This window comes from Musa acuminata, chromosome BXJ1-3 (assembly GCF_036884655.1).
Source record: "Musa acuminata AAA Group cultivar baxijiao chromosome BXJ1-3, Cavendish_Baxijiao_AAA, whole genome shotgun sequence".
Lineage (NCBI taxonomy): Eukaryota > Viridiplantae > Streptophyta > Magnoliopsida > Zingiberales > Musaceae > Musa > Musa acuminata.
In genome coordinates, this window is record NC_088329.1 from 36,946,693 (window position 1) to 36,999,418 (window position 52,726).

Consider the following 52,726-nt stretch of genomic DNA (forward strand, 5'->3'; position numbering starts at 1 on the left):
AGTCGAGCGAAACCATTGTTGACATGTACACCCGTTTTACGGATGTCGTCAATGGTTTACAAGCTCTTGGCAAATGTTTCTCAAATTTTGAACTTGTTAGTAAAGTTTTACGATCACTTTCTAAAGCTTGGGAATCAAAAGTAATGGTAATACAAGAAACAAAAGATTTAAATATTTTTCCACTTGAAGAACTTGTCGGCTCATTGATGACATATGAAATGGTGCGCAATGCACATGATGAACACAATGAACACTTGAATCACCTTCCAAAGAATAGGAAGGATTTGGAACTTCGAACAAATGAATACCACTTGAGCGATGACTCAAGTGATGAGGACAATGATGAACTTGAACTTCGAACACTAACTCTTAATAAGTTCATTAAACAAAAATCTAAAATAAACAATGAACTTGAACGGAGGAAGAGGCCAAAGAAAAGGAAGGCACCCAAGGATGAATCAAGAACTTCCAAAGGTGAAACGACGAATTGGGCTTTGATGGGCTTCGACTACAAGGTAAGTAACTCAACTCGCTTGAATTATTTTGAAATTACTTGAAGTTTTTCTTGAGTGCTTAATTTAGATAGTAGGAATAGGAAATAAAAATTTGTTTTTCAAAAATTAAATCATGTTTTTCTTTTTAGCATCTTTGAAAAATTAAAAATTTGATCATGAAAAGTATATTGTTAAGGTTTCATGATGCATGCAACATTAGGGATGATAATTATATGACATGTGATAGTGCTTAGGATTAATCCATGCATGTGTATCTTGATGATTTTACACTATTACATGCCTTAATAACATGTTGGAAATTATGTGTTTTGGATACAAAAATTTCCATGATCATGAGCATGTTTTAACTTCATGATTGAATTTGAAAATCTATAGCAAAACCATGTCCGAATGCTTGAAAGTGTTAAATTTTATTTTCGAATTTTCTTGATCCTAACAATTCATTTTTTAGAATCTATTGATCTTGATGGTTTTATGACAAAATTCATTTTTCGATCCTAAACGTTGATGCATGTTTTTATTTAACATAAATGAAAAAGCATGCTAACATGAAATCAATCACTTAAAATGAAATACTTAAAATATATATATATATTATCAATGAAATGATGAATCTACTTATGTTACGAATTTTGTGAACCATAAAAATGATTTTGGTGATTTGAATTTGAGATGAGTTTTATCAAAATCATGATCTTGATTTCTTAGAATAACATGAGATTTCCCTTGATGATCATCTCGATTATTTAAAAGGAGATTTGTCGAAATGATTCATGGAATTTTCGATTCATGACTTGATCCTTCATTTGTTTATGAGATGGTTGAAATCTGTGTACCTTTGAATTCTTCCCTTCTCCTTTCGATTTTTGAATTCATGCATGTTATATGTTGAAGATTTGAAACCATGTTTTGATATCATGCATACCGAAGAAATGTTGATTTGACAAATTGAATTATTTGAAAATGAATGATGATTTTTTGAAATTATAATTTTTATGATTCATAAAGAATTAAGAGATTAAAAATCTATCTATGTTTTCCTTTTATGAATCTCTTGAAAATGATTTTGATTTGACGATTTGAATTTGAATAAGACTTATCTTAATTTTTTGAAATTTATAACTTATGACTTCTTATGCAAGAATCAAGGTACTATAACATTTGATCTCCTACATTTCTTTTTGATATTTATAAAAATAAAGGAGATCTGTTGAAATAAATCATATCTTTTGGTATTCAAATGATCTTATCTTTGATGATATGATTTCTTTGTATCTATGATACAAATGCCTTGATATGATTGAATCACTGTTATAAAAGAAAAAGGAATTTGATAGCTTGCTAATTGCAAAAATATACGCTAGCTTGAATGATAAAACATGAGATTGTCTATAGTGCAAATTTATTGTTATCATGATGTGTAGAATTAGAATATTGATGTAATTATAAATGATTATTTTGTATTATGTATAAAATACTCTTGATATTATTTTGATGCATACAAATGAAAAGTTATGAACATGGTAGGATATAATTTGACAAAATTGATACCATCATTATTTGAAACATTTATGATTTGAAATTATGCACGTAATTACTTTTTATTGTGATAATATATGCATATAATGTGTATCATGAATGCTCAAAACGATGAATGCTTGGTATCATGATCAAAATATTGATAAATGCTATGATTTATTTCCAAAATGATATATCACGTATGATATGCTCATAATGTTGATTGATTTATTCAATATCGTGCATGAATGAAATATAAGGTTTTTGAAATAGTGCATATTTTAATTTGAAAATATAATGATGCACAAATAATATTGATACTTACCTTTGTCATAATTGATGTAAAGGGTCTTCCCTTCTTTTTGACAGTAACAAAGGGGGAGATAGCTAGCTTGCATAAGTCAAGAATATGCAAAAACTTGATTGCTAGCTTGCCTATCTTAAGTAGCAAAGATTACTAACTTGCTTATTTCAAGAAACAAAAGTTATCTTCTTGAACATCACTATTTTGCCTATCTCAAGAAGCAAGACTTGCAACTTGCACATTACAATAGGAAGCAAAAATCAATAGCTTACACACTTCAACAAGAAAGCTATCTTGTATTTGTTTTCGAAATTTTTGCTAGCTTGTATGTTGCAAAATTTCTCACTTTTTCAAACACTTTGCTAGCTTGCACTTTGTAAAGGAAGCGAAAATAGCACTTTTCAAAAGAGAAGAAAGAACTTACTATCTTGAACATCATAAAAATTTACTACCTTGCATGATGTAAAATTTGCTAAGATCACTATCTCAAAAGAGTTGCTATCTCAAGAAAATCAAACATGCTAAACTTACACATCTTTAATTGCTAGATTGCATGATGATAAAATTTGATACTATGTTTTTCATGCAATGTATGAAACTTTTTATCTCTAAACACATAAGAGTAGGAACTTCTCCTTTTTGTTGATGATAAAGGGGGAGAAGTATGATGACATGACATGTGATGCATAAGTTTATGCATATGTTCGTGATGATGTGTTGCAAGTATTCATGATGAATATTGCAATAACTTGAATTCGGTTTGAATTCAAGGTTCTATCAATATGACATATTGATAGGGGGAGTTTGTTTAAACTCTGGGGAGTTAAGGTTAACTTCGTTAGTCATCAGTTAGTTGTCATCATTAAAAAGGGAGAGATTGTTGAATCTCGAATTTTGATGATGAAACTAATTGATTGTGTTTAGATATTTAACTACATTTTGAGTGATGCAGGTCTACTCGATCAGGATTAGACAGTTGACGCAGGAGGAATTGATGTTGCGCCGGAGGAGATCACGTCAGGATATTGGACGGCAGAAGGCTTCGGACGTTGGGCATCGGGCCAAGGAGAGCGAAATTGCGCCAAGGATATCGGGGTTGCAGAGGTCAACCGCCGATTGGGCAACAAGCCGCAAGAGAGGACGATGCGCCGAAGAATCGGATGAAGCACCAACCAATGACGTGACGGGCAACAGAATGTCAATTCACTTTGTAATAATTATCTAGATCGGAGTAGAGTTTATGCTTGTGTGTGCAAGATTAACTATGATAACGATGAAGACATAAGCAAAACAAAGTGCCGGAATCAAGCGTGAAGGATTCGATGGGAGTTCGAGAGTTCGACGGAAGTCCGAAGGTTCGTCGGGAATGCTGCCGGAACTAGCCAAGAATGAGTAGGGAGCTTGTCGAAGGGTTTTTCGGAAGCTCGCCGGAAGGTTCGTGGGAAGTTCGCGGAGCTCACCGAGAAAGATCGGAGCTTGCCGAAGAAGCTCGTTGGAACTCGCTAAGATCAAATCATGAAGTTTAGGAGCTTGCCGGGAGTCCGCAGAATGGTTTCCGAGAGTTTATCGGAAGACCGCCGGAAGTTCGCCGAAAGCTCGCCGAAAGAAGTCTTGACTTACGAACTTTGTAAAAGCTTAGGAAATGTCTTTAAATTTGTAGTTAGCACATTAATTAGGATTAGGATTAAAAGATAATCCTATATCCTGGTTAGGGGCCAATTGTGCCCAAAATTAGATTTGGTTTGGGCTAAATTTGAAGCCCAACCAGTGAACCGAAGGGTCTGGCGGTGGCACCGCCCAGCACCCGAGAGCTGGGTGGTGGCACCGCCTGGGCTGGGCGGTGGCACCGCCAGTCCACTGTCAGTGTCTGACACTGACAGGCGGTGGCACCACCACTGACAGGCGGTGGCACCGCCAGCATCGGGAACCAAAGAGAATTCAAATTTTGGAGCTCAAATTTGAATCCTCTTGAGGCCTATAAATACCCCTCAATTCTCAGCTGAGAGCACAACCTTTTGAGAAGCTAGAAGTTGAGAAAAGTTTTAGGAAAAGTCTTGTTTTCAATAGCTTGAGTGTTCACCTCCTTTCTTTTCATTGAAATCTTTGTAAAAGGGTGAACTACTTGTAAGAGGTTGTAAGAGGGGGGTGTAAGAAGGAGGTTGACTAGTAAAGGAAGATCGTTAGTGAATGCTGGTGGCCTTGACGGAAGAGGAATCGGAGGAGTGGATGTAGGTCACGATTGACCGAACCACTATAAACTACCGTCTTCTCTGGTTTGCATTTACTTCCTGCTATTACCTTATTGTAAACCCCTTCAATAGCTTACTGCCTTCAAGTTAAAACGCAATCGAAACGGTTTCAAACGAAACGTTGCTCCGGTCCGGTCCTAACTTTATTGTTTCACTAATTCACACCCCCCCCCCCCTCTTAGTGCCGCTCCGGTCCTAACAAAACCTACAACCGTAAAAATTATTAAGGCGTTCGATCATGCAAATCTTATTTTCGGTATTATTTTTGTTAGAGTTGGCCATCAGTCTGCATCAAGACGAATTTAACTAATGATTCAGGATGCTGTTTTGACCTGATTAAGAGATTTAGCTCTCAATTTGGTCTTCGATATTTTCTTCAAAACTTATACACGATATGTGATTTATAACGTCTTTCTTGATGCTCAAGATAAAAGATACTCGAAAGGAGGATCAATGATCAAAATTAAGAATCTAAAGACACAAGATATCTTGTATCGTATTTTAAAAAACTTCTATTTATAATCAATCCGAGAACCCTAACCGTAAGTGATTAGAAAAATATTTTTCAAGTTAAAGATTAATTTAGCGTTTCTTATGGTTTTCTAGCTAACTATGCTCCCATGTCGAATCTCGATTGACTAAGAATATTCATCATATTTGTATTATTATTTTATTGATTCTCTCATATTAAATTTGGATCAAGAAAACAATAACTTAATGCTCTCTCTCACTCACTTAACCATCAATCAACTGATGGCATTGTTGCCATGAACAATAGCTTGTCAATCTAAAGGGCTCCTGTGATGCAACCCACTACCCAACATCTTTCACATTCATTACTGATGTCCTCTTCATTTCCATGGTAGATTAAAGTGATTTATTAGTTCACAACCAAATTAGTTGTTGTTTTCTTTCCTCATCAATGGTTTCCTGCAGATATTATGAGCCTTCTGTGCTCTTTAAATTTCACCAGCAGTCACCTCAAGATCAACCACACCAATAATATAGCGGCACTATTTACGACTATTTATAGTCGTCTGTTCATAAGATTTGATATAGTTCTACGCTGGTTGTCAATAGTCATAAGGTAACTCTTATATTTTTCATTCAAGATTGAGACCAGCATTGACTGCGTGCCATAAAATATCACTTATTTAAATTTGTCTTGCATTCAACAGCTGTTTCTTCTGATCTTCCATTCCATGCTTCTTTGATTCTTCTTCTTTGTTGCTATCTCTTCCAACAGGATGTCCAACAATCTTGCAATCAGAACATTTATGATGAACCATTCCATTGATGACATGTTCCTCTCAGTGGATCCACAACTTGAATGTCATCAGCCAGATTCTTTCCCACATTTATTTCTTTGCAGATTCTTCTTTTCAGGTAAATACAAGACTTGTGATGTTGCTTTTCATTTTGCTCAGTGTCCTTTTTCTCCAATCCTTTTGGTCGAAGAATGAAAACTTAATCCATATATAGTTCACATATTTTGGTTTCTATGTACATATCCTGTTAGCACTTGAAAATAAAAGATTCAATACGACGATGACGTAGATTAAGATTGCTCATTTACGTTTGAGCGAGTAGGATTCGAGTCACGAAAATAGTTTCTTTCGAAATCTCATATATAAATCAAAGTCTCTAACTCATAGCAATCTAAATATTTAGATATTATGTTCGAATCCAACTCGAATTTTTTAAGAAATATACTATCATCATCTGACGTGCATTAGAAATGACAAAACTCGTTAACTACTTAGGTTTCTAAATCTGAATCTAACTCATCGTAGGTTTATTTTATAGTTCACATATTTTAATTTCTATGTATTAGCATTTGAAAATAAAAGATTCAGCATGACGATGGTGTAGGTTAAGATTGCTCATTTAGTGAGTAGGATTCGAGTCACGAAAATAGTTTCTTTCGAAATCTCATATATAAATCAAGTCCTCTGTACTATATCCAATCTCTAACCCATAGCAATCCGAGTCGAATTTTTTAAGAAATATCAAAATTTAATTAAAGTGAGTCGAGAAGACTATGTTTCCTAATAATATTTATGACTACTATCATTCTTAACCATAGCTAATCATTTGATGAACTTTATAAATTATAATAATTTATTTCTTTAATTTTTATCTAAAAAAAATTAGAAGATGTCAACTATCTTTGCTGATAAGTCTTAGAAATCAAATTTCACCTCCACCCCTACCCAATTTTTCTGTTCAAATTCTCTCAAACTTAGCACACCAACTTCGGTCTCTTTGCCATTTAATGAAGCCAATCATCACAAGTGATGTTTCATACGTAGATCGTTGAATTAGAGGAAGAGGAACGCACAACAAAGATGATTGCCAACGGAGGAAGGAATGTCCCCATGGATGAAGTCGATCAGATGTTGGTGGATGCGATCTTAAATTCATGCAGATGCGACCATTTATTCTTTTACGGAAGCATTTATGCTTAAGGTTTGGGAGTTCGAATTCTTAGATTTTGGATGCTACGTTCGTTGTTACCTCCTTGAGGATATAAATGGAGCATCAATGCGAAGTTGTACGAGAGTAAGTAGAGGAGACCAAACTGATATCTTTATTGTGAATTTTAGGATTAATCCTAATCAAGTTTGATCTTCAAATCTTTGTGAAATTGATCCAACTTAGCCAGTTTTCCGAGTTTTGTTTCGTTCGTAAGAGTATTCGAACTTAAACGAAGGAGAAATCTTCTCGAAGGTAAAATAAGTTGATAGCAATATTTAGAACCTGAACGAAGAAGAAAACCTGTTGAAGGTAAAATACGTTCGTAACTCGTATCCCTCGTCTCACTTTAGTTCGAGGACGAAAGATATTTATATCATGTATCGAGCTTCTTACAAAAGATTACATCAAAGATTTATTTAGTAAAATCTTCTAATTGTCAAGTCAGTATATATTCATAGATCATCAATTTAACGAGCGAATATATTCTTTCAATACTTGATCGATGTGATATATCCAATAAATTTTTAATTATCTCTTAAGTTGATGAAGCATCCTAATAATAATCATTAATTGAATTCCACTTGTCGAAAACAATGACCGTATCACTATCGAATCCAAAAATAATCTCAGTTAAACCTCGAGAAAGACCTTAATTGATGATTGTTATTTAACAATGGACATACAACTTGAAATTTATCTAATCCAAAGCAACTTTCCACTGACATATATGTCAAAAAAGGAATGAAAATGAAAGTAATATATTGTCAATTCCAAACGAGATGATTTATTTATATTAAATGTAAATAAAACATCTAAACATAAATGGGTTCGGTGGATTCGACCATCAAATCTATTGCCATCCCTTAATCTCGGAGTGGTAAATGACATGGCTACAGTAAAGCTTTTCTTTTTCTCCACAGAAATATTCATTTTTCGAGTTGAAAGAAGTTTCTTTTACGTTATAAAAAGAAAGAAATTAAAAGACCATGCAGAAAATTCAAAAAATAAGAACTAAATAATACATGTTTTCTGGCAAAGAACCCAAGCAAAAGAAATTACTGTTCCTGTCGACTATAACAGTACCATCTTGCAGTGCCGAGAGGGAGTAGTGCCATATTAATAGTGAATTTTATGGTGACACATACGGGGAATTTAATGCATTCATTCAATGATTTCATCCATTTATTTAATGGCATGACTCAGAGAAGCATTTCTTGGGAAGCAAAACTAAAGAAATATTGATTATTATTGGTTTTCATTTATGCATATAAAACGATGCTATGGTGGTGGTGGCGTCAATTAAGAGTATATGCTTCATATAGATTTATGTTAATCCACCACTTATTATTCTCAAGTTGTTTTTTTTGGTTTTCGTGAGGGACACGATTTTTTTCCTTTTTAGATGATTTTTCTTCCTAAGGCAAAACAAATTTGCAAGAAAATTCAATTTTTTCTTCTTAAAATTATGTTTTTCTTTTAACAATGATAATTTTCTAAAATTAATTTTGAGTCGAGAGGTAATGAATGTGTACTAAATTTGGTATAATAAGTTTTGTAAGGGACATATATTTTGATGCTATTACATAAAAAAACTATGAATATGAAAATAAATTAGGAGTAGAGGTATTGATAAAGATATCTAGTATTATATTGATTGAGGAGTATAAAAATCAAGGACTCATAAATCCGAATCACTTTTTATCTTAAAAATATCTTTTGAAATTCACGATCCCCATAAGAGAAGTCATATGGATACACTCAAAACGAATAATTTTTCTAAACCTATTGGGTCACACATATTCTTGAGTTATCAAATACATTATCATTTTAATATTAAAAAATATTAAAATGAGATGCACTTTGTTCAAAAAAAAAGAAAACTTTGATTGCAAAAGAATTTTGACATGAAAGTTACACACATAATTATTTTTTGCAAATTATTTATGTTCTTACTTGATGGCTCCTCTTTTTTTTTTCTTTTTTTTTTTCTATACACCATTTTCTTTTTCTAATTTCCTACAAAGAGTTCAGTTTTTTTTTTTTTACAAAGAAAAACCCTCTATTGTTTTTCTCTTTTTTTTCGGTATAAAGAAATCATGTTTATAACTCGAATGATATTTTGATACTATTTGAAAAAGTTAATACGATTTACGAAATATTTGAAAATGAATGTAATGCGGGGAAAAAGATTAAAATGATATGTTTTTCTCTCATTTTTGCAGTCTAAAGAACTCTTGTTTATAATTGCATTTATGTTATATACATATATATATATATATTTATTTGTATGTATATATATGTATATATACATATATATACATACAAATAAATAAATAAATAAATATATATATATATATATATATACAAATATATATATATATATATATATGTATATATATATATATGTATATATATATATATGTATATATATAAAAATAATAATAATAATAATAATAATAATAATAATAATAATAATAATAATAATCAAAATCAAAATCTATTTTCAAGGATGTGATGCTAAAGAGTAAACAAAGAGTTCCGAGTTAAAGATCTTATGTTGGAGATATGTTTGATATGACTCTCCTATGCTTAAGTCAATTTGAGTTTAAAAATTTTAATTAAATATTAAATCTCTGAGATATACTTTATACTAAAAAGAGAGTTACACCAACAAATATACCTTTATGCCCATCATCTGACCATAAATGACTTTGTGAAATCATGAATTGATTCGAACTCAAGGATACTTTTGTTCATGCCACGTGGTCGACCACATGAGCTGACCCGATTTCCTTATTAGCACTATATGACATGTCTCATACGTTTCAACCATTTCGATTATGTACATACAACATATCCATAATAATATAAAGATCAAATAATCATCCACTAAAATAAAAAAAAAATATATGATTCCAAAAATGACAATAAATGCTCCTCCCTGCACACAGAAAAAGAGGAAGGAGGAAATGAGAAAAAGAAAAAGGCTGCAGACATAAAAAGGTGGAAAAAAAGAAGAAAAAGTAAAAGAGAATATTCAAATTCTCCCCCAACACTACTGCGACATAAGAGGAAAGAGAAAAAAGGCGAACGCAGCAGCACCGAACAGGCACTTCCTTGAACCATATACTTGTCGCACTCGTCTTTGCTTTGGTCCTCCCACCTCCCCACCTGTGATTGACGTCGTACCTCCTCCTTCACATACCGCCACCCCTTTTCTGAAAGAAACAAGTGAGCTGCAGCTGCTGCCGCTCGACTGTCATCTCCTCACCCCCTTTTCCCCTTGTTATTTTCCCCCCTCCGAAATCATCGTCGCAGGCTGCTTAGCGACCGCGCACCTCTTTCTCTCTCTCTCTCTCTCTGTTTCGACTAATCAACCTTTCTTACTCTGAAAATACATTGAAGGTTCAGAGTACTGGCCATGAACGCTCCTCGGGAAGATCTCGGCAATGAATGAGCTTTTATGGTCAGTAGCAGTGGGAGTGATGGACGTAACTGGTGCAAATCCTCCGGTGGACAATCATGAAGCTGTCCGATAGAATCCCAGGACCCTGCGCATGAAAGCCTCGGCTCCAGCTGTCACCTCCTCCTCTCTCTCTCTCTCTCTCTCTCTCTCGCTCGTCTTCGCTGTTTCTTTCACTGCGCTCACAGTTGCCGGTTGACCGCGAGTCAAAGCCATGCTCACACACGGGCGCGGGTGAGCGTGGCGACGGACCGCCACCGCGTTTACCCCCGAGGCAGACGCCGGTCTCGCTGCGGGCCCCAGCGGGTAGATTCGGGTAACGAAGGTGAGGCTGGACGCTGGCCGTGTGCTGGAACGGCGGCTCCGCTTTCTGGCCCAATCGCGAGCGTGCGGGTGGGGGGGGGGGGTTGGGATCCGCTGCAGGCGGTTATAGGAAGCTTTTATGAGTCAGTGGCTCACGTGATCCGTGTGGGGCGGGCCCCACCGAGACGAGGCGGTTTTTCGTGAGGTGAGATTGCAATGGCGAGTGGGGAGGATCCGGCGTGAGCCCGGTTCGGGCCGGTTCGGACAACGACGAGATTGAACCCTTACCCTCGGCCTAACCCTAAGGTTAAATACCCGTCCCGTCTCTCGCTCGCGGTCTCTCGCCCAAAGCGCGGAGCCTGCTCTTCTGGCCAACTTCCCTACCTCTCTCGCTCGAAAGTCTCACCACCTCGGTTACTTGGAACCCTAACGAGCGAATTCGAAACCCTTGCGCGGCCCCTGCAATTCGCTTCCGTTCTTTCCGTCTCCTCGTAATCGGTGGTCCTCTTGATACGCGCGGCCGTGATGGATCTCGCCTCCCTTACCGTTGTCCTCCGCGCCGCGCTCAGCCCTATCCCAGAGGAGAGGAAGGCCGCCGAGGAGAGCCTCAATCAGGTGAATTTCGTTCCCTCCTGCTTCGCTTGATCGATCGGTTTCTTTTGGTTATGGGTTCTTGATTAATCTCTGCTGCTGTCGATGCTTTTCTAGTATCGGGTGGATTGTGATCTCTTGGATTTATTTTCGATTGATTTTGAATTTTGATCGGGTAGTGCTTTAGGGTTATGCTGCTGCTGTTTAGTTTGATTTCACCGTAGCGATATCTGCTTTCATCTCAGTTCAGTTTGTTACCAATGGAAAACGTGAACCTGTTGTCCTTGATTTTTGAAGTGGTAGATCTCAAGGATGGTTGTAAATTATGGTTTCAGTCGCTGCCATTGTTTTTTGGATTTGGTACCTTTTCTGCTTGTTGTACTAAATGTGTGATTATTTACATTAGTGCTACAGTGAGACCATAGTAAGAAAAAAAAAAAAAAATCTGTTTTCAAATAGCGTCATCTATAATAGCGTATGGTCAAGTGGTGAAAGTTCGCACGTTATTCTTTCCAAAATCATCAGTCTGTGTGTGAACCTGGGTGGGCTGATGTCAGCATATGTAGGACGTGGCATCAAGGATAGATTAATTCAAACTCAGACGCATCATTTTCTATTTTGTCTTTTTTTCCAAGGTTGTTTTTGTTAAAATAATCAGACATGTATTAGGTATTTTGTCTGTGTAATAGCGTTGCTGTACTATAAATCAAACAGGTAAAACGGACAAGCAACTCGTTATGTTACGACTGCCTCCTCATAGTACAATTTTGTGATATGGTTCTTTCTACCTGTATTATCCTATTGAAGCATGTCTAAGCTTTACTCTGTTACGTGTTAAAATTGTTAGATATTGCAGAACTTTTATATCTTGAATTGTATAAGTTTCACTGGTCGCAATGGTTCAAGTTTGTGTGAATGTTACTGTTTTTATTTGTCAAAATTGTTAGATGTTGCAATGTTTTTTTCTATATCTTGAATTGTTTAGGTTTCACTGTTTTTGGTGGTTCAAGTTTCTATGAATATCTGATTCTGATTTTGGGATTGCATTACGCTATAATTAATGTGTCGGTGCAAGTTTCATCAGTATATTGTATTTGGTCAAGAATGCTCTGCATCTAGGTTGTTTTGGATATAAATCATGATCTTGACACTATTGGCCTCTGAGTTTGTTATTTGGTCACAGAAGATCTGGTGTAATTTAGTTTCAAATAGTGTTGTTTTCTTGTTATTTTCATCCATCTAATGCAATCACCATATCTGACAAAGAAATTATTCTTTTTTATGTGCACATATGCTAATTATAAGGGACATACAGAATTCCCATATGGACCAATTCAAAGAAACCTAGTAACTAAGCTGTGACAAACTAAGCTAACTGCTTCCTGCTTTATCAACACTTAAGTCTTGCTAGGATATAATCTCTTGTTCTTTGATCCCTGTATTGGTATATGCTTTTTTGCTGATGTGCTAGGATATAATCTCTTGTTTTTCTTTTATCCCTGTATCAGTATATGCTTTTTGCTGATGATACATTTTCTATTTCAGTTGTTAATTATGTTTGATACTCAAAACGAAGTTAAAAAGATACAGAGCATTTCAGTTGTTCCAATTTAGTAAACATTTATACATATCTGGTTTTGTGATTTTGAGTCATGTTGGTTGATGGCAGGCAAAGTTTAAATTAGTGATCGAAATTTATGATGACTGCAGGTCATTTATTACTTGTCAAGTATTGTTCTAGCCATAGCTAATGTGAGCACATATGGACATATATGCTGATTAAATTATTCAATTTTTTTGTTCTTGTATTAATTTTTTTGTGTATGTGAGAAAAATGTACAAGAGAAAGTTCATGAGGAGGCATACTTGCTCTTTGATCATGCATCTCTTTTGGCTTTTAAATATGAATTCTTGTCTTATGCAGTTCCAGTACACACCAAAGCATTTGGTGAGGTTGTTGCAGATTATAGTAGATGGAACTTATGATATGGGTGTGCGACAAGTTGCCAGTATTCATTTCAAAAACTTTGTGGCAAAACACTGGTCACCGCATGATCCTGGTAGGAGTGGTGTACCAGTTTATGTTATCACTTGATTTATCTAGTTGGCTACAAAATAACTGGTGTTTGTTTGTTTTAGGGGAGCCTCAGAAAGTATCTGAAATTGACAAGAGCATGGTTCGTGAGAACATTCTTGGATTTATTGTGCAAGTTCCACCACTGCTGAGGTACATCAATTGATTATCTGATCTTTGACACGAGCTGGTAGCCAGTACTATTACTTCTTGTCCATGATGAATATTACCTTTGCTTCTATTGGTGTATCCTCTTGTTATTTCTATTAATTTAATGTTCTAGATATGCACCTTGAATTTTCCTTTTGGTGAAAACCTGAGGCTTTTTGGATAATACCATATTTCCTTTGGTATAGTTAACATTGATACCTTGCTACTGGAAATTCTTCAACTTCTTTGTCCCAAGTGCAGAGGCAACTCCTGTATGTATCTCATACATTTGGTTGTGTTTTTTGTGGAGTCGTCGACCTAGCTTACAGATTTTATAATTGGATGTTGTTGACCTAGTTTATAGATTTTATAATGTAATTCATGAATTTCATCCCTGGAGTTTCAGAGCATTCTTGTCATTATATGCTTATTGCCCAATATGTATTTTACATATTTTTGGCTTGTTCCAGCTACCTTTGTTCACTCATTATGGTGCTGGATACATAGGTGAAAATTAGATAATTGATCTATATTTTATTTTTTCCTTCTAATGGATTGATATTGTCAGACTTATCTTTCACCAATAGGCATCACTTTATTATTATTGTTACTACTATTATTATTATTTTGCTATGGATATCCAATTATGCTGATGTAAGACACAAGGAATGACGTTTTGCCAAGATCAGTAAGAAACAAGCGGTACGTGCCAGTCCGAGCATCAACCAGTATGCCGATTGCCCCTGATCCGGTCCACAATATAAAAGGGAAACTTCTAACCTAATCACTACCGCTTCTCAAGTACGCAACCTCTGCCTCACATGCAGTTGTGATCCACGCTTCTCACAGCGACTGACACAACCGTTTCTCATGCACTCGTGACCTCTCACCGCGACCAACCTCCGCTTGTCACAACCTCACTGCACACCACCACCATGCATGACCTTTGCCCTCATGACTTTGCGGGTACACCTCTTCCTCTTCCTCTTGTTCTTCATTCTCTTCCTTCACTCTCTCCTCTTCTTCCTTCTTCCTCTTTCCTCCTCTTCCTCCACTCGCCCTTCCTCTTCTCCTTTTTCTTCCTCTTCGAAACACCGGTACACACCGGTGTACTGACACATGGTATACTGATATTGGATCGGAATGTACCAGTCTGTACAGATCACCAAAATGGGTCCGGTATCTGAAACAATGATCCTTGGTAAGACATATGTTGCTTTGGTCTTGGTTAGGTCAAGCTGAGTTGGATTAGTTAATGTCTTTTCTTTAATTTGTAATTTTCATACTTATTTTTATATAATATCATAGAGTTTGATGTAGTTAGATTCATATTCATCCATGGAAATCAGATTGAAGTTGATAAGAATTAGTATCAGAGTGAATTTATGTAGTTTTAGATAATCAGAATTGTTAAGATGGTATTTCGATTCATAAGTTAGCTCATTTGGTTGCCGTTTGTGTTCTAATGTATCTAGAAATTGTCTAGTTAGTCAATAAAGTAATTGGGTTAAACTTCTTTGTTTCCAAACTTGATTTGCTGAGTTAATAGCCTGGTTTGTTAATCTCTCCTATCTAATCCTCTGAATCACTGTTCACATATTTCTGCTTTTTTTTAAGAAAAAGGGTTACATTTACTGCTAAAATGTGGATAATTTTCCTTTGTTAAAATGTACATATGAGATACAGGTGGTGCAGATTAAACTTGATCAACTGGTTGTCATAAATGTAGTTCTTAAATGAAGCTTTGTGACATTAAAATTGAAGTTTTTAATAATTATAACATCATGAATCCATGATATATAACTTGCATTGCAGGAAAGCAATTACTGTGATTTATTTGTCTTTATTCTTTGACTGCTCAATTATAACTTCTGGTATTGTTGTTGGCTATTCTGACATTTTATCTACTTGAAACAGAGCTCAACTTGGAGAATGCATTAAAACAATTGTTCATGTTGATTATCCAGAAAAGTGGCCAAGTCTTCTTCACTGGATAAAGCGCAATTTGCTGATGCAAGATCAAGTACTAGGAGCTTTATTTGTTTTACGAGTTCTGGCAAGGAAATACGAGTAAGCATGCTACATGGCTATATCTTCCTACCTTTATTAGTTCATTGTGATTAAATTTTTTTTTCTTTCTGCTATAGAAAACATTTACTTCTTATGTGACTGCATGGATATGAGTTGGCATTGATGAAGTTGTATGCATGAGATGTTTGAAGCTTATCAGTGATTAATTGCGGATAGATTTCACTTTTGCATCATTTATGTAATTTATTATCGGAAATGTTACTTATACATCTGCTGATTAACTTTCTTGTTTTTTGTTTATTATCTTAATGTTCTGCTTCCTTTTAGGTTCAAGTCAGATGAAGAACGAACCCCACTTTATCCTATTGTTGAAGAGACATTTCCTCTTTTACTAGATGTATTTAACAAACTTGTTCACATTGTTAACCCACCAATTGAGGTAGCTGATTTGATCAAGCTGATATGCAAAATATTCTGGTCATCCATATATGTAAGTTCAAATATGGCTAATTTAGTTCTTACAAGAGTTTATAAAAATACTTAGATTTCATGTTTTTTTTTGACGTGAAATGTTTTTCAGTTAGACATCCCCCGGCAACTGTTTGACCCCAATGTGTTCGGTTCATGGATGGTTCTGTTCTTGAATATACTGGAAAGGCCTGTTCCTTTGGAAGGCCAACCTTCTGATCCTGAAGCACGGAAATCTTGGGGATGGTGGAAAGTCAAGAAGTGGACAATCCACATCTTAAATCGTCTATATACTCGGTTAGTTAGTTGGCAAAGAAAGCAAATGTGTTCTTTAGTGTTGTATTTTGTACTCAAATTAACTTGAAGTTAAGGCTTGCAGGTTTGGGGATCTGAAGCATCAGAAACCAGAAAGCAAAGCATTTGCTCAAATGTTTCAGAAGAACTATGCTGGAAGAATTTTGGGGTGCTATCTCCAGTTGCTTAATGAAATTCGTATAGGTGGATATTTACCTGATCGGGTTACCAACCTGATACTTCAGTATCTTGGGAACAGGTTAGTCTTGCTTGTGTAGCTGCCTCTATGGTTAATCCCATTTCTCAGGTAACAATAACCTTTTGAGTTACTTGTCTAAATTGTAGCTGTTTTTCACCATTATTTCTCTTCTGCAGACATAGCAGCTGTTGTCCTAAATTTTTAAGATTCTTCTTCTGTTCATGTTTGAGCTTCTATGATTTTCCATTTACTTGTCTTTTCTTTTCCGTTCTTTATTTTTTGTTCATATTGTTAGTTATGAATGAGTTCTCTGTTGAAGTTCTTTAAGAGCTGAGTGGAGAAAAGGAAGAACCCTTCAATCTCTTGTTAGGATTAAGAAATTATATTGAAAAGACTAAATGTTCAACCTGCAATAGAAGGTTGAGGAGAATTTGGCTGATTTGAATGACTTCTCGACATATTCAAAAGTCATTGTGTTCATTTAATTGTGAGAATTGCAAAATACATAAAGGTAACAAGATGAATCGTCAAAGAATATTCTTGTAAATTTTGAGGTTGTTGTCAGGTTCTTGTTTCGTGTCGGTTTTTCTTAACTAGGAAATATAACATATTATTCTTTGCCTTGTTTTTAGGTCTTGTTAGTTAGATTGTTTTAAGTTTTAGGGGAATTTATCCTTATCCCTTTTTATGTTTCTACAGGAATAGAACAAGCTTGTAGTATAATTATATAGGGTCCGCTACCATCATCCAGTTTCTAATGTTAATTTTTTTTAAAACAATATTCTCAGATACTAGTAATTGCTTGGTTGCTTACCTATTATATAAAAAATAGTCCTCAACACAACACCCCTGTCATGGCAAGGTAAACCTGATAATTAATAGAACTAAATCAGTACATAATTTAAATAAACATAGTAAATATAAATCGATAATCACAATAAAATATGTGAAAATAATAAAATTAACTGAAGACAAGATAACAAGGTAGTTATATAAATCTAAAGATAATAACAATTCAATGACAAATGAAGATTATTAAATCTAAATGCTGAAAAGTTCTGTTTAATATTAATTGATTATGTTATGGTGTAGACATGCAGTGTGCTCAGAATCAGATGGCTGATGATAAGATTTTTTTTTTCTTTATGTCCCATGTGGTGTGATAGTACCTTCTCCTTGTAAGCTTTGTGGTGTGTATGTCAGCCATTCCATACACTTTTTCTTGAATATTACTTTTTCTCTCAACAATTCGGTTAGAATCATGGCTTACATGCCATTTATTTTGTTTGTGAGCATATATTGCATTTGTGCTGCTTATGCTGCAGCATCTTAGTAGTTCTAATCTGTTAGAGCTTAGCAATCTTTGTGCTTTAGCCTCAGTTTGCTTTTCTTTAAAAAAGAAATCCTTTTATGCAGTATTTCAAAGAATAGTATGTACCAGTTGCTCCAGCCTCAGCTTGACATCATCCTCTTTGAGATAGTCTTTCCACTTATGTGTTTCAATGACAATGATCAAAATTTATGGAGCGAAGATCCACACGAGTATGTCAGGAAAGGCTATGGTGAGTTGTTAGTCTCTTCATTCTACAATGAAATGACGATTTAAAAACTATGATATTCTAAAACTTTTTCCTTTTTTGGAAGATGACTGTTAGGTAAATAATTTTGTTTCTATTGAACAGATATTATAGAGGATTTGTACAGTCCTCGAACAGCAGCCATGGACTTTGTGAGTGAACTAGTGAGAAAGCATGGGAAGGCAAATCTCCAGAAGTTCATTCATTTCATTGTGGATATTTTTACGAGGTATATCTACTCCTAGACCCTTGACATTACTTGAACATTGTAAAAATGAACATATTTAGTTTATACTTGATAAATGCAACCAGATATGATGGGGCATCTGTTGAATTTAAGCCATATCGTCAGAAAGATGGTGCTCTTCTGGCTATTGGAGCATTATGCGATAAGCTTAAGCAAACTGAGCCTTATAAGTCAGAGTTAGAGCACATGTTGGTGCAACATGTTCTTCCTGAATTCACTAGTCCTATTGGCCACCTTCGAGCAAAGGTCTCTTTCTAATAACTTTGTGGTTATCAGAGTTGAAAATTTATTTAATTTTCTCTTTATGGTTTTGTATGTGTTTTACTAGTTCAATTGCATAATGAATTTCCTTTTTGTTCAGTTCAACCATTAAAATTGATTTTTTTTCATTTATTCATGCTTTAATAGTGGTTAGGTTTTTATCTTTAACAGGTATGTATTCCTTGTTAAAAGGCTTTGCAAACTTGTTTGATGAATTAATATTGCTACTTAGCTGTAACCTTTTCAATTCCCTCTCCAGTGCATATCCTAATTTTTTATGATGTAACAGCTGCTGATGTATGAACATTGTACACTTGATTGGTAGTTCAGTATAATCTTTATTCTGCTCCTATTTTGCATCTAATGTGTTAGTTCTGATTTTCTGGATGTGCTGTTAACTTGGGTCATTTAAAATCCAATTAAAAACACCAAAGATTACTATGATTTTGATCTCCTGTGAATCATTGGTTATAATCTGGCTTATAGTCTGAGCATCTTTGTTTTCAAGCTTCTACAACTGCAATGTTCATCCTCATCATTTCGCAAGCCCTTTTTATTACTCTAGTAAGCAATTGAGCAGCAACTCAAAATGGATGGTTAGGCAAAAATAGTATGTAGATGCTTGATCCCTTTTCTCTATGAACTTGTGAATTGTAGGGTTGGACCCATTGGAGTTATTCTAAATACAGAAAGTGTACAGATGAAGAGGAAATGAATTAAATGATAAACCTTGCCATGGATATTGATACATATCTCAAAAAGGCGCCAAAGAGCAGATGAAGTTTGATCTCCAATAGTTTATAAATTTAATTTTTTCATAATTTAAGGCTCGCATTTTATTATCGACATGCCTTTTCACAATCCCAGCTAATTGCGGGTTTTCCATACCACAGAATGATGTTTCACTTATGTCGGTGTGAAATGAGCGGGTACATATCGGTATAAGTGAATCCATACGTAGATGGCCCCATTTCGAGCAATCCAGTCCGATCCATTAAAAAACAAAAAAACTTCAAATTTAACTGTTTCTTAATTCTGTAAATTGTTTTCCGAAAGCACATTAGCCTTTTTGCTTTATGTAATTATGTGTTGACAGATTCCTAATTCTGTAAAGTTGTTTCTTTTCAATGGTTTATTAGGCGGCATGGGTTGCAGGGCAATATGCCCACATCAACTTTTCAGACCAGAACAATTTTCGTAGAGTGTTTCACTATGTTGTTTCTGGTTTGCAAGATCCAGAGCTTCCTGTTCGTGTTGATTCAGTCTTTGCTTTACGCTCTTTTGTCGAAGCATGCAAAGGTAAGTTTTCTATAAGCATGACCTTTTATTTTATTATTCATGCTCCCTTTCTTTAACAAAACAAAGTATCTGAGTGTTCTATTTCTCATACAGATCTGAATGAGATACGTCCAATTCTTCCTCAATTACTTGATGGTATGTTTCCACTTTCCACTATATTATCCAAGTATCATTGGATTGCACATTATTATTGAAAGAAGATTCTCATTGTCTTTTTCTTTCTGCAGAGTTCTTTAAACTTATGAATGAAGTGGAGAATGAAGACCTTGTTTTTACTCTTGAGACTATAGTGGACAAATTTGGTGAAGAGATGGCACCATATGCTATTGGATTGTGCCAGAATCTGGTAATGCAATAGAATACTGATGGTAGTTTCCTTGTACAGGTTCTTTTTTGAGATCCTTTCTAAGGTATGATCTGAAAAACCTTGTGTAGGCTGCTGCATTTTGGAGGTGCTTGGGTGCATCTGAATCAGATGATGAGGCTGATGATTCTGGTGCTCTAGCGGCTGTTGGATGTTTACGTGCTATAAGTACAATTCTTGAATCTGTGAACAGGCTTCCCCATCTTTTTGTTCAAATTGAGCCAACTTTATTACCTATTATGCGGAAAATGCTATCTACAGATGGCCAAGGTAGCTATTTTGCTTTATCATACATATACTTGTGTTTTTTAATTAAATGAATGTGATCACTGGACTATATCTATATCATTGTAGAAAAGTAGCATATCTCTTAGTAAAGGTTTCTGTGTGATATGTATAAACTCCAGCATGTAAAGATGATAGGTTCATCCCTGTGTTATGGCATTTAAACACCTCATACTTGTATTGACATGGACCGCAAACTGAAGACACTTTTCTATTCACATTAACATCTACATGGATTGGTTTTTTTCAAAGTTTGCTTATTAAATTACGATGTCAATTACCTTGGTAATTGTGGCAGTATTATGTTTGTCACATTTTATTGTAGCATTTTTAATGGCCAAGCTTTATTTGCATTTAAAATGGATCAAATAGTCATTCCTTTTCCCCCCAAATTTGATCCTTACAAAGAGCAGGAAGATTATATAATATTAAATCGAAGTTAATTGGTATAAGCTTGAAGTTCATAAAGCATCCTATGAAACACGACATTCCTAATGGGAAAAGGAACATAATAAGTTTAATAGATCAATCTCACTTGAGTTTAGAATTTATCTTGGTTGAGCTGTATTTATCTATGCCTACATGTAGTAATGACTCATGTTTAAGAGAAATGCTGGACCAAGTTGGACATCAAGAATTGCTACCCATTTAATAAAGTATGATGAAAGCTAATGACATTCATAAAATCTATCTTTTTAGTTTTAGATCATGCAGTGGACTTGTTTGGCTTAGAATTGCTTTCTTTTAAGACATACTTTGTGGCTATTATGGATCTAAAATGAATCTGACAAAGCAGGGAATGAGGTTAGCAAAATGGGGCTGCCTAAGTGTTTGAACAATATTTCAAAGGCTACTTCTACAGAAAATACCAGCATTCTACTTGCTTTTGTGAGAAAGTAATGCAAGAGAACCAGAAGGGTTGCTATGTCTAGTTTGGTATTGTTAAAAAAAAGGTGTTGATTTGAAGTAAAACATGAAAGAGAATAGAAAAGGAGACTTCGTTTAGTCCAATGAAGCATGCTTCAATTAATGGACAACTTATCATATTAAAAACACAACTAATGTTGTCTTTAGACTCTGTACTCTGTACTCGCTAAGTAGCAAAGTTTCAGGTTTCAGTTCAAGACTCGTAAGGATCCTTGGCCAGTCCTGTATTTACTGTGATATTGACATACGGTATGTTGGTGTACCAATCAGCATAGAGCAAGGGGAGTAAGGGAGAGAGTAAAGGAGGAGGAGATGAGAGAGATGAGGAAGAGAAGGAGAGTTAACTATTAGGAGTTGGCAAAATTTCTTTAGAAACCTTTCTCTTACAATTCCCATATATGAGTGTTATGCATGGTGCACAAGTTGTGTTATCTTCCTTATTGTACTAATAATAGTTCAGTCTAGGTTAGCTGTTATTATCTCCTAATTCTTAATTGGGGGATCTTCTCTTTCTTGAACTGGAGCACTATGCAGGGAATATTCTAATAAGTCACCATATCTAGTCTTTGCACGTAACCAAGAATCCATCTAACACTAGACACAGGTTACACTACCATGTAGTTCTTATTTTTCTTCCCATCTAAATTCCAACATATGTTTGATATTCATTTGTTACAATCCAAGCAATCTCCTAGGTTAATCATTTATATCGAGAGAACTTGACAAATGACCCAAAATTCTTTTGCTCTAGTGAGTACTGAGTAGCAGGGGTATCAAATTTATGTAGATAAATGATAAATCCTTACCTTTTTCATCATAAAGTTGCATTCTTATTCTTTTCCTTCAACAAGAATGGAAAATTTCTAATGTTCTTCTTGGTGCCCATTATCCTTGAAGGTTCTTGTATATGAGAATTTAAGGGCAGTATACTGCTTACCATGTTAGCAGCAAAAGATCCATGTAGCCAACCCCAAATAATTGGGACTTGTGGCTTTATTGTTGTTGTTGTTGTTGTATACTGCAAGTGCTTAGCATGTTGCACTAAAATGCTTTGATGCTTTGTTCTTCCTGCTGGTTTCACGTCAAGTTGCATAATAGGTTTTTTGTGTCACTCAAATTTCACTTTGAGTCTATTACATCATCTGTCACTCGAGCTACCTATTAGCCAATAGCCAAAATGTTCTGAGGTCTATCAACATAATTTTAAGCAAGGTTCGTCATATCGTACCGTACCGGAGTTTCGACCTGGGCTCAGTACGGTACGGTACCGGTGTACCGGGCGGTACACCAGGGCGTACCGAGCGGTACACCCTGATGTACCGATACTGTAGCAGTGCTACAGCGTAGTACTGTAGCACCGTAGCGGTACAGGGCGGTCCGCGTACCGAGTACCTGGCGGACCGGTACGTATCGCCCGGTACGGCCGGTATGCTTCGATACGGCAGACACTGATTTTAAGTACCTAATCCTACATAAATGGTAGTAGGTTTACACAAGCTTATATGTAGAAGTCTTATCTTTTTTTTCTTTACTTGGTTTTGGAAGGGGGAATTTATGTCCAAATATGGCCATCATAAATATTTCACTCCTAAAATGTCCTTATTTACTTATCAGCTTTTAAATTGTAGAATACTGTACTTTGGCTGTAATATGCCTCCTAACTAGCCAATGTTAATTGTAGATTGTAGTGGACATTGTTTGACTCATGACGGCACTTGTGATAAACTAAAAGTTCCAAAAAATTCAGAAATTTCAACTTTACTAAACCATGTCGTCTTAAAGCTATCATGACTATCTTCAATAGAAAAGTGTGATAAGAAACTGAAAACAATGGTGATATTCGACTTAAACTTATGAAAGTAATGGAAAACTTGTTCAATATCAAATGTGAATTAACTCAATTGAATGACTAAAATGGTAGACCTAGTGTACAAAGCTTCCTCATAAACTTTTCATATATCAGGAGCCTCATGAACTTAGCCACCCTTTTAGTCATTAGATTGAAGAGATATACGATATTGAATAAGTTTTTCATTTCTTTTATAAGTTACGTTGATTGTCACCAGTTTTACATTCTTTTATAAGTTTATTTGTCACCATACTTTTCAGATAATAATGATTAGTTGGCGTAAATGTAAATCTAAATTAATTCAAAGACCTATGTTTATCTATGTTGCATCGACTTACAATGTTGAACTGGTATTAATACATCATTGTGTTTCTTTTAAATAATCACAAGGAGCAGAATTCATTAGATCTATTTGGCTCTTATATGCTAATTATGAAGAGGTCATTGTAAGTATGTTGCCTAATTCAGTTACTTCAAGCTACAAGGTTAGTGCATTGAAATATTTTTTTGAAAATTCATAATAAATTCTTTTGATTTGCAGATGTTTTTGAAGAAGTTCTAGAAATAGTCTCCTACATGACATTTTACTCCCCAACGATCTCATTGGAGATGTGGACTCTTTGGCCTTTAATTATGGATGCACTTGGAGATTGGGCTATTGATTTCTTTGATAGTAAGTTAATGATTTCTTGTATATCAATTACTATGATATTTTGAAGCCTTGTTTCCTGCACACTATTATTCAAAAAGTTTCTTTCTGAATAGACAAAAGCTAATTCAGGCTATCATGTTTTAGATGTTATTTTGTCCTTAGCATGTTGGCCTGATATGTTATCTGCTTCCCCTGTGTAATTCTGACTGCATATTTAAGTTTGGTTATCATCATTAACCTCAATATGTTGAATGCATAACAGTGTAGACACTTGTTTTTAAGTGGGACCAATCTTGCCAATTGTTTTTGTACTTGTTCAAATGCTTTAGGATGGTGAGATTCACATGTGCTCCTTATTAATCAGTGGAATATATCAGGGTTTGCTTATAGTGATTAAGTTTTAGGTCATCATAGGTTGGCAACTATAAGTTATGATTTCTACTAGTTTTTCAGTTAAAGGTGCACATTTATTAAAAAAAAATGTTTACCACTTGAAACTACATGTAGCGACTGATTTAGTACAATTAGGCTAGGCTTGTCTCTCTCGAACTTTAAGTATTCAAATCAAGGTATGCAATACCGTACCGTACCAGTATTTCAAGGTTGGCTCAGTACGGTATGGTATCGTGTACCGAGCGGTATGCCTAATTTAGGTGTAAAACCCTCCGAAAATAGCTGAAAATAAAAAAAAAGTTAGGATAGGGCTTTTAAGTTAGAAATAAATATAGTAATAGCATAAGTTTAGCAAAATCAATATAAATTAGGTAAGAATAGTATCGCATATCTTTTTCGGGCTTTGAAGAATATCTTGTGCAAGGTTCGTATTTCAGTCCATTATGAATTGTCCTTATGTAAACATACCTCTTGATTAGAAAGTTCCTCCTCTTAATATTTTCAAATTAGCCTTGATTCAATTCATAAATCGTTGTTTTGTAGAGTTTAGGAGAGCACAAATATGAGAAAAAAAGAGTTTAAGATAATTTAAGAGAGTATGAAAATGTAATGGAGTGAAATAGTGGAGAAGAAGGGGTTTAAATACTATGAGAAAGGGCTCCAACGGTCAATTTGATCGTTGGAGCACTGTATCACTGTTACCGAGCGGTTTTATATATTTCTTCCTCTAACCGTAGCACTGTAGCATGTTCCGTCCGGTAGCGGGCGGTCCGCACACCGGTATGCTGTCGGATCAGTACGTACCGCCCATACCGGGCAATACCATTCGAAATTGCATACCATGATTTATCATGATTCAAATGACCTTAATCATATTCTTTTCTTAATTAATAAATTTTACCCAAAAGGAAGGATGCAGTCTTTCTCTAGAAAGAGGATGGTCTACTGCATGTCTTGGACAGTTAATCCATACGGTTACCCTGCAAGCAAAGAGACTTTTCATGATTTGAACTTCAGTTGTTCGATTTGAAAGGATCATGGTGCCAAGGCTCACCCTTTAGTGTTCCTATTACATAAATAGATCAATATTCTATAATGCGGATGGACTATTTATAAATTCTTTTCATGTGGTTTGTTGGAGATTTTATGTTGGAAAGCATTGTCTTAGTGTTAGAAATGATCATCAACCCCACGTGAAAACTAGATGCCCATTTTGCGAATGTTCCCGATCTGAAAACTATATGCCCCTTCAGGATGACCGAGTTGGTGTCCCTTTGCGTTTCACGCTCTTGACAGAAGACTTCTTCCATGCTGAAGGATGTCTGAGGCATATCTTTGATGCTCAAGTGAACAAAGAGTTCAAAGAACGAGTTCAATTCAGAGAGTTTAGAGGTGAGTGTGTATCTGGAGAGACCCTCCTTTTACATCATCCAAGCTAAAATATTAGAAGAAAATGTTCTTTTTAGATGTCATGTTGACTAGGCACACTTAGGTGGCATCATGTCATCGTTATTTTGACTGGGTAGGTTTAGATGGTGCCCAATCATCACCATGCTAGCTGGCCATCATGGCCAATTGGGCAACACGTTTTGAGCGTTGATTGGACGCCATATGTCAAGTTCCAATTGGCTGTCGGTTTTAGGTATATCATCATTATATATATGAGAAGAAATAATATAGTTTTTGGGAAAAAGATATGGATTCCAGGACTTTTCTCTTTGACACCATTGCTGCAACTTATGTTCTGCTAACATTAATTCTTTTTGAAGTTTCATAACTGCTCATGCCGGATACTTTAGAAAATGATAAATCAGTAAGAAGACTTAGATATCTATACTTTTAATCACTACGTCCTTCATTTAATACATATTTCATTCACCAATGTATATTAATGTAGTGGACTGCATGATTGTTCTCTAACCTGCAGTAGATATTTGAGTTTTTTTGTTATATTCTGAATGTTGTGTGATTGCATATATTTCATTGTGATGATCTTCTTGCATATCTTTGCTTCGGCAAGTGCACATTGAAATTTGGTATATCTGTTTTCTCTTGTAGATATACTTGGTCCATTGGACAACTATATATCCAGGAGTACATCACATTTTCTTACCTGCAAAGACCCTGACTACCAGCAAAGTTTATGGAATGCACTCTCATCTGTAAGCTATAGAATCTACAAAGAACAAGTCTGTTTTATCTATAATAGTGTGTGAATATTAACCTGAATCCCTGAACTTTGACATAACTAATGAATTATGTGTGAAATGAATATTGAAAATGCATGTTAATGAGAAAATATTTGGTGATTTGATGCAGATGTTGTCAGACAAAAATATTGATGATGCTGATATTGAGCCTGCTCCTAAGCTTATTGAAGTAGTATTTCAAAACTGTAAAGGTCAAGTGGATCGTTGGGTTGAGCCTTATCTCCGAATCACAATTGAAAGATTGCAGCGAGCAGAGAGGCCATACTTAAAGTGCCTCTTGATGCTAGTGGTAAGAAACCTAGTATGACATACCAGTACTCCAAGTTAGTATCTTATTTAATGTTTCCTTTATACCGATCTTTACAATATAATACTCTAGGAAATATGAGGTGCACTTAGACATCTATGTGCTTGTATTTTGTGAATGTAATTCTAATTAACAATTCCTTTCCAATTGTAAAGGATTCTTGTTTGGATTTATTGTCATGAAATTGGCTAGGCAATTGTAATATGAAAGATAATTTTTATGACCATGAGAAATAAATCAGTCTCTTCATGCCATCAGAACAGCTAAGTTAGGCTAAAATCAAAATGTATAGATATCTTGAATGCAAGCTGTCATGCCTAATTAGTTTGTTTTGATGAAGTCTTGTCAATATTTAAGTAGTTGGTTGTACAAAAAAGATTGTAAAACTTTTGTCATTTATTTTCAATTTCTTTCCAATAAAATTATTGGTTTCAAAATCTCAAATAGTTTGACATGTAGGATGATTCAGACAGTTACAATGATCATGATTATGACTGATGATATCCGCAAATCCATGAATGGCCGGTTATATTTTTCTATTCTGGTATATGTGATGGCTCTGTTCCATGTGAGATTAATTATTTTTCATAGTGAAGTGCAAGTGCTTGGATGGAATCCAATTCCAAGGGGTTTTAAGGTCGATACTAAGTCTAGGTTAGGAGTAATATCTACTGAAATTTAGTTTCTGTTGCAGATATTAAACTCTAAATTGCTTAGCCTGCTTAGTTTAGGACAATTAAACCCGGTTATTTTTCCAAAACAGCTCTTGCCAATCTAGTGGAATTGGGATGCTGCTTCCCGTTTTAGTAACAGTAAAATTCTGTCTAATTAATATCATAATATCAATAGTTTCCTGTTCTACAATTATGCTTCCAGTGCTGCATCTTGTAGAAATTCATAGTGAAATTAAAATATTATCAATAAGTACTTCTATTTCTAGAGCTAGGTTAAGATTAAATCCACATACCTCTATACGGTTGGGAGTAGTGGGAGCTTTCAATCTTCCAATACCTACATTCTTTTTTAAAAAATCATTTTATTATCTTAAAAATCATTATTTTTAAGGGGTTATGTCTTCTGGTATTGCTTTCCAAATATCTCCTTGTGATATGTTCTTACTAGTCAAATATTTACAGATATGCCTATTCAATATTCACAATTATTGATTCTGTCTATTCAATATTCACAATTGTGTTGTCGCTTTTGTACATGCTCTCTTTAATTCGCAACAAGCCTGAGTTTCTGCAAAATTCGTGTTCTATACTTGAATTTCCTTATTTTTATGTTTCATTCACAATACAATAACCAATTTTGTAGTCATTTGACTGGGATTTTGTTTGTGTTCATCACTTTTTACAAATCCAGTTTTTGATCTGTATTCCTTCGTAAAAATTTGTTGCTCTTGCAGATCGCAGATGCTCTCTATTACAATCCTTCATTGACACTAAATATACTACATAAGCTTGGGGTTGCTGCACATTTTTTCAATCTATGGTTCCAGATGCTACAAGAAGTGAAAAAGAGTGGGACACGTGCAAATTTTAAAAGGTTAGATTCTTTTTCTATTCAGGTTACTTTTCTATGGAACTATAACGGAATAGTTGATGCGTGCAAATTTTAAAAGGTTAGATTCTTTTTCTATTCAGGTTACTTTTCTATGGAACTATAACAGAATAGTTGTTTATAATTGCAGGGAACATGATAAAAAGGTTTGCTGTTTAGGATTAACATCACTTCTTGGCCTCCCTGCTGATCAGTTGCCAGGAGAAGCATTTGAACGTGTCTTTAAAGCAACACTTGAGCTGCTGGTCTCTTATAAAGATCAAGTAGCTGGTACAACATCTTATTGCATAGACTGCAAGGACAAACCTTTTATTCTCATTTAAAGCTATTTGTTTGCTCATATCTAGTTGGATTGTTCTACAAGTCCCTTTTTTGAGTAGATTTCTTCTTCTAGTCACCTTTTTTATTTGATAGGTTTGTCACTACTAGAAAATCCATTGAAATGCGATGTTTTCTAATTTTCATGTCTTTTTTGGCCTCAGTTTTCTTTGAAAATTAAGTCCAGTTTTCATTATCTGTTCTGTCTAAATAATTTGTAAGAATTGTATTCATCTTACTTTTGCTTCCATACGATATTTGAAGTTCTACATTCTTGTTTTTGGTTTCCTTTTCATTTTTTTATGCTTTTCATCATATTTATCCCTTCCACAAGATAACAGAGATGCAGAAAGACTACTGGCCAGTGTTATTTTTAGTGCTTTTATATAGTTAACCCTTCCTTTTTGTGTATGGGCAGAAACTAAGAAGCAGGCTGATACTGTTGATGATATAGATGGCTTTGAAGATGATGATGATGATGATGATGAAGACGAGGAAGATGAGTCTGACAAAGAAATGGGAGATGATTCTGTGGATGGGGATGAAGCTGACAGTCTAAATCTCCAAAAATTAGCAGCAGAGGTAGTTGATACAAAAAATCTCGGTTCCACTCTGTTTTGTTTTCTCCCAAATAGCTATAAATTTTCCTTGAGAATATTTAGTTATTTGAATATTGTCTCAAATTTTATTTTAGAGTGGTTTTGATCTTGTATTTTTTCTGTAAAATTCTTGACCTGTAGTGTAGCCTCATTTTCTTCAGATTGATGGCTTGTCTATTAGAGATGTGACAAAATTCTTGTCCTCTTTTGTTAATTTTGATATGCCTTTAGGATTATGGTGTTCCAAGATGATCCTAATGAATAGTTTGGATTTGTGGTTAATTTTTGCCATTGATTTATAAATTCATTTTTTATGGGTTTTAAGAAGGTACTTTTGAGAGGCATTAAAGCATTGGGAGTGGAAGTTCAATTAATCTTTAGGCAGGATTTTTGGAAAAGGTTTTGCATATTCAATATCTTAGGTATAGAGTCTTGGTGAGGACTGTAAAAAGGGATTCAGCGGTTGTAACTTGTAAGCTAAAAAGGAGATTTTGATGGAACCTTATTAATATTATGATCAGATTGCTAGTCCCGCACATAAGTTTTTGACAGTACTGATACCATAATCTTCCATGCAATCAGGGACTACTTAAATATAGCAAGTTTTCTATAAGGACTTCTGTTTGTTAGAATTGTTTTTACCTATCTCTACATGTACTTTTTTTTTTTTTCATATTTTAAGTGAAAGTATTGTACTAGATATTTCTTTCTCCTCCATTTGGCCCCTTTTTTTCAAACCATATTTCTTAGCAATGATAATTTATTTATCTGTTTTGGCTCATATCCATTTGCGGACACTCTATCTTTTACTAATGAGTTTATTATGATGAAATCAGGCAAGGGTTTTTCAGTCAAAATATGAGGATGATGACTCAGATGATGATTACAGTGATGACGAAGTGTTGCAATCACCAATCGATGAGGTGGACCCCTTTATTTTCTTTATTGATACTGTCCAAGGTAAAAAGTCATCCCTTTTCTGTGCATGCTTCCAATCAATTATTTTCTCTTCATGCAAAATTTACCGGTAACATCTAACATTAATGATGTTAACAGCGGTGCAAGCATCCAATCCCATTGGATTTCAGAACCTAACACAGACCTTGGACTTCCGCTATCAGGCAATGGCAAGTGGCATTGCTCAACATGCTGAACAAAGAAGAGTAGAGATTGAGAAAGAGAAGCTGGAACAGACAGTAACCAAGTGATGTTAGTTGTCTTACTACATATTGGAATTCTCCCCATAAATCATATTGTTGACCGTATCTTCACTGGGGTAAACCCTGAGTTTGGTCAGGGTGTCCTGGCTCATCTTGCTTGAGTTCATACAGCCTACGACTATCCGAGGGATGATCGCCATAGCTATTACAGACTCCTAGAATTTTTTGCTTCTCCTGGGGTAGGAGAGAACAAGGTAACAGACACATGGTGAGAAATTCTGTTATCTTTGTAAGTTTTGTCGAAGCTTTTAATGGTTGGCAGTGACGACTCCATGATGAATGGATGCTGTCACCTAATCATGTCCTCTTTTTTCCATTCTTAAGCATTAGCTGTATGGGAATGATTCATTGGTCTATCTATTTGAGGCTATTGTTTGAGGTCGGGTTGCCAGTATAGAGTGTACAGTGTATAAATATTATTCCAGGAAATGCTGGTGTCTTATGAGTGACTCGTGCGATGACTGTGTTATATAGTTTTGTGGAGTCAGAATATTTATTGATTTGGACATCGTCCCTCAAAAAGGGACAGTTATATGTAAACTAGCATTCTTTACATGGTCTTCATATTTGGTGAACTAGATTTATTGTTCTTGGTAAGAAAGATTTATTTTGTTGGGAGTCCATTTGAATGTAATAGTATGCATTAAACTACTTTGAATGTCTCATGTTTCATATATATACCCGCTATGATTGTGTTATCATTTGTAGACGTAAATTGATTTGTTTCCACGTTTATAGTGGTTCTGATGTGTTCATCATACAGGTTAGAACTCGTTTTCCACTGTCTTGAATCTCCTAGGTTTCCAATGAACCAAAATTTTAGATCTCGTTTCATATTAATTTTGAGATTAATGCTGAGATACTTTTTGAGTTCAATTTAAAGTTTGTAGGGGAAGTATTATGTGATTGTTCTATCCGATTATGAAGAAAGAAATCATACGTGAAGCTCCTCGATGATCCTTAATTATATATATCTTTGGTGGATGACATAGAATGGCAAGTTTCTAAGTTCATAGAATGGCAAGATTCTAAGTTCATATCTGTCTGTTGAATGTTTAAAGTAGGTGATGAGTTTATTTATCTTTAATCCATTCCACTTCCTTTGTTCCCGTTGGCGGTTCACCTTCAAAAGCATGTTAGAGATATGACATCAAAGACAAAAAAGCTGTCTTCTGATCCATATTGATCCGATTTTAAGTGATAAGTAATTAATTATCAATCGAAGACTTAACAGACAAAATCCAATCATATGAAATGATTGTTAATTGAGCCGTCATATCATGCTTCATTCCAAACCAAATCTATCCCAACTCCAAATGCAATAAGATTGATGAAATTTGATGCTGACAAATATCAAGTCGTTAAAAAATTATATTAAGAAACAATAAGTCGTAAAATAAATCAAAATTAAATGGGAAAAACAAAACCCCATAACTCTAAACTCTAAACCGTCCTTGCAAATATCAAGGCCAGTCTTCGAATCCTGCACGCTCGTTTCGACGCATGGCACACCTCGCACTCCCCTAGGAGGCGGGTCCTTTCTGGGTCCCAGTATCTCGGCTATTTACCACACGGGTAGACGCGGAGGGTGACGTACCACCGACTGAAGTGTCGTTCGACGCCTCCTCTCTCAACCCTCCACTTCCTTTATGGACCTCACGTATGCCTATCGAAATAGACTAAAACCCCACCGTTACTTCGTGTTTTTGATTCCGTTGGCCGATCCGCCCACCGATTCCTCGGCATGGCCGCGCTCCCAGCTTTCGCCTGCGGCTGCCTCGTCGCCGGTCCCTCTCTCCGGCGGACTCCCGGGGGTCAAGCCTCTCCGTCACCTTCGTTGGCGGTGACGGCGCCGCGTCCGTCCAGCTTCCCGACACTGAAGGCCGTCCGCGGGCGCGGGAGATGGGGGTGGGCATCGGCGTGCTCGACGTCGTTCCCGAGGCTGGGGAGGGACGGGTGGCAACGGAGGGAGGGCAGCGCCTCTCTCCTCTCCTTCGGGGCGGGCCCCGGGGAGCTCCTCGGTGGCAACGGAGGAGGCGCCGACCAGGCCGCCGGCGACCCATCCCAGGGCCTGTCGTTGCTGCTCCCCTTCGTCGTCGCCGCCACTGCAGTCGCCGCCCTCGCCAATCCCGCCACGTTCTCCTGGTGAGCTGGTTAACCCTTCTTATCTCCTTGCTTTCGGTTTTAGATGTAAGATGGTTGTTTGGGGGGGTTGTGTGTCGAAGTGTGATTAGGGTTTTAGTTCTTTCTCTGGTACTGAATGTGTTTGCGGTGGGATTTATGTGATTGCACAATTATGATCATGAAGTAAGGATTGAAGCTAAGCTGTTGATTTGCATGCACTTCTTGGATGTCAGAGTAAAGGGCTGTAAATTAAAGCCTGAAGAATGGATACATGCATCATTAAGTTTTAAGATCAACTTATTTATCTTCCTAATATTGAAACTATCTTGAGTTGTCATTTTCGAAATTATCATGGAAGGATTTCTATTCTCAATCTGGTATTGTTCTGATTGCAGAAATGTGCTGAATTTGGCTTTTGGAAAGTAAGTGCTGAGTTGCATTGATTCTCTTTATTTCTTTAATGACACATTCATGATATTCTAGTGCTGCTCCTTTCACACAGATAAAACAATTCTGGATTTAGGAAATTGTTGATCATATGAAAGGCTGATGAGGTTTCAGTATAGATTGTATTAATCATGTCCAGTTAATGGTGAAGAATCTTGATAGACTTCATATACTACCTTTGTGCTTCTTTAATGTAGTCTAAAGAGTTGTCCCTATGTGAAGTTTTCATAGATTTTTGTCATTATGAATAAAAGAATTATGTACAGTGAAGTGAATAAACAAAGTTTTATGTTTGAGACACAATGAGTGGTTAGTGTCAGTAAAATGCGGCTTTATTTATTAGTTTATGAATTAATGAACTGGATGTAGTTGGTTTACATGTTCATAAACAATAATTTAAATAGGAACTAGGAGAGTTTGATGGTATAGGTTCGCAAGGATTTACTCTTTTCTGTTCATGAGATTTAGAAAAACTAGGAATGCAAGGTTCAAATTGATCTCGTAGTCTGAATGATGTAGAGAGATTTTGTATGGGTGCAGTGATAATGGAACAATAAATAGCATGTTTGATTACTGGTAGCACCTCGTCTTTTTATTCCCACTTGGCCTGGCATAATTTTGACTAAGAACTTTTTTGATACATGAATAATTTTTCTGACAACTTGAGAATTTACTTGACATTCTACTTCAAACTCTGTATAATTTGTTGCTTTTCTTTCACTATGACTGGTTAGAAGAATTGTGGTTCCTAGATATTGGATTACAGAAAAAAAGACATGTCCGAGTCACATTTATTTATCTATTTTGAACCTGGAGACGCTGATTTCTTCTTGATCTTTGCTAGGGTTTCGAAAGAATATTATGCCCCTGCTCTGGGAGGTATTATGCTATCCATTGGTATCAGGCTATCTATTGATGATTTTGCTCTTGCCTTCAAGAGGTTCTTTTTTCTATCTCTTCCAGTTGTTCTATTCAATGAGTTACTTAAATTAGTATTTTCATTATGACTTATCTGCTGCAGACCTTTACCTTTATCTGTTGGATATATTGCACAATATGTGCTGAAGCCAGTATTAGGCCTGTTGATTGCGAAGATATTCAGAGCACCTTCTATGTTCTATGCTGGCTTTATCCTTACTTGCTGTGTTGCGGGTGCACAACTCTCAAGTTATGCTAGTTTCCTGAGCAAGGGTGATGTGGCCTTAAGCATTCTACTAACCAGCTCAACAACAATCTCTTCTGTACTTATGACACCACTTCTTACTGGCCTTCTGATTGGCTCTGTGGTCCCAGTAGATGGAGTTGCTATGTCCAAGTCCATTTTGCAGGTAAAGACAACATATTTGCAAATCATAGTATATAGTAGAATGATCTAGAAAAAAGCTTGGATCAACTATTTTCGTATATAAGAGCACTATTGATGTTGAAATGTTTCGTGCAAATTCACTGGTATAAGAAAGTGAAAAAAAGAAAAACAACCAGCTTTTGTTATGCAAAAGCCACTTCTGGTACTTACACTTGATCAGTTAAAAATCAGCATGTCTCTTTAGTATTAATGCGTTAAGTAGTATATGCAATAATGTTTGTGGTATAGGAACCAAAGGAGGTTGCAGTATTAGCAAAGATATCATAAACATGGTTTGTTTGATTTTATTGAGTTCTTTTATTGATTCTTTATCATGTGATAAAGGCCAAAATTAGATGTTCAAATTTATTGAAAGCATATAAAGTCTGTGCAATATCCAAGGGATATGAGATGATACATCGCTAGATGTCTGAGACAAGGTTGGGTTTTTGAGACCTAGGTTTTCTTATTAAACTTCTGCAATTAATCTTGTGTGTTATTTCTTTTGATGGCTTATTTAGATCTTCTTCTATCTTTGAAGAATTATCCAGTTTTATTCTCTTTCCTTGGCATAATAATGGTCACATGTGTGAAAACTTACATAGAATCGTCTGTAATAATTGCTGTGTTGAATCATCTTTAGCAAAATTTGTTCTGTGGATATGTTAAATATCTATATTGATCAAGTCTTTTTCATACATTTCTACAATAAGCCTAATGGTTTTCATCTATCTAGTTTTTACCAGCGATTACATAGTTAATATTAACATACAAAATGATTGGCATTCATGTTTTACTATTTTAAACTGTATGATCATGTAGAGGTCTAATGTTCCATGAGCTACCTTTTTGGAATCTCATTGAGGAGCAATGTGAATGTTTGATGACATGTGACTTTATTGCTTGTATGTCACTTACAGCTTATGTTGCTTTTACAGGTTGTACTTGTTCCTGTTGCTTTGGGCCTTGTTCTCAACACTTACGCAAAGGCTGTTGTGAACTTTATCCAACCTATAATGCCCTTTTTCGCGATGGTTTGCACCTCACTATGCATCGGAAGCCCCCTTGCTATTAATCGGAACCAGATCTTGTCTTCACATGGTCTCATGTTGCTTTTTCCAATATTGACATTTCATCTTGTTGCCTTTGTGTTGGGTTACTGGTTTGCCAAATTTCCATTTTTTAGGTAATTTTTTTTTCTTTGATAGTGATCAATTTTGTTCTACGCTTGTTTGTTTCTTTTTTACTCTATTGATGCATATTTGGTCTTTTTGACTGGCTTTAATTTGGAAATATTGAATTAATGGTAGTTGCTCGAGTTGCTATTGGAATTTTTATATTGTCTTATGCATCATAGTTTTCCATCTCAAAATCTTCCAATGAAGGTTGTACACAACTACATCTTACATTATAATGGAGTCATTGTTCTTAATATGGACATAATAAGATAACTTCTTGTACAACACTTTTATATTCATGACCAGAAGTTGTCTTTTTTTTTTTTTAATGTTTTTATGTGTCTAATTATTGAGTCATTAATTCTTAATTAATTTCACATTGTGTTTCCTTTTTATGCAACTCTAGTTAAAAACTGATCCTTTCTCCATAAATCATGGCTCAAAATTTTTTAAGCTAAGCTAAAGATGGTACATCAAGCATGTTCGCTCCACTATTCATGTATGGGAATATCTGCTATACTTCACATCTAGATGAATGCAACAGTTAAAAGATTATGGCTTTTGTACTATGTAAACTAGAAGGATTATAATTTGGAAATATAAGAAGTTTGAATCTGAGAAGATCTTAAATCTGGGCAGCAAATCACAGCTTCTAACATGCTTTGGAGCAAGCTCCCCCTCCCAGTACCGATCCTGTTGTGTGATTATAGACTTCCCACACATTCACCATTTACTTGATGATCACTTGTTCTCTCTTTTATTATACTAGAATTTGCCATTAGCTCAGACTTGCAATTTAAATATACTGTAGTGTAATGCTCAACACTTTTAGTTCCTTCTGTAAGCAAAAGCAACTGCTGGCATGTATGCAACTGATACATGCCTGTAAGTTGTGGTCTACTCTAGCAGCTCCTTTTGGTGTTAAAGACGCACTAAACTTCAACTGAGTTTTTTGCATTAACCTTCATCCTTATTTGTTGTTCTTTGCAGGCAAGAAGAGTCAGTTTGCAGAACGATTTCACTGTGCACAGGGATGCAGAGCTCCACCCTTGCTGGGCTTCTTGCTACACAGTTTTTGGGAAGCACTCATGCAGTTCCTGCTGCATGCTCAGTCGTTCTGATGGCCATAATGGGTTTATGTCTTGCATCATTTTGGGGAAACGGATCACGGATTAGAGACATCGCTTTGCTGATTTGACCCCAAACATGTTCAGATATCAACCCTTGAATTTCCATAGAGTGCGATCTTGACCCATTCAGAAAGTGGCACCCCTTAAGCTCTCCATATTGATCTGGAAGCAAAACAGGAAAACATGTGAACATGACTACAATATGTTGATGGTATCAGAAAGATCTCAACGTTCCAATATCTGGTTGCAAACATATGGTGGAAGCTGTCTGGCATTGTGATAGTAAAGGTGAATACTGCATGTGGTTGAGAAGCTTCACGGGAAAAGGCCATGAGGGGCTCAGTATTGGCACCACAATCTTCTTTGTAATTATCTCATGGCATATATATATATATATATATATATATATATATATATGACCAAAGCCTTGCTCAAATAGGGTTAGAAGTCCATGCTTATAGAATTTGAGATGTAACATTCTGTTGCCGATTTGGTGTTAATGTAATAGCGCAATGATCAATATTCCGACACAGTTCGCATGATTCACTTCTTTGTTTTGGATAAGGTCAAGGTGCCAACAATTTGATTCTTTAACTGAAGATATAGTGTTTCACACTGTTTCTTGGATGTGCTCAAGCTATCCAGTAATGGTCTATAACATCTCATCTCCGTGCAGCTATGGATTAACGAGTCATTGTATTTTGTTTTCTTTGCAATGATAAGTGTTAAAGATGGAATTCGGTCCCAGGATTGTTTTAACCAGTAATTGACATCTTTAAATGTTTTGGATTTTGGTGAAAGAAAAATAATTTAATTCATAAATCATATACAAATGTCAATAATTTAATATGAAATTATAATATGATAATTGAATAAGAAGCTCATATGATAGAAAATAATAATAATAATAATTTAATAAATAAAATTATGCTTTAATCATATACAATATATCGCGATAACATACACAATAACAATGATATATAGATTTCTTCCGATAATTGATGGAGGAACCTTTTAGTCGTCATGTTTAACGACTTATTAATCTTTGAAAGTAATCATTCTACCGTGGACATAGATATATTTATGGTTATCCATTCATTCATACATGTATCTATAAGAAAATATTGTGAGAGATCATGTTTATTGTATTACTTGTTACACTATGTTTATTGGTGGCTTCGCATTATGATAGACTTGTAGCTCCTTTCACATTTGTAATATGGACCACTTAGTATAATCATATAAACTACATAGTAATAATAATATTAATATCATCAATTTAATATAAAAAAAAGAAAACTAATAATTATTTCTAAATGATCTCGTCAAATAAAATTTTTAAGTATATCAAATCATAACATATGATATGAAATATTAAGCTCTCAATGGTACTCAATCAACCAAAATCCTAATTGGAATAACTTAATTGATTTGAACTAAATTCAATTAGGACTTAACGGAACCAACATCAAATCTTTATATAACCGGTTTAGAATCATCGTAGATTGGTCTAATTTAGATTTGATTAATCTCAATTAGGTCAAATAGGTTTGAACTGATCAAGTTTGTTTGGAATTACCGACTTGAATCGATTAAACTTATTTGATTCAATCAACTAACAAGCTCAAGTTACTAAAGGAAGAAGAAATTGGACTATACTTAATGGAACCAACATTGAATCTTCATATAACCAGTTTAGAATCATCATAGATCTAATTTAGATTTGATCGATCTCAATTAGGTCAAATATATTTGAACTAATCAAGTTGGTTAGAAATAACCCTAAACTAACTTCAATCGATTAAACTTGTTTGATTCAGTCAACTAACAAGCTCAAATCAATAAAGGGAGAAGAAATTAAAAAATTGGACTATATCATATAGTACTAGCCTAGATCAAACTGACCCACTTGAGCCTGGGATGGATTATGTGCGCTACATATGTCTATCCTAGATAGTAGGTTAGGTTGAGGTACAATGGGCTAGGTAGAGAGATAACGATGTATTTAATGTCAATCACATAGTTGGGCAAACTTAGTTTCATTAGCTGGGGTGAACCTTAGGCATAGGTTGTGTTATGCTTGGTTACTTGACCTAGATTATACTTGGTCATATGGGTTAGATCGTACATGATCATATTTGATGACATGAGTTAGATTATACCTAGCCACATGGGCTGAGTCATGTTTGGCTATATAGACTAAACTATATATGACAATATGAGATGGATCATGTTTAACCACATGAGTTAAATCATATCTAACTATATGAGTTGAGTTATGCTTGATTATGTGTTATGTCGTCACATAGGTTAGTCAGGCCAATCAACTTAACTAAGGTCAAACCCTAATTTGACTCCTCTTATTAAATTATATTTTATTTTTTAAAAAAATAGTTTTTAAAATTATAAATTAATAATTAACCTCAAATTTATTCTTTTCATGAATTAACTAATTTAACTTCGTGATTCCAAATTTAAACTAATTAAATCATAAAAATTCACACATAATTTCTCAAAACATAAATATGTCTAATTAAATAAATCAGAACTATTATTATATTAACTAATCATTCTAACATCATAATTCAATGATAATTATTTATTAATTATAAAATTTTAAAAAATTAAAATATTATTATATATTATATAAATTATAATAATATAATATTAAAATATTTTAAAATATAAATAAAAGTGGATTAAAAAAAATCTTATCTCTCCTCAAGATCCTCTCGTTGGGAAATATTCTCCTCGTAGCTGGTTAGGTAAGTAATAATTTAATTTTTATTTTTATTTTACTTCATAAGTATAAAGATAAAATTATAAAATTTATTTTTTATGATGAACACACAGAAATAGAATTTAATCATTTTACTTTCTAAAAATCACATCATTTGTTAGGAAATAAATAAATAAATTATTAATTGATTGATAAATTTTTTAACTTATTCATGTAATTAAGAAAAATAATTTTAATTATTCCTTTAATCATATTACACAAATAAGAAAGTTAATAATTTAAATAAAGTATCATATTATTTATGATAATTTAATTATATTAAGGAAGAAAAAAAAAACCCATCGATGATTACATGTACCGTCTTGATAATTTCATATAAGTAATGTCTCTAATGAATATTTCAGCAATATATCTATATATATATATATATATATATATATATATATATATATATATATATATATATATATATATATATATACGACACATAAATTATCTACGTCAAATATTCGTATTTATTTACCACGAATGCCATTGAGCACCGAAGAAGCGACCAGAAAGTACTTATTGCTGCTCCTTCACATGCTTTCCAGCGAGGAAACAGACAAACCAGAAGCCATCTCCGCCTGTCTCCCAATTCCATCGAACTCAGAGGCCACGCAACCCCCATCTTATTATTATTATTATTATTATTATTATTATTATCATCATCGCTGTTGATTGAGTTAATGAACCAACGGGTTGCGAAGCTGCCCCCCTTCTCCCTTCTTCGTTTGCGAGTCATCCCTCAGATCGCATTAGAGTAGAATCGGAGCGCGCCCCTCTTCCTGACGCCTCGATTGAAGTGGAGGAGATCGATGGAGAAGGACGGGAGCGGTGGGTGCCCGGCGATGGCGTTCCGGTACAACGGGACGCTATGCGCGTGCGAGCCGGGGCGGTACCTGGTGAACGGGAGCTGCGCGCTGTTCGAGACGGGCGGCGGGTGGGTGGTGAGCTCCGGGGTGTCGTCCGCGCCACCCACCTTCCTCACCACCGTGCTACCCGTCGACTCCATCAAGCGCTTCACGCAGTCGCAGGCCGTGCTGCTCGAGGTCACCCTCGGCGCGCTACTCGTCTGGCTCGCCTTCTGCCTCGCGCTGCGCTTCACCCGGGTGGACGGCGGTCGCTGCCTCTGGTTCCGCCTCCGCTGGTGGATCAGCCGCTCCGACATGTTCTACGACACCAACCATTGGTTGGTCAGTATTTTTCCCCCTCCTTTCGGACCTCAAATTTTAGGTCGGCAATGTCGGATTCGTATTTATTACCTACCTTTTGAATATAATGATTTCGTGTCCGGTAATATGATGAGGTTAGACGTGTTCGGGAGTAAGATGGTTTGGCTTTGTTTGATTGACACCTACATATTTGGTTCCTTGCTTGCCTCGACATCATTGATGCCAGTCATACGATAGAAATGGCCTGTCTCCTTCTCAGTGGAAGGTGAGAAGATAAAGGTTGACCAAAAGTGCAAGGTGATTGCAAATGAAAATAAATTAGTTCAGCTCATGAGCTGCAAGTAAATTACCATCACAGTCTTGGTGCGTATAATTTGCTTTTCCCATGACAGTGTTTGGTAACTTCGTTAACTCCATGTGTACAGGGGCAACTGTATATGAAGTCGCATGGTAACTCCAGTCCATGGTTGCCCGTTGTGGAACCTTTTTGAGGTTGAGGTGCAATGGCACTGAAAGGTGAGCTAAATTGCAGTGGGGAGGACAGACCCAATAGGTCTTGATGGAAAAAGAAAAAGAAAACTGAAAAAGAGTAGTGTGATCTTAGGATTATCACAGGGTATAGCCTAGCAATGTGGAATCATTGAAAAGGTGCATTGTGACCTGACACAAATAGTTGGGATTAAGAGGCTTGTTGTTACCATTGTTGCATTGCAGTATGTTTCTATCCTTTGAATAGCTCAAGTGGTCCTAATTATCATCATTGGCCATCCCCATGATTTTATGACTCGTCTGATAAATCCAGTTTAACTTCTGAAAAAGGCTATTTTCAAGGTCCCTTCTTCTAGGAACCTGGTTCAACAGAATTTACAAGACATTTAAAAATATTTGTATTATGTGGGTTTGGGCATACAAAAATACTAGGTATGAATTACTTGGTTAACATTAGATTGGTCAAACTAGACTGGGTTCTGGTACCATGTTATATATTATATATTTATGAAAATGTAGTATATTTAAGTATGCTCTATATGCTTCACAAAAAACATGAGTCATGATAGGTTGGATATAAGTTGATAAAAAGATAGGCAAATTGAGTACATATTATTATTTTGTTACGGAAAATCCAATGTGGGTTGTCTTGGGAATTGTGGGTTATTATTTTAATAGCTATGATATCTGAGAATCTGGTTTGTAGTTAAGGTATGAGTTTGATAGTTTGACAATATGACCAAGTGGTGACTGAACCAAACTTGATGCTGAAAGAGCACCTGTCTTTTCATTGTGAAATCTTTCCTCTCTAGCCTATTGATACACTTCAAACTTTCAGAGTGGGTGGATAATGCAATATACATTATAATGTTACAATTTTCTATGGAAGGTGGGAATATGTAATGAAGGCTGGTGTTGGATTCTTGGTCGACAGTTCACAATATTAAGGATTGGGGGGTCCAAGGGAACTTACCTAGAATTGGGGTTCAACAATTCACAATATGGCTTTGTTAGAAAAATGATGGTGGGAACTCATGGGCAAGAGATCTCATGGAACAATCTGGTACTGAGTAAACATCTAACTAGGAAATTTCTTGGTACAACTAAGCAAGATGAAACCCATTCATGCCACTTCAGACAGGAAACGTCAATTATGGCATTAAAATATAGAGTAAATTTTTTACTTAAAATAGCTATCACAACTAACTATAGATTTGCATGGAATTTCCTTTTCACTTGCATGTGGAGGGAGATCTACTAGACTAGAAACACCAGGATCTTCCGGAGTATTAGCAGTAGAATGAGAAATTTTATTATTATTATTTTTTAGAAAAAATTATATTTCGAAGAATAAGCTTAAGCAATTCAGAACCTTTTATAATGTACTATACTGCTCATAAGAAGTGTATGTCAAGTGTAACTTTCCTTTCCAACTTCCTGTTGCTACTCTCCCCCTACTTCTTATTTCATTGTTTTAACAAAGTATGCTGGTAGCCACCACTTTATCTTTGCATTAAAACTTTTTGTTTAATATTTTCTGTATGCATTTGAATTATATGATTGATTGTTATGTTTCATTAAGTTTCAGATATAATAATTGTACATTGTCCAATTTGCACTTAACGTATCTTTATGTACTAAATACTGTGTCCATAGAGTTTGACAATTTCTCAACACACTAGCAAACAAACTATATGCCATGTCAACAAATACTAATGTTTAAACTTTAAACCAAGGTTTCAAATACTGGTTTGACCAGGATGTATCAATTGGTTTTCTGGTTTGACCAAGTACTGGTATGGATCATATAGGTTGGCTCAGTACAGTGTTATTGTACCTGTTCAACTGATTGCCGTAATCAGTATCAGTCTGAAAATTAAAATCTAGATATCCTTTCACTAGTGTGCCAAGGTGTATCATACCACATGATATGTACTAGCTTGATGGATTTGTGGGATAGTACCAATTGGTAGTTGATTCCTTTCTTCATAGAATTTCTGTGAAAGTCCTTTCTGATACTTTCTTCATAGGCATTAGTGTGTAAACTTTTACATCTTGGCATATTATTTATACAAATAGAGATATACGTTATCTTCATTATTTTCCTTACATTGTAGTATTGCTGCTGATTGCCTGGAATTCTTAAATTCTGCTTGCCGATAGCTGAACTTGTGCACTTCTAATTGCAATTTAATACACAACAAAGTGACATAACATGCACTTAGGAAGATGGTTTATGTAATGTGGCTTTTGTTTGTTACTTTCTGATACAGGATGACAACAAGGCAGTGATAAAGAGGAAAACAGAGCTGGGTGGAACATTTTCTGTAGCAAGCTCAATACTTTTTGTTGGTCTATTGTCAGCGTAAGTGTGGATGCCTTCCTCTACTTGAAAATGTCAAGTTCATTAAAGGATTGATAATTTGGTCAATCATGTTTAATTTATTCATGCAAAATTTTATCCTTGTTAGCAACATTGTAAGGTGAAAAAGCTCTCTTGTGACAGGTTGCTGTATCAGATTATTACAAAGAGGAGCATTGAAGTGCATAGAGTCCGACCTGCGAATGCTCCAGATTTACTTTCATTTGTCAATGACTTGGAATTTAGTATAACCACTATTTCTAGCATGAGCTGTTCTCATTTACGTGGCCCTGATTCGCTGGTGATTGGAACTCCGGGCTCTATTGACTATAGAGTTTTTCCTTTGTCAACTTATGTTGAATATAATTGCCAAAACACTAGCAGTGGCCCTATCATATCTCTTAGGTGCAACAGCTGTCAGATTCCTCGAAGAAATCATTATATTTCATGGCAGTTTGTTGACCTCCGAAATGATCCTGCTACTGCTGTTGGCTTCCGGTTCAACCTTTCAGCAAAGGACCATGCTAATAATAGGCATGTTAGCTTCGTTAGCGGTACAGTGAAACCAAATACCTATACAGATGATACGCCCAAAACCTTCAGAGGGTCAGATGTCAACGTATTGAAAATCCATTTGTTTCCCCAAGCATATAACAATTTGAACCTCATACAACCTCTATTTCATGACTTTATCCCTGGAACATTTTTTTCTAAGTCTAGTGACCTCCAAGACTCCCTTCAAGTTTCCAAGGATGGTTTAGTCAACACCACGCTGTACATAAGTTATCTTTCTGATTACATCGTCGAGATTGACAAGGAAAACATGATTGGAATTGGTAAGATAATTATTTTTTGTGTATAGTTTTAACTGTTCTTCTGATTAAATTATCCATGCATATTTTTGAACACCCCTATCTTGTTCAATCCTATTGAAAACTGACCAGTTCCAAATATAAAGTAAATCATTCTATTGGTTATGTAGATTGATATAGGTCATCACTATGGTGGAGTCTGAGGTTTTATATTGCCCTTTATTATGATGGAATCAGTGTTTTTAAAAACGTTAGGTGCTAAGGTCCCAAAACGCATGAGGCGCTAAGCACTCTAGAATATTAAAATCTAAAAATATATATATTACCATTGATAAATAAGATCTTAAAAATAAAAATGATACATCAATTTGAAATCATATAAAATACCAAATTGCATTGTTTATCTTCTAATAACAAAAATTTTAAAACATTGAAAACTGACCAGTTCCAAATATAAAGTAAATCATTCTATTGGTTATGTAGATTGATATAGGTCATCACTATGGTGGAGTCTGAGGTTTTATATTGCCCTTTATTATGATGGAATCAGTGTTTTTAAAAACGTTAGGTGCTAAGGTCCCAAAACGCATGAGGCGCTAAGCACTCTAGAATATTAAAATCTAAAAATATATATATTACCATTGATAAATAAGATCTTAAAAATAAAAATGATACATCAATTTGAAATCATATAAAATACCAAATTGCATTGTTTATCTTCTAATAACAAAAATTTTAAAACAATGAAGTTTAACGCCAAATTCGATGAAATATGCTAAATAGGGTTTCGTTGATGGAGACCATGCTAAATAGTGTTTTCAATATGGTGCTAAACATTTCTAACTCCTAATAGAGTAATAGTGCACCACCTCAATATGATGCAACAAGTTAATCAAAATAAGAAAGAACGAACTAAAAAAAGAAGCACCCGACGGTTGTGGAGGAAGGTGGGGGAAGGAGAGGGCGGCGGACGAAGCTGCGGAAGGCGACAGTGGTGGCGGACGGAGTTGTGGACGAATGCAACCGTGGCAGATGAAGCTGTGGACGAAGGCGACAATGGTGGCGAAAGCTATAGTGACGGACGAAGGTAGTGGCAATAGACGTAGGCGTTTGCTTTCAGAGTTGTCTCATTGGGTTGGGCACGAGATAGGAGAGGGGGCGTTGGGGGGTTGTCATGGGGTACGTTAGTTGGTTCAGTGGAACCATGTTGCTCATTCAATTGAACCATGCTTGAAGCTGACCAAACTTTGCTTGGGCACTCGCTTAAGGTGCCCTGTGCTTAAGCTCAGGTGAGTGCCCGAGTGGCGCTTCATTGAAACGTTTTGCCTCGACATTTTGCTAGGTGCTCGCGCCTCGCCCGAGTGCCTTCTGAAAACACTAGGTGAAATTATTCAACATACACTATGCACTTTGTTCCCAACCCCCACATTGGAGGAAGTCTCATGCACTAGTTACACCTTTTTTATATTGTGCACTTTGTGAATAGAAGAACTTGCAAACTGGTCTCCTGGCGGCTTGCATGGTAACTCAGTGATCCTTGAAGTTATATGTATTAAATGTTTGTGTTTGACATGCACCATGCTAGCTACTTTGACTGTTCTATGCACATTGTGTTGATAGATAGTAAAATTTTTTACAAGGATTGCAATTTTGGGAACCAGACCCATGCCGATTGCCAACTGAACTGGAATGGGTCCAGTACTAGCTAGCATACATACACACTAGTATGCCGGTATATACCACAATGCTAGAAGGAGAGTGGAGGAAAATAAGAGGAAAAGGAGAGTAAGAGGAGGAGGTGGAGGTAAAGAAGGAGGACGAGGAAGAGGGGAGGAGGCCGAGAGTTGGTAAAGAAGTACCTGATATCACAAAATTATTTTTTCCAAGGTTGGTATACCATCGGGTATATTGATACTGTTAGTTTGACCGATTGCCAAAATCAGTGTCGGACGGAGTTTATTTAGGTTCTTGATTGAAAGAACTCGTACTGTAATTTTCCACAGGAACAATGCAACAATTTCAGGGTAATGGTTCTTGAATTGCTGAATGCAGGAAATTACATAAATTTGTAACAACAAGGAGCAATCTTCTGTTGTTAACTTTTCCTAAATATTAATTTACTTGGTTCATTTGATGGAGGAACAGATCCTTTATTCTTTTTTACATGGCCCATGGATTTCTTTCTTAATTTTTGTGGTTTTATGTTCAATCTTTTGATCAAAATTATATGTTCTGCACAGTTATGAGTTCTGTTTGTTCATTATTTGCAGTGGGGTTCCTTGCGGATGTTGGAGGTCTTTTCACTTTTAGCCTTGCAATTTTCCTTTGGTTCTTGATTCAGGTAATTTCATTTATGATTCACATTCTTTTGTTATAACAGCATACGTTTACATCATCTACTGTCTATCGTGTAAATTTTAGCTTATATTTTTAAGCTCCTTGAATGATTTTATTGGGGTCTTGTGTAAATAAGCCATGTAGGTAAACCTTGAAGATGTCAAAGTAATCCATATTTTAAGTCTAACTGGAGTTGTGAATCTTGTCTTGGGCATAAGCCCTAGTGGCATAAACGCTAGTTCATTGGATGTACCATACTCAATTCTGTAAATGTGATATGTTGGAAAAAAAATTTCTTTAGTTAAGCCAAAGAGATTAGGTGCTTGTACAATATAATATTTGTGATACAGATACAACCGCCATTTTTCTCGGTGAACTATTTGGACCACTCTGTCCAAGTACATTTTTGGGTAGTATGTCATTGGCTTGATGCCCGTTATGGTATCTAGATATATTGAATAATTTTGCTTCCTGGATTCTACATATGAACTAATAATAGTGTGTGTACAAGTTTCTAGAAATGATGTGTTACATGTACATATTCCCTTACTGTTTTGTTCACCTAAATCATATGACATATTTCTGTTTATAATTTTTCACCTAAAGTACATTACCATTTGGTCTGAGCCTCTGAGCATCTATTATTTATGATTCTTTTCTAATACTGACAAGTGATGACAATGACCAAGTTGGTGAACTAAATGAACAAACATGTCTCTTGGTCCTCAAATTGAGATTTCTTGCATCTTAATTCTTATGCGTGCTTGATTGAATAAGAAGCTATCAGGTATACATAGCAAATAGCATTGGTACCTCCTGTTCTGCAACTATTTTGGTCATGAAATGGTTTGTACTTGGCCCTAGGTGATATGCCTGGTACATTTTGAATATCAATCCTCGGTCTGGAGTTTAATAGGTTCGAAGTATAACCTCGTGTATAATAGGTTCTGAAATCTTGTTTCTGTGTGTGAGATCATGTGACTCTTTTCCACATTGAGTGTAACTCAGTTTTCACTCTTAGAATTATTTGATTGAATACATTTTTAATTTTACCTACTAGATGTGTGCAATGTGCATCAATTATGTGTTTTGCAGTATATCATAATTTGTGGATCACACCTTTTTCCCTTTTTCAAAGTTTCAAACTAGGGTGAGATGTGTCATATATCATTGTTGTTGCACACAGATAATACAGTAAGAACTCTGAGCACATGTGTTGATTCTTTCCCATGATGTTACAATGGCTATTGCTGGTTAAATAACAGCATCTATGTGGACGTTGCTTTTGATATTTATTCAGGAGCTTTATTGAGCTTGTTACGGAGGTAATTGTGTATATGCTATTTGTAGTCATTATTAGTTATCTTGCACAATCCTTCACTCTAGACCATTGGAACTTTTCATCCACTGTTGCATGTATCAGGTTTTTGTGACAGCTTATCCTTTGTACTACTCTTATATGATAGTTTCTGGTCAATTTAGCTACCTGCCAACATCTTGCACTTCATTCTATGTCACAGTGTGAGGCTAGAATCAAGAAACTTCGCTACGAGGATACTGCAATGAGAAATATCCTTAGACAAAGACGTGCACAAAAGAATTGGGATAAGGTATATCAGCAGATTAAAGTTGCAGATATAGATCTTGCAGTATACCTAACATTTGTTTTATACTTAACCAGCTGAGGAAATTTGTTATGTACACATGGGGTCCAAGCAACTTGGTTGAGGATAACAATAAATCTAGAAGGCGTGGCACCTTGATGATTGAATCTATCCATGGAATTCAAGCATTCCAAAGTAAAAAGCAGCCAAGTAGGCATAATTCCACACACCTTGACACTGCAAAAGGAAATTCTCCACATTCAAAGAGTAGACAGGTAAGGGATCTTTTGTTCCAAATCCTGCTAATGAAATGCTGTTCATTGTAATTTCCACTCAAATACTTGATATTAGAGTTAAAGATCTCAACTTTATTTATTTATCATACTAACTCAATTATGTACTTGTTTATCGTAGTATATATCTTTGTAATTAGTTATTTCTAACCAATATTATTACTTTACAATTAGTATATTGTTCATTTGTCGCTGTATATTGAATACTCTATATTAGATAATTAATGCATTAATATGTTATTGTATGATTATTTATAATTAGTTATGATATTACAACGTTATATATGTTATAGGTTATGTTTTATTACACAAACCTTTGTATCTAATAATGTCTGAGATCAAGGTCTGCCATACCGAGCCATACCGCTCGGTATGGGCGGTACGTACCGGTCCGATAGGTTGTCGGTACACGGACCGATTGTTATCGGTCCGAGAGTACTGTAGACTGTAGCAGTATACTGTAGTACTGTAGCACTGTAGCAGTGCTACAGTACTCGGTACACCTGGGTGTACCGCTCAGTATACCGTAACGTACCGGTACCGAGCCCAGGTCGAAATACCAGTATGGTACGGTATTGCTAACCTTGTCTGAGATAATAGACATTATTGTATCAATATGTTATGTCAAAATATTTTTATATTATGATTATGGCAATTATGATCACCAGTACCTCTTTTAGAAGTTTGATTCCAATTCTGGAGTCCATGAAGCAAATTTCAGCAATTTGGCCAAGATTCTGAATCCAATAAATTTCAGTTTTAAATCTGATAATGAAGTAGATCATCAACTGAACATGAAACATATATGACTATGGAACATGTTGGAATTTAACTGTCTCTACTTTGCTTGTTTGTAATTTAGTAATTTTTTTTATTATCATTCTTCTCAACTTCTGAAGGTCTTTGAATAGGAGAAGCATGACATTGAGGAGGAAGAGGAAACTCGACAACGCAATATATCAGAAATTTCACAGTAATTTGGTACTGATGACAGATTGCTTTGACCTGACCATGGTAAGCATCTGTCAGGACCTAGATTGGATCTTAATTTCCAGCCATAAATTTTTTCTAAAGTCTACCATTGACTATTTTAATTTAGAGGTTTACCTTATGGCTAATCACTTATAATTGAGGAAACACTTGGATAACAATAATGATGAGCTGTAGTCTGTTAAACCTATAGAAATTTAGCTCTTCATATTCACACTTCCAAGCACTTCAACATTTTCATCACTAATAGCCTACTAATGATTGCATCATCCTCACCATTCCTCCCGTAAAAATTATGAAAAGACAAGAAAGTAGCAAGAATTAAAAAAAAAGTTGTTTGGACTGGAATGTGAATTGGTGAAGTTTAGCATTGTTGTGAATTTGTGATTATACCTTGCCACTTGGTTGGCAAGAGTTTGAGTCATGCTTCTATACTAATTGGGGAAAATGTATGTTGGTTATATCCAGATCTCGTATTGCCTGGAGCCTTATGCTGACTTATGATCATTCCTTTCCAGTGTCATTCAACAGTACAAGTTTCGGCATTCCTGTTTGGTTTAGTCTTGGATCAGAATGAAGAATGGTCTATAGAGTCCGTATCATTTCTGTTTGTTTTGTTTTAAGCTATATAGAAGGAAGCAAACTACCTAGCTGTTTACTGCCTCCTCATACTTGCCTTATTCTCCCAACTTGTTATCTATTCTTAGTATTCCTGCTTTAGTCAAAACTCAAATATTAAGGATACTTTTAACTGCTGCTTCAGTCATTCTAACGCTCCATGACAACCATTGGAAAAAGATGCAAGCTAATATGTGAGATGATGTGAACCAGGTGCAGTTAAGCCAGTGTTTAAGGATGACCGTTGTGAAGTCCCTATTTGGTACGTGAAGCATATATGTCCAAGGGAGATGGCAACACAGGCTTGTGGGTGCTCAGTATTCTCCATCAACTTATTCTGTTTTATGTGCACAAGAGATCTCTTGACCAGAACAAAACTGAGGTAAGCTATCACTCCAGAAGTTGCCATCGGTGTGTATTCATGCGTGTAACATGTTTTTGGAGAAGCAAGCAATGATGATACAGGGATTGATGTTGTTCGAAAAAAGAAGATATTCATTGTATCGATTCATTTTTGCATGTATTGGAGTGTTATATATTCATGTGTGTAACATGTTTTTGGAGAAGCAAGCAATAATGATCCAGGGATTGATGTTGTTCGAAAAAAGAAGATATTCATTGTATCGATTCATTTTTGCATGTATTGTAGTGTTGTATATTCATGTGTGTAACATGTTTTTGGAGAAGCAAGCAATAATGATCCAGGGATTGATGTTGTTCGAAAAAAGATATTCATTTTTGCATGTACTGACTGTAGTGTTGTATGAATATCCATTGAATTGATTGTTGTATATTCACAACATCCGAATGTATCACAAGTATGCACGATTTCATTGTTGTATCATGCAGTAGTTGCTTTCCTCTAAGAATTAGTGGAAGCCAAGAACAAGATAATATCCCAGCTGATAAGCTTTACTTTCCTGTGAGAATTAGTGGCATTCCCAGAAAGGTTCTTAAGAGATTTTTACAGTACTATCGATGATCTTCACATGTATTAAGAATTTAATTAAGATATGGGTAGGAATAAAATGAATAATTGAACCCCCCAAAAAAGTCAATATTATTTATGTGACCTTCTCATATACCTAAAAGTTAAATATAATTTTTTTAAAAAATATTTTATTTTATAAATGATAAGTGGTGAAGACAAGATTCTGAGTTCGAGATTTTTATTAACTAAGCTAGTTGTTGATAAGAAGTCAATTAAATGTAGTGTTTTATCTATTTATCAATTTCACTAATCTAAAGTTGAGGTGAACTTTGTTAGATTATGACAATATCTTAGGATAAAAACTTTTCTTCATTGATCCTTTGTTAAAAAAATAAAATAAAATAAAATAAAATGTCAACGCGCTATGCATTTAAGATCTGGACCATAGTGAGAGTATACTGTCACGGATGGTCGGCGCGCACCCGCAACAACTTCTTTCGATGAATAGTTCGTCGCTTTTGTTTATATGTATAGATGCTTGGCAGTATATTTTGCCTTAGTTTTGTGTTCTTTTGCTTGTAAAAACAAGTTCAAATAGATTGTAGCTCTATAGTGCGACCACTCGCCGTACCGAGCAAAACAACCCACAATGGTTCTATTTTTGCGTGCCACGGGCTGTTTTCTACAGTCCGCTGTCGCACGCGAAATGTCAGTCATCTCAGCACCCTGGAACCACCCGGGTGGCACCATGGGAGATGGGGCTTCGGTATAGTGTCAGGCATTGAACAATCTTCACAAGTTCGCACGTTTTCTTGACGGGAAGTTGTCTTTGCGCTCGGCACCCGGTGAGCAGCTATTTGTGGACTTGCGGCTGTTCGTTCAACCTTCTAAAGTCCTTGTTTTTCTCCTTTCTCTATTATTCTCATGTACTTAAGGTGCTCGCTAAATTGCTTGTAAAGCTTCTCTCTTCGCAAGACGTCGGGACTTGTCCATCGCTCATTCTTCGAACTAATCAACTCTCTTTCACAGGTCCTTCAGGACTTGAGTGAGGTTGCAAATTGGTTGACTATTGTGAATGCATATCGCAAGGGCGTGTCAAGACTTAGGCAATCCCAGCTAAGTCCAAGAAGTTGGTGCACGGGTGCTTCACAACTTAGGCAATGCAAGCTAAGTTCAAATCTTGGCCACAAAGGTGTCTCACGACTTAGGCAATTCCAGCTATCTGTGACATTGTGGTATCAGAGCCAGCAAGCAATTCGAGCAAGCAGTGAAGGAACTTTGCAATTTCACCATGGCAAAACATCGTGGCGAATCAAGCAAGGCGGGGCAAGCCGGACCTTTGCCCCAAGCAGCCGCAGGCGGGCTGCAAGTGCAAACTCGCTCTCATGTCATTGGAGCCACTTT

The 52,726-nt window shown here is 35.6% G+C and overlaps 3 protein-coding genes across 5 annotated transcripts; all 3 read left to right on the forward strand.

The window, feature by feature from the left end:
- Positions 1 to 11,184: 11,184 nt before the first annotated feature.
- LOC103979367 (importin beta-like SAD2) lies at positions 11,185 to 31,166 on the forward strand. The gene is made up of 22 exons (XM_009395490.3): positions 11,185 to 11,445; positions 13,346 to 13,481; positions 13,561 to 13,648; positions 15,563 to 15,715; positions 16,004 to 16,166; positions 16,257 to 16,441; positions 16,524 to 16,697; positions 18,054 to 18,199; positions 18,320 to 18,443; positions 18,527 to 18,707; positions 19,862 to 20,021; positions 20,115 to 20,156; positions 20,249 to 20,367; positions 20,457 to 20,655; positions 23,988 to 24,119; positions 26,550 to 26,653; positions 26,811 to 26,990; positions 28,417 to 28,556; positions 28,702 to 28,841; positions 29,308 to 29,471; positions 30,325 to 30,448; positions 30,545 to 31,166. Exons 1-22 carry the CDS (start codon positions 11,356 to 11,358, stop codon positions 30,694 to 30,696), a joined length of 3,096 nt encoding a protein of 1,031 aa, XP_009393765.2. The 5' UTR covers positions 11,185 to 11,355; the 3' UTR covers positions 30,697 to 31,166.
- Positions 31,167 to 32,383: 1,217 nt separating this feature from the next.
- Positions 32,384 to 37,478, forward strand: LOC103979366 (probable sodium/metabolite cotransporter BASS3, chloroplastic). Its single transcript, XM_009395489.3, has 5 exons — positions 32,384 to 32,853; positions 34,124 to 34,219; positions 34,301 to 34,607; positions 35,563 to 35,810; positions 36,793 to 37,478. The coding sequence occupies exons 1-5, from the start codon at positions 32,453 to 32,455 to the stop codon at positions 36,998 to 37,000; spliced, it is 1,260 nt and encodes a 419-aa protein (XP_009393764.2). The 5' UTR covers positions 32,384 to 32,452; the 3' UTR covers positions 37,001 to 37,478.
- A 2,902-nt stretch (positions 37,479 to 40,380) lies between these two features.
- On the forward strand, positions 40,381 to 51,049 carry LOC135584421 (uncharacterized). Of its 3 annotated transcripts, XM_065133299.1 has the most exons (8): positions 40,382 to 40,907; positions 43,649 to 43,740; positions 43,882 to 44,573; positions 46,820 to 46,890; positions 48,407 to 48,496; positions 48,568 to 48,765; positions 49,695 to 49,797; positions 50,605 to 51,049. In XM_065133299.1, exons 1-7 carry the CDS (start codon positions 40,530 to 40,532, stop codon positions 49,758 to 49,760), a joined length of 1,587 nt encoding a protein of 528 aa, XP_064989371.1. In that variant the 5' UTR covers positions 40,382 to 40,529; the 3' UTR covers positions 49,761 to 49,797; positions 50,605 to 51,049. The 3 variants fall into 3 exon arrangements, with proteins under 3 accessions (XP_009393762.2, XP_064989382.1, XP_064989371.1); XM_009395487.3 differs by lacking the exon at positions 49,695 to 49,797 and having other exon boundaries at positions 40,381 to 40,907; XM_065133310.1 differs by lacking the exon at positions 50,605 to 51,049 and having other exon boundaries at positions 40,381 to 40,907; positions 49,683 to 49,797.
- The last annotated feature ends 1,677 nt before the right edge of the window (positions 51,050 to 52,726 follow it).

Coding starts and splice junctions, on each gene's coding strand:
- LOC103979367 (XM_009395490.3), top strand. CDS start 11,356: ATGGATCTCGCCTCCCTTACCGTTGTCCTCCGCGCCGCGCTCAGCCCT. Junction 16,698..18,053: donor CTTCAGTATCTTGGGAACAG/GTTAGTCTTGCT, acceptor CCTTTTATGCAG/TATTTCAAAGAATAGTATGT. Junction 18,200..18,319: donor GTATGTCAGGAAAGGCTATG/GTGAGTTGTTAG, acceptor TCTATTGAACAG/ATATTATAGAGGATTTGTAC.
- LOC103979366 (XM_009395489.3), top strand. CDS start 32,453: ATGGCCGCGCTCCCAGCTTTCGCCTGCGGCTGCCTCGTCGCCGGTCCC. Junction 34,608..35,562: donor TGTCCAAGTCCATTTTGCAG/GTAAAGACAACA, acceptor TTGCTTTTACAG/GTTGTACTTGTTCCTGTTGC. Junction 35,811..36,792: donor GCCAAATTTCCATTTTTTAG/GTAATTTTTTTT, acceptor TGTTCTTTGCAG/GCAAGAAGAGTCAGTTTGCA.
- LOC135584421 (XM_065133299.1), top strand. CDS start 40,530: ATGGAGAAGGACGGGAGCGGTGGGTGCCCGGCGATGGCGTTCCGGTAC. Junction 44,574..46,819: donor GGAAAACATGATTGGAATTG/GTAAGATAATTA, acceptor CATTATTTGCAG/TGGGGTTCCTTGCGGATGTT. Junction 46,891..48,406: donor TCCTTTGGTTCTTGATTCAG/GTAATTTCATTT, acceptor TCTATGTCACAG/TGTGAGGCTAGAATCAAGAA.